General features: G+C 34.3%; 5 protein-coding genes across 5 annotated transcripts; 2 read left to right on the top strand and 3 right to left on the bottom strand.

Moving 5' to 3' along the window:
* The first annotated feature begins 23,930 nt into the window (after window positions 1-23,930).
* LOC111904570 (probable transmembrane ascorbate ferrireductase 4) lies at window positions 23,931-27,878 on the top strand. The gene is made up of 4 exons (XM_023900323.2): window positions 23,931-24,163; window positions 24,322-24,373; window positions 24,551-24,747; window positions 27,474-27,878. The coding sequence occupies exons 1-4, from the start codon at window positions 24,005-24,007 to the stop codon at window positions 27,801-27,803; spliced, it is 738 nt and encodes a 245-aa protein (XP_023756091.1). The 5' UTR covers window positions 23,931-24,004; the 3' UTR covers window positions 27,804-27,878.
* A 442-nt stretch (window positions 27,879-28,320) lies between these two features.
* On the bottom strand, window positions 28,321-30,939 carry LOC111904568 (uncharacterized protein At1g26090, chloroplastic). The gene is made up of 7 exons (XM_023900321.3): window positions 30,616-30,939; window positions 30,240-30,383; window positions 30,084-30,158; window positions 29,791-29,972; window positions 29,525-29,696; window positions 28,901-29,326; window positions 28,321-28,625 (listed from the first exon to the last, which is right to left on the bottom strand). The coding sequence occupies exons 1-7, from the start codon at window positions 30,934-30,936 to the stop codon at window positions 28,491-28,493; spliced, it is 1,455 nt and encodes a 484-aa protein (XP_023756089.2). The 5' UTR covers window positions 30,937-30,939; the 3' UTR covers window positions 28,321-28,490.
* A 1,186-nt stretch (window positions 30,940-32,125) lies between these two features.
* Window positions 32,126-34,033, bottom strand: LOC111904613 (uncharacterized). Its single transcript, XM_052770038.1, has 2 exons — window positions 32,346-34,033; window positions 32,126-32,261 (listed from the first exon to the last, which is right to left on the bottom strand). The coding sequence occupies exon 1, from the start codon at window positions 34,024-34,026 to the stop codon at window positions 32,581-32,583; it is 1,446 nt and encodes a 481-aa protein (XP_052625998.1). The 5' UTR covers window positions 34,027-34,033; the 3' UTR covers window positions 32,126-32,261; window positions 32,346-32,580.
* A 6,870-nt stretch (window positions 34,034-40,903) lies between these two features.
* Window positions 40,904-42,472, bottom strand: LOC128133030 (regulator of nonsense transcripts 1 homolog). Its single transcript, XM_052770037.1, has 5 exons — window positions 42,264-42,472; window positions 42,016-42,171; window positions 41,816-41,926; window positions 41,514-41,739; window positions 40,904-41,333 (listed from the first exon to the last, which is right to left on the bottom strand). Exons 1-4 carry the CDS (start codon window positions 42,312-42,314, stop codon window positions 41,650-41,652), a joined length of 408 nt encoding a protein of 135 aa, XP_052625997.1. The 5' UTR covers window positions 42,315-42,472; the 3' UTR covers window positions 40,904-41,333; window positions 41,514-41,649.
* Window positions 42,473-61,738: 19,266 nt separating this feature from the next.
* LOC111904588 (CLAVATA3/ESR (CLE)-related protein 12) lies at window positions 61,739-62,254 on the top strand. The gene has a single exon (XM_023900338.3). It carries the CDS (start codon window positions 61,839-61,841, stop codon window positions 62,142-62,144), a length of 306 nt encoding a protein of 101 aa, XP_023756106.1. The 5' UTR covers window positions 61,739-61,838; the 3' UTR covers window positions 62,145-62,254.
* The last annotated feature ends 9,835 nt before the right edge of the window (window positions 62,255-72,089 follow it).

The following is a 72,089-nucleotide window of genomic DNA, read 5'->3' as shown; positions in this document are numbered from 1 at the left end:
ATGGGGGTGGAAAGGATGGAGATTTCGGGGGTGGGGTGGGGGCGGGGGTGGGGAATGCGATTCTCGTCCCGTTTGCCCCCGTTGACATCCCTATTTAAATTCTAACTACAACTAGTGATTGTTTTACAAACATCCTTAATTTAGCCTTTTGCATGCAGTCTTGGGTTTATTCCCAAAGCCTTAATCCATTAAAAAAACTACTGATTAATAAAATTGTTAGACTAGTGGATGTGGGCAACTATTTACAGGGTGTTATTACACCTAAAAATTGTCACCTCAGATGTCATGTCATTATGGTGTTATAACATCAAATGGAGGAAATGGACAATTAGTTATAACATTTTTAACTTTCCATGTCATTATTTCTTTTTTTCTTTTTCTTTTTTCGATTTAATTTTTATTTTTAAACAAATTTAATTAATTAATTAAAACATGTTATTTAAATAAAACCTATTTTTTAAATTGAACATTTAAAAACATTACAAAAACATCACATTTAAAAAAATTACATTTCACCTTCGTTTTCATTTCCATCATACATAAAATCAGCTAAATCATCTCGAAGTTGTCTGTGTTTTCGTGCGTCTTGAATATCTACGACCCTATGTAAATATTCCGTTGTCCCGGGTTGAAATTTCATGTGTTTGGGCTTCGAAGCCGAATACTCCGCAATGTTTCGTTATTTATCTTCAACCACCACGTTATGCATTATGATACATGCATAGATAATATCTTGTAGAACGTCTAACTGATATGGCCGTGCTGCATGCTCAACTATGTGCCATTTCGACTTCAGAACTCCAAAAGCATGTTCCACATCCTTACGTGCTCCTTCTTGTTTTCTCTTGAAAAAAAATTCTCTTGGTGTTATTGGGTGTCGAAACGTCTTCACGAATGTGGAATATGCTAGATATTGTAACATCCCAAAAATACAAGCCAAAAATTTCATTTTTAAATACGTAATTATAAAACCAACAGTGTGATAAAACATCTGTAATACCATGTCATGTCAAAACCGAGCAGGAATAATCACACGTTTTATCATAAAACAATATCAGAGTGTAATCCCAAAGATCTCATGTGAGGAAAACCATAGTGTGATGCGCTGCGATCAAGCCGGCTCCTTTCTTTTAAACACGAAGTACCTGAAACCAAAACTGAAAACCGTAAGCACGAAGCTTAGTGAGTTCCCCCATCATACCACATACCATACAATCATATAATGAACAGCTAGGAGATACGGGCCTCGCCCACGCTCATGGAGGTACGGGCCTCACCCACACTCCGCTAGCTGGGAGATACGGGCCTCGCCCACACTCCACTATCTCTGAGATATGGGCCTCGCCCACACTCAGCAACTAAGCCATAGCATACAAGTATATACAATTATATACTAAACAACTAGGAGATACGGGCCTCGCCCACACTCATGGAGGTACGGGCCTCGCCCACACTCATGGAGGTACGGGCCTCGCCCACACTCCACTATCTATGAGATACGGGCCTTGCCCACACTCAGTTACTATCACAAATATCATAACACAAACATACTATCAGACATATCTGGGGTGTCCGAACTACCCTTCAGTCCTAACAACCGAACTTGGGGACTATTCCCCTCCTACTACCACTATCACATATAACATATCATGCCAACATGTAAACATATCATCACATGCTGTCAGACATATCTGGGGTGTCTGACCTACCCTTCGGTCCTAACAACCGAACTTTACTACTATCACATATAACATATCATGCCAGCGTATAACATATCGGGTAGTAGCAAACCTAGATGATATCACAAAGACAATCATCTAACATACAACTCCTACTGGTGGGCCGACATTGTGGCCGTAGACCCACCGCTACTGGAAGGTAACTCACCTCACACTGCTGAAGTCCTGAAGACACAATCCCACACTTGCTGAAGTCCCGCAGACTCAACCCCAGCTGCTGGATGACGGATTCCCGATCTGTCAATATCAAAACATCACCCAATTAATAATTGGGTCCCACTACATAACCATAAACACTTACTTTGGATAATTACATTACCCTAAGCTTGGCTTATTCAAGCCCAAGGCCCAACCCGTAGGCCCAAAGTCAACTAGGAAATCAAAGCCCAACACATGGCCGAATTTTCCAAATTGGGCCTAGGCCTAAACATGGTCTCATTCTAAGGCCCAACACCATATAATCATTAAGGCCCAAACTATGGCCCATCTAAGGCCCAATTTTCCAAATTGGGCCCAAGCCCCTTACATGGGCCTTGCTCCAGGCCCATTAAATTATTCTAGTTCATTGGCTTGTGTAACGACCCAATTTTCACGTCCGAAAATTTCGTTATAAAACATTACATGAAAGCATTAATAGTTAAAACATTGTTTGATTAAACCATTCCACATCGAAAACCAAATTGAAAACCACAACATTCGATCAATCAAATATCAGAGTATCAATCCCAGAATAAACTCGTAACTGCGGAAACAAGAAAGGCGTGTGTGTGTGTGTGTGACATGCTGCTACCGCGCCGACTCCTTTCCCCTAGCTGAGGAGGTACCTGAAACCAAAACTGAAAACCGTAAGCACGAAGCTTAGTGAGTTTCCCCCACTGTACCACATACCATATAATCTCATATCATACATATATTGTCAGGCATATCTAGGTGCCCGACCTACCCCTTCGGCCCTCTCGACCGGGTATTGCCTAGAATATCTGGGTGCTAGCCTCTCCTTCGGTCCTCTCGACCGGATATTGCCTAGCATATCTGGGTGCTGGCCTCCCCTTCGGTCCTCTCGACCGGATGCTAGGGAACTATTCATCCCCTCCACTACTACCACATAACAAGTATCACAATATCAGAATCTATCTAACATGGTTGGGTATGACTACCCCTTCGGCCCTACCGACCGGATACCTCAGGGACTATCTCCCCCTACTGTCACTAGCACATAACATCATATCATACTAGCACATAAACATAACACAGGTAGTAGTAATCCCTAGATGAATATCACAGAGACAATCATCTACATACAACTCCTACTGGTGGGCCGGCATTGTGGCCGTAGACCCACCGCTACTGGAAGGTAACTCACCTCGAAGTAGCTGTTGATCTGATCGGGAACTGACTGTCTACTGCTGCTGCTGCTCCGGAAATCCTCCGGCTGCAATTCCCACAACATACTCCATCAAACACGGCTAACTGTCCTTTGGGTAAAATGACCATTTTACCCCTGATCATGCCCTAAGTCAAAGTCAGAGTCAACTTTCAGTTGACCCGACTCGCCGAGTTGGCTTTCCAACTCGCCGAGTCCCTACCCAAACGATTGTCCTGAATCCCGTTTTTACTCGTCGAGTTAGGCGACGACTTGACGAGTTCTCCTTCTAAACTGATATTCAAGTCCTTCATCCTACTCGCCGAGTTGTATGAACAACTCGTCGAGTTCATCTTCATCCGATGAACACTTATGCTAAGACTCGCCGAGTTGTATGAACAGCTCGCCGAGTCCATCTTCATCCGAAGAACACTTATGCTGCGACTCGCCGAGTTGTATGAACAACTTGCCGAGTCTGTTCTTGATCTAAGGAGATTGCCTTGAACTCGCCGAGTCAGGGCATTGACTCGCCGAGTTCCTCCATAGATGAGTTCAGCTTCCGACTCACTGAGTCACACCCCGTGACTCATTGCTCACTCGACACTACGAAAAGGGGACAAACTCGGAGACTCGCGAACCGACTCGCCAAGTCAGATGAACGACTCACCGAGTCGTTACCATGCAATTGCTATATGGTCGATTATGCTTGAATCCAGCTCATGCCATACATAGATCTGGGCTCCTAGGGCCTGGTTATCACGTAAAGTTTCCAACTTTACGTGTAAATAGACCACCATGAGGGTTTTAAGGTCCAAAATGCACCAAAAGGGGTAGATCTAGGGCTTTCATGCAATATGGTTCCAAAAAGACAGTAGATCTGAGCTCCTGGAGCTCAACCATGCCTAGATCTAAAGGTCAATCAGCTTATTACAAACCCTCAAACATACACAATCTTGGAAATGGCTTAAAGAGGACTTTAATGGAGCTATAAGGGACAATAAGCTTAAAAACAGAGGGGAAACGAGCTATACCTCTGGGGAAACGTTGGAATGACACAGAGATGCTTGGCCTCCTTCTCCTCTTCTTGAATCACTCTTCTTTCTCCTCAAAAACTTCAAGAACACCACAAAAACACTTCAAACTCACAAGGAAGCAAGGCTAGAGAGAGATACAGGGCTCTGAGGGTGAATGGGGGCGAGATTGGGGCGGAAAGAGAGTTTAAATAGGGTGCAAACCCCTGAAACTTAGGGTTTCATCCAACAGCGGTGACTCGTCGAGTCCGGAATATGGACTCGCCGAGTCACCAACTTAAACGTGTCCCGGGTCCCGTATCTACTCGGCGAGTCGGACCTATGACTCGCTGAGTCCAAGGCTAAAAGAAGAAAAATACTCAAATAAGATTTACGTACCAGGAACCAGGTGCTACAGCTTGACTTTGGATGGCCCACTAATTACCCAATCTTCAAGGCCCAAAAGAAAGGCCCAACAACAAACCCAAGTGAAATTAGGGTTCACATAAAATGATGATTAGGGTTAAGTTTCCTTCTTAACCTATTAAGGACTTAATCCATTAAGTCCAATATCACTTAGATTAATCTTTACCAATGATTATTATTTAATATCTCAAGTTATTACATAATTCTCGTGTGTCCCGATTAATATCCCAAATTAAGATTTACTGGCATTAGGGTTTTCCAACTCAAATACTAGCCCATTAATAATTTGTTGGACTTTTAGGTCACTATGGGCCTTATTGGGCCCATTAGGGTCTCTTTGGGTTAACTAGGGTCCATTAGACCCATTAGGGTTTCCTTAAGCCCATTAATCAAATGTTTGGGCTTTTATGTCCATTAAGCTTCTTTGGGCCCATTAGGGTTTATGTCCCTTGTCCAAACACCACAAACAAGTCACCATACAACGAGGCACACCGCCACCCGACACGGCGGCTAGTGGCGGCAGAAGGCGGCAACCACCACCTCACGGTGGTGGTTAGGGTTTCTTTCTCATTATTCTATTTTTTTTGTTACAATTTACAATGGAAAACCCAAAAGAAACACACACACGCACTAACTAACTAACACCCACTCTCACACACATACACATACTATACTCGAACAGTAGCACAGCCACCCACCTGGTGGCGTTTGGCGGCGGCAGAAGCGGTGGCAGCCACCACCTTGAGGTGGTGACGGTGGGTTTTCCGACCAAGATCGCTCCAATAATACTCACAATACAACAACTACTTGAACACTCGACTACATACCCACGAAATAACGCACACTACTCGACTTGAAACATCAGCACACTCGAACGCATGAGAAACACGATCATGGCAGTCCTTTGGGGCGATAAATGGTGACCGGGGCACATGAGAGTTGCACAGGCGGCAGCGGCGAGTCATGACTGTGTGAAGCACCGAAAATCCGAGAAGAGAGAATGAAATGAGCAACACTAACATCAGTGACGGAGGAGGGCATTCGCTCGATCTTCGTCTTCTTCACGGAGGCGAGCAGCGACAACTGTGGGCTGGAACTCGTCGGATCGGAACAACGAACAAAGGATGTCGGCTGGAGGTTGACGAACGGCGGTAGGAAGGATCCGGAATGATGGCGACATCGGTGAGGGGGCATAAGGGTGGAGAGAAGTGGCGGCTGCTTCATACGTGAATAGGGTTAGGGATGAGTTAGGGTTTTTGCAATGAAACAGTGAGATAAAGAGGTTACCGGGTATATCCCGTGTTTCTCTAAACTTTAATCCAAATGTCCATCTTCAGCCCCTCTTCACATAAATCCTTTCATTAAGAGTCTATAAATTTCCATTTAAACCCTGCCCCTTCAATTCCTTTACAATTGAAGTCCAAATTTTACTAAACAACCCCTCTCTCAACAAATCCTTTTCAAAATCAATCCATAATTTATCTTTTTAACCCCTTTTTCTTAGTTATGAAATAATTAGCCCTCCCACCTCATTTCCTTTTAAATTAAATTCAAATAATTACCACAGAGCCCCTATCTTCATAAATAAATATAAACTGAGTCCGAAAATTACACTTTTAACCCTCGACTTCTAAAATGGTGGCAATTAGCTCTTCGAGACCATCCTTTTATACATAATTATTTATTTTAGGGCTACGAGTCCTTTAGTTCTTTATTTATTTATTTTATAAATAAACGAGTGTTACAGATATATTTAATCCATAAGGTAATACCTAAACTTGTACTCATATCCATTTACTATGAAAGGAGCATCTGGTGCCTTCCCTGACAAAATATCGTCGAAAATCGATGATTGATCAAGAACGTTCACGTCGGTATTCGAACCCGCAACCCCGAAAAAAGCATGCTAAATCCATAAATCTTGGGACGCAACAGCCTCCAATACCAACAAAGCGTTCCATGATGATCACTTGCGTACTGTCCTTTCCACGCCATGAGACAATTTCTCCAGGCCTAGTGTGTGCAATCAATGTTTCCTAGCATACCCGAAACCATGTCTTTCTTCGTGCGCTGCATATAGCTGTTGTATATCATTCAACGAAGGTTTCGACAACACTCCTCGCCAATCTATACAAACTTTCTTTTGTAGTTCTCACAGACATTCTCATATAGTCGTCAATCGAATCAGGCGACTCTCCCATTGCCATAAGCTTAATTGCAGCAACACATTTTTGCAACCCTATGAATCTTCGTTTACCTCTAATGTCATATCTCATTTGGAAAAATTCATACCTAAACATATATTTAATATATAATAACTATATTTTGAAAGAAGCTATGTATTAAAAAAAAATATAAAAGCTATATTAGAAAAAAAAAAAAAAACAATACCTGCTTTCCAACACGTTGGCTATTCGAACAAATACATTTTTCCACAAACGAAACCTTCTTCTGAAATCGCGTGGTTGGTAGACACAATCATCCGCAAAATAATCGTGAACTAAACGTTTGTGCCCTTCTTCGCGATCTTTGTTTAATGTTGCATGCCCGGTTAATAAAGGAGCTAAAGCTAGTTGCATTAGCACGTTCGTACAATACTCGTACATCATATTGACAAACATGTCATCGTCGTCACTATCATCGAATGGATTCATTTTTTTTTGTGGAATGTCTTCAAAATATATGAAAAGGAGAGAGAGATAGAGAGAGAGAAAGAAAGAGAGAAAGAGAGAAGTGGTGAATAGAGAGAAAATTTGTGATTTTTATATGGAAATGTAAATGTAAATTATGATTATATAGGTAAAGTTTTTTTTTAAATGTTATTCAATGGTATAGAATGAAAAATAATAATAATAATAATAATAATAATAATAATAATAATAATAACTAGAAAGGTTACCCCCGCTACGGGTAGAAGATTTCAATGTTGTTTCCGAATCGATAAAATGACAGACATAGAAAGTGCAAGAATGAAAAGCCCAGGCTTTTCCCCAGACCGTTTTTTTCATTTTCATGAAAAAATGTAAAAGTTTTGACTGCAAGGACCAGAAGTGTCAAAATGGCTAAAGAATTAAAGGGGTTGGAATTAACAAATTTTTAGAAAAGGGATCAAAGTTGTCAAACCGTTAAAGTTTTGTGGCCAAACTTTAAATATTAAAAGGTTCTTAAAAAGTGTACAAATATTGATTGCAAGGAACAAAAGTGAAAAATGTAAAAGTTTGGACTACAAGGACCAGAAGTATCAAAATGGCTAAAGAATTAAAGGGGTAGGAATTAGCAACTTTTTAGAAAAGGGATCAAAGTTGTCAAAGCGTTAAAGTTTTGTTGCCAAACTTTAAATATTAAAAGGTTTCTAAAAAGTGTAAAAATATTGATTGCAAGGAACAAAAGTGAAAAATATAAAAGTTTGGACTGCAAGGACCACAAGTGTCAAAATGGCTAAAGAATTAAAGGGGTAGGAATTAACAACTTTTTAGAAAATGGATCAAAGTTGTCAAATCGTTAAAGTTTTGTGGCCAAACTTTAAATATTAAAAGGTTCCTAAAAAGTGTAAAAATATTGATTGCAAGGACCAAAAGCGTCAAAATGGGTAAAATAATACAATGACAAATTCTGCCAAAAAAATTGCAAGTTTACTATTCATTTTCTCCATAACTTTAATATATATATATATATATATATATATATATATATATATAATAATTATAATAATAATAATAATAATAATAATAATAATAATAAAATCATGTTATCGTCCGTTGCCATAAAAACGAAGGACAACGTAACGACTAAAAACGAAAGGGCGGGGCGGTATTCCACGTCACAAAAACGGTTGTGGGCGTTGCTTATACTGTTCAGTCTTAAGGTTAGAGAAAGTGGTAACATAATATATGTTAAAACATTGTCACATCATATTTTTATAGACACGTAAGCATAATATGATGATATGGAATGGTGATGTGGTTAAAAAGTAATTTTTTTTCTTAAATCAAATAAATTTTTATTTAACTATTTAAATAAAATAAATTCTAAAACAGGTACAAGCTGTTAAAGCTGGAGTTACAAACAGATAAAGCTGAATTAATCAAATGAGGACCACCTGCCTCACTTTCTTCTTCCATTTCCTCTCGCCAAGCAAATGACGAGCCAATACTAACGCATGGCTTAAGGTTTTCCTGTCGGCGGAGGAGGGTTTCCATTGATCTGTGTGAGATCATATAGAAAGCCATACGATCGGGTCGTTGTAAATCTAAATTAGAGGCGAAAGACATAGAGGAAATGGAGACGTATACGTTAGCCCGATGTGTGAATGTAAAACTGTCGAACATTAGCTTCGATCGTTCATCTAGTCAAATATTTGCCATTCTAATCCCTGCCTTCGACTGTAAGAAGAAGAGGAGGAGGAGGAGAATAATAACTTTTGATAAGACCCCATTTTGGTTTCGCCGATGGTGAAGGCGGTAGTCCATTACGGTAGAGGATCGGAAATTTGTATGGAGGGTCGGAGCGTTTTGAAAGACGATCACCAAAACAAAATAATAATAATAATAATAATAATAATAATAATAATAATAATAATAATAATAATAATAATAATAATAATAATAATAAGAGAAAATGACAAAAATAGCCATTTACACTAATTGCATTAAAAAAATAGCCAAAAAAAATCGAAATTACAAAAATGGCCACCCATTTCGCAGATGAGAAGGCCCCATCTGCGAAATTACTTCTCATCTGCGAAATGCCCTCGATTTTGACTATAAAAACGTTTTTTTTCTTCATTTTCACCTTTCTCTACACAAAAACTCTCTCTAACTTTGGGCTTCTCTCGAAATTTTGGCTAGTTTTTGAAGAAAATTGAGGATTATGTCAACAATCCCGCAAATATGGTTAGATTTTAAGTCTTTTAATGTGAACAATCTCTTTATTTTATCATTTGTTGTATTATTTAGTGTTAAAAAAGAGTAATTTTGTTGTGTTTGATAGTTTTAATATTTTTTTAGTATACTTGAAGTTTAAATGCAAGTAGAGACAACTAGAGACTGCGTAGATAATGTTTACAATTTGTTATTTTTGTTGTTTTTTTAGTTGTAGTATAACCTGAAATCTTGTATATTCTTATCGTATAATTGTTTATATAAAGTGCAAAATAGTCGTTTGTATATATATATTTGTCGTATAAGTATAACATTTGTATAACTTCAAAATTGTCGTATATATATTGTTAGAAATTGTTTGTGTTTGTCGTATAAGTATAACATTTGTATAAGTTGAAAATTTGTTGTATATATATATTGTTAGAAATTGTTTGTATTTGTCGTGTAAGTTGAAAATTTGTATAAAGTTGTCGTATAACTTGCAAAATTGTTAGTTTGTTTGTCGTTTTATTTTTAAATTTTTTTGTTTATATGGTTATAAAATGTTAGTTTTAATTAGAAAGATAAAAATTGTTTATATATTTGTCGTTTAAGTTGAAAATTTGTCGTTGATATATTTGTCGTTTAAGTTGAAAATATGTTTAATAAAATGTTTATATAATTATGTATGATATTGTTTTCTATCGTAAATATATTTGTTGTATAACTTGGAAAATTGTTTATATATGTGTATGTTATTGTTTTTTATCGGAAATATATATATTAGTAATTAAGAAATTGTATTTGCAGTTCGTAATCATATATTTTAAAAAAAATATATATTTTTTAGTTATCTAATTTGTTTTTGTGTTTTTTTTGTAGCATGATTTAAGTTTAATGAATACGAAAGCCTTTGCGAACTTAAAAGGCTCTGGCGGTAACATATGGGAAGTATTTGAAGTTTTAGATGATGCCCGACGTGCTATTTTCAGAGATACCGTCTTTGGTTATTTTATTGATGTCCCTCGTTTACAAGGGGACGCATTATTGTTTCATAAAATATTCCTTCATCAGATCCGGCCGGACCCTGTTTTATCCCCAGATGGAATAAAACGTTTATATTTTCGAGTAGGCAATATGAAAATGGTTTATGGGTCGGAAGAGTTTTGTTTGATTATCGGCTTCAATTTTGGGGAGTATCCAAAAAACATTGGGAGAAAAGGGTCAGAAAAATTAATAAGCAGTAAAAAAAGATGTTTACTGCGTGAACGGCTATTTCCGGACCATACTAATAGTTCGGTGAAAATCGGCGACCTGAAAAGTTTAATTTTAAATCAAACATTCCTAGCACTTGACGACGTTGATGCAGTTAGAGTATGTTTGATATACATTTTGTGTGAAGGTTTTTGGGCAAAGAAGTTAACGATCGGGTGCCACAAGATTGGTTTTATTTGGCTGAGAATTTGGATCTCTGGAATAGGTATATTTTGTTTACGTTAAAAGTTCTATTTTATTAAAGTTATAATTTATATAATAATCAATTTTGTTTTTTTGTTTTGTTAGCTTCGCTTGGGGTAGCTATCTCTGGGATTTTACTTATGTTGACCTTGAGGATACATGGAATAAGATACATAATTATTTATCACTTCCTGAGCGTGGTCAAACTTTAAAGTACTCCGTCTCAGGATTTACGGCTCCAATAAGGGTATAAAAATTTTCTTATATTTAAATTGTTTTATTGTTATGTTTTTTATTTTAATTTTAACTTTTATTACTGTAATTGTAAAAAATTGTAGATATGGATATATGAGATGATTCCGGCTGTTCGTGCATGTGGATTTGCATCGAGAAAAAATAAAGACTTGCCTCGGATGAAACTATGGAGTGGAACAAAAAAATTGAAATGGGTTGACGTGAACAAGATTTGGTCAAAGATGCAGGTTTAAAAATATTTCGTTTATTATTAATAAAGTTGATTATTATACTTTTATATGCATTTTTAATATGTTTAATTTTTTAGGAGGGGTTACCACCAAGACAAAACATGTTACCGGGTGATGGTGAGATGACATCTTTTTATTATATGTCATTTCAAGAGTATGTATATGGTGAAGGGAAAGCAGTTCCATCCCCAGTACGGGACCATTTTAGGAGACAAGACGAATCTTCATCTAGTATGTCGTCCAGTGGTCGCTCTCATGGTAGAGGTCGGGGCAGTGGGAAACACAAGCTAGACAAGGTGTTGAAACGGCTACATGCACTGGAGCAGCATGTGTTTATGAACCGACAACCTACAGAGGTTTTTGTTGAAGAAGTGAATAATGACCAATTTTGGAACGACATTTTTTTTGATGATACGACAGTGTCACAAAGAAATTATGATGAACAGGTTAGTTACACGCTATATTATTTATTAAATTTTATTAACATATATGAATACATGGAGTGATGAATAAAAACAATACAACTGAAAATGTTTTTGGTGATACTCAAGACGACAAGGTTGTTATAGATGTTACCTTTACGATTTTAATAATTACTTTTTAATAAATTGTCTTTCGTTATTAAGTAAAAAGTTATATTTTTAATGTAGGTGTTGGAGGAGAGGAATGAGTATGCGGGGAACAAATTTGATGATGATGTGTTTGATGTAAATGATTATAGTGAAGTTAAAGAGGTTATTATAGTTACATTAATATAAATATTTTGTTTATTTAGATATTATTGCTTATTAAATTATGTGTATTTCGTTATTAAGTATAAAGTATTATTTTTAATGTAGGAGCGGGAGGAGAGGAATGACAATGCGGGGAACAAATTTGATGATGATGTGCCGGACGAAGACGAACTAATAATAACGAGAAATGTAGATTATTTTCATGATGATGATGATGACAAAGAAGTTACACCCGATAAACCGAGGAGTCGAAAACCATCACAATATTTGTGCCCTCCTTACACCGAGGTATTCGTTTTATTTATAAACTGATGATTTTATGTTTATGTGAATTATCTGAAAGATATAGATTTAAACATTTGAATATTGTTTTTAGTTGCACACGACACCGAAGCAAAAAAGAAGAACAAAAAAGAAGGTTGATATGAAATCAACAAGCCCCGTTCCTCCTCCAGTTTTTGGTGTTGCTCATGACTTCTCCATGTTGCGCCTGCAACCTTACGTAGCAGGCGGTGAGGATGTCATCCAAAATTATGTATTGCATTCATATGATGTCCAACATCGTTTGTTTAATTTCGTGTTAGATAGAGATTTTTGGAGCTCATTGTTTGGGCATACACACGACGGATGGTTGGAGTCAGCGGTAAATTAATTGTTAATTAATTCTTTTAAAAGTTAATTGTTTTTTAGTCAATAACAAAAGTATCATGTGTGCAGCATATAACCATTTGGTACCGACTTTTGATGGAGAGACGGTTTGAGAGCGACCGGCATACAATAATGCCTCCAAATTTTTTTGTTTCTCATGCTTTGGAAGAAGGACAGGACTGGAGGGCGTTTATGGCTGGTATTGCTACGTACCCCAACTTCATGGTTGCTTGGTGGGATGTTGATATGGTAAACTTAATAGTTTATATTGAAAATAATATCGTTTTTTTGTTATGTTTTTGTATTGTGATGTTTTTGTATTGTGATGTAAATAAACATAATTTTATTTTCTGATCCTTATACAGGTCTTATTGCCGATTCATTCATCCCCTAATCATTGGCTATTTGGGGAACTACGATTAGCGTCAATGGAAGTGCATATTTATGACAGTCTTGGTAGAGGTGCTTATGAAAAATTCCAATCTGAAGGAATCTTTTCCAAATTTGAACGTCGGGTGGCAAATTATTTGGACAAGATTAAGTATTGGGCCCCGGAGGAACATCCCAAGGATTCCATTGAATATGCAACTCATTTATGAAGAAAACGTTCCCCAACAAAGTAGTCATTTGGGAGATTGCGGTGTTTTTCTTTGTATGTTTATGGAGCAATTGGTTTCAGGTCAACCAATACGTGTTCTTATTGACCCAAAGAACGCAGCTTTAGAGTTCCGTCTCCGGATGGCAAAAATTATTTGGGGGTCTAGTCTTGGTCCTATGTAGTTGGATTATATAAATGTATATACAAATTAATGTTGGATTTCATTATTAGTTTATTTTTACAGTTTACTCAACGGATGGCAAAAAATATAACGTTACGACAATTACAACAAATTAATGACCTACTAATTACTTATCAATACATACAACATAAGAACGACTACAACATTAGTTTTAACGTTACAAATACAACAATTTATTGACCTAACAACTTCAAAACCATAAAAACAATATTGAAAAGCTTACAACTTGTAAACAAGAACTGCCAAGAACAACACCCAACTACAAACCAACGTTATCTTTAACTTCTTATTTTCTGATTGAAAGAGCTTATTAGAGTTAGCTACTTTAGCTATTACCATAGAAGATTGGTCCTTCTCTTCATCAACCCAACTGATAAACCCGCATTTTGGTCCCTGTTAAATTTAATATTCACAGTAAGAAAATAAATTTTTGTGATGTAAACACGAGGGTTTAAATTTGAATGACGTTAACAACATGATACCAAATACGGGCAAGCGTAAAACAATCTTCCTGGGTTTTTAGTTGTACCCGAAATCCTAACGATATGTTCTCCTCCGCAATTGCAGTATGCCATTAGCCTTCTTATTCTTTTAAATCGGAGTTACTTTCTCAGTTAAAATTTTCATAATGAGTGACACCCATTTATAGAATAAATCGTATTACGGACAATTCTTTTTGACTATGAAATGAACTGGTTTGACTATGAATTCAAAAAGTTCAACTATGAAATGCAGACAAGTACATTCTATAGTATTGTCATGTCGGTCAGTGAAATTTGACTATGAAATGAACTGGTTTGACTATAAATTCAAAAAGTTCAACTATGAAATGCAGACAACTACATTCTGTAGTGTTGTCATGTCGGTCAGTGAAATTTGACTATGAAATGAACTGGTTTGACTATGAATTCAAAAAGTTCAACTATGAAATGCAGACAAGTACATTCTGTAGTATTGTCATGTCGGTCAGTGAGATTTGACTATGAAATGAATTGGTTTGACTATGAATTCAAAAAGTTCAACTATGAATTTAAAAGGTTAAACTATGAATTTTGATCAGTAGAGATACAATATTTTCTATTTAGAATTGCATTTGTTTCATATTGCATTTGTGTGATCATTGTAGAGCACTATCATCGGTATTGAAAATGAGTAGTTACAGCGAAAGAACCTTTTCTCAACTACCAATTTTCTTGCATAACCTTCAAAGAACAAATCCTAATACCTTCATAGCCATTAAGAAAACCGATACCAACCGCTTTCAATTCTATTTTGTGGCTTTAGGTTGCGTGGTATAACATACTTTTTTTTATTGAGTTATACAATATTTCATGGTAATGTATCTCGATTAGTTTTTACTTATCACTAATATGTGTTCGTTTTTATGTAGATTCGTACCTTCCTTAGGTGCATGATACCGCTGATATATGTGGGTTATTTACCCCTTCTTGGGAGCTTTCTGACAACAATGTACTTCGCAGTGGCTTTAGATGAAAATCATGAACCACTACTCTTAGCACTTGGTTTGGGAACCTTACAGTGTGAAGAATCATGGAGATGGTTCATGATGAGGTTAAGAGATTGTTTAGGTGAGGACATAGAGGTTGGTTTCATAAGCAACCTGTGTGATAACATAGACTTTGGTGTTGAGAGTGCCTACCCGGATTCCTATCATGGATATTGTCCTAAAGATATAGCTCGAAAGATACGTGAGTCTGTCGGACATAACAATATGGAAGTCGAATCGTTGTTTTGGAAGTCATGCAATGCATATAGCGTTGATGATTTTTACTTGTGTTTGGAAAGGTTGCAAAGTACATGTAGGAAACCACCTTTTTGCACCTTGCTTATGAGTCCAATTTACTGGCTTGACGATATACCGATTTCAAAATGGACAAGAGCATTTTTCCCAAAAATACGTTACAATGTTAAATCGATTGACGTCCCTGAAATTTTGCAAATTATATCCTCACGTGAGTTTCCTATAACAACGATAATTGAGTTAACCACCACGTCGATACAATCAAAGTATGTTGAACGGGCCGAACTGGCTGGTAAGGGAGATTGTTATATTTAGTTTTTTTTTATTGTGCTACTATTTTTATTAAAATATCAAATTTTACAGGGAGGTTGTCTGGTGGGTTGACCCCTTACGTTGAAAGTAAGGTTCAAAAAAGTCTCAACAAGTCTTATGATTGTAATGCAAGACGTTTGTATGGGGATACATTTGAAGTCGATGACACTTTTGCCACCAGCAACGTACAACTTGAACGAAGGGTATGTAGTTGTGGTAAATGGCAAAAAAGCGGTATACCATGTGGCCACGCTATAGCATGTCTAAGAACCCGTACATCTGAGTCCATTCAGAGAATGGTTGATTACAAGTTCACTAATTATGTGTATCGACTTGCATATGGATCTGAGTTGGTGAATGCTATACCATCACATGTGCATTGGGAAATACCAAATGAAACGGTGGTCCTGTTACCTCCCTCAATGCAGTAGTTATTCATGTAGCACCTTTATGTTTTATGTAGTATTATGTATTAGTTTTTTATGTACCCCGTTTTTATTTTAGTGCTGTGTTACGTATTAGTTATCCATGTACCCAGTTTATATTTTATTTCGTATTATGTGTTAGTTATTTATGTACCCCATTTATATTTTATTGCGTTCTAAATATTGGCTATTGAGGAAACAACATACATTAAAAGAAATGGACGTTTATTAAATAGTAACGACTAGACACATACAACAACAAGCAACTTAAATAACGAAAAACAATTAACTTAACCAACATGCATATTAAAAATAAGGGACATTCTTTAAAAGATTCCATGCATCTAAGTGGGTAAACTCGCTACCATCATATTCAAAACGGTATAGTTCCAAAGCCACCTGTCGTAGAATGTCTTCATCCGTATTTGCATGTTCGTTATCCAACTCGTTATAAATACGTTGAAATTGTTTCACCTTCATTTTCATATCCAGAAACTTCGCTTTGACATCTCTTCTTCTTCGATATTGAGTGCGGTTCATTAAATGGTGAACAAATGACAGACACGAGACAAAAATGATCCAGCACGAACTTGTGGGGGACCCGGTGGAAAATCCACCTCTACAGTTGTAATCCAAGCTTGAACCAAAGCGACCTCCTCTGCGTTCCTCCATATATGTGGTGAGTCCATAATTGCAAGGAGGGAAGTAATAGAATACAATTACAACGGATATTGAAATCTATTTATAACGACTCCTTACTTTCCTGGTGCAATGACTTGTCAACTCAAGCAGCAATGTATTGTGTTGTCATTCAACCGGGGATGAATTGTCAACTCGAACAGTGATCTGTTGTGTTATAAGTATAGTACACTGCATTCGTCAGTTAATTTTGACTATGAATTGCAGACATATTAGAAGATTGGACTGCGATTTTGTGTAGAAACTACTATAAATTGACCTTAAGTTACATGCAATACTTTATTAAATTAACCAATAAAGTTGTTCAAATATTGTTTTTTAGATTCTAATCTCTTTGTTTCAATCAAAATGAGTTCTATATCATGGAGCAATGAAGAGTTCTTGGTTCTTACACATGCTTATATTCATGTTTACAAGACAAGCAAGTTGAACGATCCAATGTTTTGGAGCCGTTTAACAAATATTTTCAATGCTGAAAACCGAATGGCTACAAGAAACGATCGTGACAAACTAGACATCTTAGCAAGATGGTATGAAATAAAAACCGAAGTTCTATTATTCAACGATCTTTATACCAAAATTGACGACACCCGTTTAAATGCTACTGAGGATGTCATCTTGGAAGCTGCTAAGGAGGAATACAAGTCATTAAGTAACGGGTTGGAATTCCAGTTTGAAGCCCCTTGGAATATTTTGAAATATATCCCGTTTGTTTAAAATCTATTTTAGTTTATTATTTGAGTACTAGGTTATTTTCATGTACTAGGTTATTTTCATGTATTTCGTATGTATTTCGTTTGTTTAAAATCTATTTTAGTTTATTATGTGAGTACTAGGTTATTTTCATGTATTTCGTATGTATTTCATTTGTTTAAAATATATTTTAGTTTATTATGTGAGCAACTCGTATGATTAACTTGAGTTAATAAATGACCATTGCATTAGTTATCACAATATATTAGAATACATTAGTAACAAGGATTCCATGAACCATTAAAAACATCACAACAATTACATGAAAAACAACGACATAATACGAACAAAGCATTAACGTAAAACACAAGTCCATGGGTTATTCTTAACACAAATTAGAGCGGTCTACTTGAAATACTGTTTATCTCTAACAACCTTCCAAACTTCCTCATATTCGAAGTCTCTGCCGTCATGCTCACAGATGTAAAACTCTGTAACAACTTCCAAGAACTCTTCTTCGTCACGATAACGAACATTGTTACGTTTCGCATAACTACATGCTCGATTGAACCATGTCACTTCTTCCTTTACATCCGTCCACTTAGTAACAACATCTGATTTTTCTCGTTTTTGTCCTTCTCCCATCTCATGGTTAAACAAAGATGTGAGGCGACTCCATTCATCACCAATTAGGCAATGCGGGGGAGCAAGTAACGGTTCACCATCCTTAACACTTAGCCAGCATCGTGTTAGAAGTAACACCTCGTTTGTCGTCCATGGCCTTTCAGAATTGAAACCAGGTACTTCATTCAAAGAACTTGCTGCATTTGACGACATTTCTAATAATGGGAATTCGTTTCGTTTAGGTGATTTGGGTGTTTGGTTTATAGATCTTAAACATCTATTTATATAAATAAATAGACTATGAATTAATACTTTGACTACGAAATGGTAATATTTGGACTACCATTTTCAGCTTTATGCAGTGTTTTGTCATGTCAAACTGTCATTTATCTCTTGTCACTTAAGGGTCCCACTGGGATGTGCAGGTTACTACAGTGACTTGTCATTACTGTCTAGTCATTTCAAAGTTGGACTTCTCATTACTGTCTAGTATGTATAAATACCACTTATTGCTTCAGTTTAATACAATATCGACTTTATTATGAGTTCCTCATACAAATTCGAAATTTGCTCATGCAACGAAGTAGATTGTTACTACTGTGATTCGGTAGACCCTTTTTTTACACCCTCTTCAGCCGGGCCATATATGTCACATGAAAATTTTGAAGAATTAAAGAAGGCTGAAGCACAACAAGAAGAGGACAAAGAGTCATCCCGACTTCTCACTCAACTTGCTAATGATATAGATTCGGAATGCAAACAAGCTCAAGAATGGATTGACCTCAATAAAAACAAAATCAAAGAGCATAAAGATTGGATAAAAAAGAGTAAGAAGGCAATCAAAACAACTGAAAAACGGCTTGCTGAGAAGGATGAGCAGTTGATACACATTATGGTAAAAAAGGATCGTTTCGAAGACAAAATGAGAACTAGGGATGACTATATAACAATGGAGAAAGAGAAGTACCCGTTGCAGTTCCCTGAGTTTAAAAATTAGTTATAAAGTTGTTGTAATATTATCATGAAACATATTAGGTTGCCAAAGGATCGTTTGTTGTTTTTTTTTTTAAATAACATGTTGTAACTGTTAAAATAAATCTGCAAACTATATTTTATAATATAAAGGCTTCATTCATTGTTATAATCAACAAACTTAACTAAAATATGAAAGCATAGCAATGTCTTGTAAGAGTTAATAAAAATATTACAATACATAATAAGCTAACAACTCGTCATTACTCTTAATTTCAAGGTTGTTTTATATCAAAATCAGCATTATGGGTTTGTGAGCAACCCGCTGAACCACCAATATTATATGCCATTTCTGCAGTAGAAATTATGTGACCTGCTCTGCTACTAGACGACCTTCCAGTACAATTTTTTCTTGTGTGTCCTAGTTGACCACATGTAGAACACTCTTTTATAATTGGACCCTCGCCTTGGGATGGAATGCGGTCTGTGTTTCTTGGCCTGCCTGGCTGACGTTTATCCATTATAGGTGGCTTAACAAACATCAAATCATCGGGGATCTCCCATTCGGATGGCTTCGGCAGAGGGTTTATTGATTCCTCATATGTTTTCCTCAGTGTTTCGGTAAGGTAAGCATTTAATGCAAACCTCAAGCAGTCTTGGTAATTGTTCACTGTTAAACATCTTATGACATGACCACAAGGTATCCCATCAAGTTGCCAATGCCTACATGTACATGTCATATGTTGAAAATCAACAATCACATTTTGTGCCCCCTTTTTGACCTCGCATTTCGTATTTGAGATCATGCGAACATCCCATTTCGTACAAGTTTTCTTGTTTTCTTTTACAACTTCATCCGCCCAAGGGGTAAGTGTTGTTGTTGCTTCCGCTAAAAAAAACAGCCAAAATGAAGAAGTTAAGATCAATAACATCAAAACTAATAAAACATTAATATTACAAATTTACATAATACCTGCAAAGTTACGTCTTTGAAACCACCATTGTTGCATTGTAGCACGAAAAAAATCAATCAACATAAGTATTGGCACCTTACGTTCGTGTCTAGATAATGCATTTATAGACTCCGCACTGTTGGACGACATAAGATTGTATCGGTTCCCTTTAAAATGTGCCCTTGACCAGGTTTCTGGATTTATACTTTTTAAGTACTCCCATACTGGTTCTTTTGTCTTTTTCATAACATCCATGGCAGCATCAAAAGCATCAACTGTGTACGCTCTACACGCCTCCCAAAAAATTCCTTTAACCGTCTTACTCTTGCCGAATCTAGATACTATGTTGAAATACAAATGGACACCACATATTCCATGATGAGCGTGAGGAAAAATGTTGGCAACGGATGTTGCTATAGATGCAGACCTATCAGATATAATTGTAAGCTCCTGCATATTTCCTATGCAATCACGTAGTTTTTGAAAAAACCATGTCCAAGAATCAGTACACTCATTTTTGCATATACCATATGCAACCGGTAATATTTGATTTTGTCCGTCCTTAGTAACTGCAAGTAGCATGGTACCTTTGAACTCGCCCTTTAGGTGAGCTCCATCTACTACTAGGGTCGGCTTACAAAAATTGACAAAAGCTCGTACCTACAATACATTGTATATCTATTCAAATACACCAAAATAAATATTAAAAAAAAATTAGGACATGATAATACTAACCGAGCAACCGAGTGCGACGTACAAAAACTCAAAGCGATCATCAGCATCTGTTTTAATATGTGTGACAGTACCCGGATTATGTTTGGCCAAGTTGTGACAATACGCCGGAAGTTTGGTAAAAGAATCCTCTTTCGTACCCCTTAACGACAACAATGCATATTGCTTCGCACACCATGCCTGATGGTATGAGATATTGATATTCAATTGAGCATTCATATCATTAACAATTTCTTTTCCCCGATAAACTCTACTATAGTCTTTAGCCAAAACATCAGCAACATATTCACCCAAAACATATTTGTTTGCTTGTCGATGATTAGGTTGCAACAATGTTGAAGAACATGTGTGTACATCAACAAATTTATTCACTTGGAAAAGTCCATCAGAATTTTTAATTGCTTTTGCTCTTAGTAACCAAGAACAATTTTTCGAAACACACACAGCTTCATACCTTGATTTGGTGGATCTACTTGTCCTCGTCTGGAACCCTTCTCGAAGACATTTTTTTTACCAATACACCGCTTTAAAAGTTCTTTGTTTTTAAATATACTCTCACATTGAATCTTTTGAAGATTAATGTCTACCATCTGTGTTGGGATATCTTCATTAATATCAACTGACCATGCTGGTACAGGGGGCATACCGTGAAAAAGGTTATCGGGATACTTAGCTTTAACTTCATCACCCAACTCATCTCTATCGGAATTACTTTGTAGCTCGGTTATATCTAAACATACATCACCAACATCAACATAATGCCCGTAAACATGATTTTTTCATTTTTTTGAGTTGATTTTTTTTTCTTTTTAGTTTTATCTACCACACGCCTATTCATAAGTTTAACTTCTTGTTCGGCAACATCATCACAACGACCACCCACATGATTAAGATATGTACCAACATCATCATCACCAACAGACTTGTAATTCTCGGGATCCACATAGTGAATAGGTGAATAACTAACATTAACATTTTCAGCAACACTGTGAAACTAAGGTACACTAGGAGTATTGAAAGTACCTATCGGATAGTTGCTCCCTTTATAACTGCATAAATTACCAACAAGTTGGTTTCCAATTTCACCACCCCCATTAACCTCCTCAACTTCATCAACCACCACAAACACTTTCACAGCCCTTCCTCCACTACATTTGATTACGTTTATCAACATTCTAACATCCACGTCTTCAACTATAGCTATATAATAATTTAATTCAGGATGGTGGAAACGAAGACTAATTCTATATTTGTCTAGCAAACCAATTTTGCTTCTTACCAAAGATACAAAATCACTATAACTAATATACTCAGAAAATATCAAAGCGAGTTCAAAAATACCTCCCTGTGGACATATGTATTCCAGATTAGTTCCATTAACTTGCCATCTCCCACCGGTTACAAGACAAACCAAATATTCAATCATTTTTTGAGCAAATTGTAGAGAGAGTTCCTAAATAAATAACAACCAAAATGATATTTTTTCTACAAAAGTTTTTATATAGCAACGTGATTTCGTAGTCAAACCAATTCATTTCATAGTCAAACTTTAAAAAAAAATACAAAAAAATACACCATTTCGCAGATAGACTGAGAGGATTTCGCAGATGGACCTATTCCATCTGCGAAATTAACCCTATTTATACAGAAAAAATATTAAAAAAAAAAAAAATCTCATCTGCGAAAGTACAAGTACCTAAAGCACAGTTGTGCTTTAGGTACTTGTACTTTCGCAGATGAGAAACCCATTTCGCAGATGAGACCTTCTCATCTGCGAAATGGGAGGCCATTTTTGTAATTTCGATTTTTTTTGGCTATTTTTGTAATGCAATTAGTGTAAATGACTATTTTTGTCATTTTCTCTAATAATAATCAGCTCGACCTCCTGTGTAAACAAAATTTGTAAAAGATTACATTAACAGTTTAGGTCCATATGGTTGACACTTATGAAAGCTAGCAATGAAAGAAATTTTAAAGAACATAATATTGAATCGGAAAAAATTGTCTCAAATGTAAAGGCTCATACTTAGTATGGGTAACAAACAATTGTCTCAGATGTAAAGGCTCGTACTTATGTATGGGTAACAAACATAGAAGAGGGTGTGACAAATTAGATTGGAATCAATGGGTTATTTCACCCTTTCTTTGTAATTGAAACAATGTAAAAATCACCTCTAATAGCCTTTTGTTTTGGTTATTAAAATTATTAGTCTCATTTCGTTAAATACCTGTGAAATAACAAAAATACATTTTATTTTTTGTTATTATATTTTTATTAAAATTAAATAAATCTCCCACATCACCACCTATCATCGCCTACTTGGGTTTGAACCCATTTTTGTTTTGCTTACTCCATCATTTTGCAGTATTGAACCAAAGTACCCATATGTTGAACCATGAAGAAAATAGAAAGGGGTGTGTGGTTAGAGTGAATAGGGTTGAGAACCACTGCTCAAAGGGGGAGAGGGTGAGGTTGACAGATGGAGATGACATTGTTGAATTTAAGAAAGAAAACAATATTATTAAACAAGGCGTGTTATTGTTATTCATCCATAGTAGTAATAGTGGTGATGTATCATTCGGGTCAATTATAGGATTCAAACCGAACTCAAGTGAAAGAAATAGTATCGTGGTGCAGCGGAAGAGAGAAGAGTGATAGGGAATTGACAGTTATGGAAAACACCTTGTCGGTGGCGACTAGATGGTGGGTAGTCGACAGTGTCAGCCAGAGGGTAGACTGCCGACAATATCGACTAAACAATGGGAGAAAGGCAATAAGGAGGATGTCAATGGTTGTTAAAACAAGATCCCAAGAAACCTAAACATAATGTGTTTTTTTTTTACATATTTAGTCATGTATTATATATGTTTTTATTAGTTCTGTTTAATGGTAAAGTTATCATTTTACTAAGACCTAACGTCTAATTTTTAACAGAGTGCAATTTTTTGAATTAACAAGGACGTTAGCTATCAACTTTTTAAAGGTTAGGCCAAAAAGAATGATTATGAAGGACCATTCTATAACTTAATCTCAACTTAATGCAAGATAAAAACACATTAAAAAACAAATACAATTATGAAGTTTGGTAAGACCTTGGAAACTGGACTTATTCAGTAAAATACGTTGTTTTAGGGAATATATAACTATTTTATATAAAAAATAAAAGAAAAACAAATATTTAGTGATATAATTATTTCTGTGATTACCCTCCGTTTCAACATGCATTTTAATTTTATAGTTTATACCCCTTTGCTTTCCATTCAAGCAACATCTATTGTCATCCCTTTCAACATCAACAGTAGCTTCAAAATGATAACCATGGCTGCTACTGCTAAACCCATCTTCTCTCTCCTCTTACTCGCCAGGCTCTCTGCTACACTCGTCGCCATTCTTCTTCTTAGCTGGGCTCTCTACTTCACCACCAGCTTCCTTCCTCACACACTCTCTCAACGAGACCTCATTTACTCTGTAAGCAAATTCCTTCAAATCCCACATTCTTTTGTTTCTTTAATAATTGAGTCTTAATTCACTCAAGATCTCCACCTTTTGTTCTTTATCTATGTAATTAGAACATGCATTTTGTATCTGAGCTCATGAATCTGTTTCTTTCATCATAATATCAACAGGTTCTGCATCCTTTATTGATGGTGATTGGTTTCATTCTCATAAGCGGAGAGGGTAATTCCAAACATATCTTCAAGAATTAGATTCAAGTTCATGATATTCTTTTAAAAGTTTTCAAGATTTTAATTTCATGACAACCCTTTTTTCTTGAACTTGAGGTGAGAAAAACCCATGTTTTTTCTTGAAAAAAGGTACTGAATTTATTTGTTAATTCTGGGGATGAAATTGCAGCTATATTGGTGCATAGATGGTTGCCTGGTTCAAGAAAGAGGAAGAAAAGGGTGCATTTGTGGCTACAAGGGGTGGCATTTACAAGTGCGATATTTGGGATTTGGACAAAATTTCAAGGGAGAGAAGGGGTAGTAGCTAATTTCTATAGCTTGCATTCTTGGATGGGTCTTCTTTGTGTTTCTCTTTTTGGAGTTCAGGTATTTATAAATTCTTTATTTTATAAAAAATTATAGATTAGATTCTAATTCAGATTATTCGTTATCCTCAATCTTAAGAAGTTTTGATCAACATTCAACAAGTATCTTAATTTGGTATTTGTTAAAAATCATTAGCAATCAAAAAAGATTCATTAGATTGTTCAAGTCATCGTTTGGATTTATTTAAAAAAGAAAGCAATTTGACAAAGTTGTTGAGCTTTTTGAAAAAAGTAGAACGCTTATAATAGAATGCCTATAATTGGCATAAAATAAAATAAGACTGTAGAATACTTATTATAGACATAAAATACAAATTTGTATTTAATTAAAAAATGTGTTAACTATTAACAAAATGAAATTTGAGATAAACATTTCTAATAATTTAATGGTCCCTTTCCGCAACCACATGTGAAACAACACTCCATTATTGCTTCTATAATCTACCATAATAAATAAGAATGATTTTGCCATATGTCATTCTCTCTTTTAATTGGTCACATGTCATTTTGTCATTATTTTGAGATATATTTATTTTCCACTTGTCATTTATTTCATTTTTCATTTTTAATATATCATTAATTTAGTTTCCATAAATTAAACCTAGCATAACTATTAATTTAAAATTTTAAATTTAAAATTTCAATTTCAAATAAATTTACAGTTTAAACCTTTGTGCTTAACATTTTGTTATAATTAATCATTTTAATACACGAGTTTGATAACTAAATACAAAATTTTAATTTATTTATTTTTTGCATATTTCTTCTCATAATTTTCAAATTCAAATAAACTTCCAATTTAATTGTTCATATTTAACATTTTCTTTTATTCAACCCGTATAATATACGGGTCTTACAACTAGTTCTATCTTATACAGTTATACTATACTATAAATATATTAGTTGTATCTTGAATTTTAAGAGATAGTAGATACATAGTCTTTTTATACAAATTAATTATGTATAAACCAATCATTAATACTTTGCCAAAAGTTTGAAAACTTGAATTAAAGAAGGTTGTTAAAAAATTAAATCCGAAGCAAAATGATAATTTAAAAATATTAAATTTATCTATATAAATTAATTTATATTTCTTAAATTAGACACCAAAAATAATTAATTTACATAAAATGTATAAATAGACAATATAAGTATAAGTTTTAAACATAAATATTTTATTTAAAAGTGGTAATTTTTTTATTACATAATAACTAACAATAAAATCTATTAATTGTTTCCTCGTAACAAAATTATTCACCAAAAGAGTTATTTATCGTCGTTACATTGCACGGGAATACATTTAGTTATATGTAACGTGTCTATGTGCGGCAATACATCTAATTATATGTATAGTGTCTATGTGCGTATTAGGATCAAACTGTATAAAGAAATGAAACATTATAATATAACTAATCTTTACATAATTCTTTTTTTTAATGTTTCACGATTCTAATTGAATTAATTTTAGTTTTTTATAATGAAATGATAAATATGGAGATATTTTTTATCACATTCATACTTCACTTTTAATGAGATTTAGTTAAGTTCGATTAACTTTTTATTATAAAAAAAACAAACAATTCCCTAATTTTTAATTAAGTAATATATGTAGAGCGTTGAACTATACATGATATCTACATATAATATATAATTATTACATATATAATATATAATATATAATTATTATATATATATTAAAATAAAAGTTATTTTTGCCACAAGAGTTTTCTATCTTAGATTTTGGCTAGGAATACGTAATACTCCCTCCGTCCCAATTTTATTGTTCACCTTACTATTTTAGTTTGTCCCAAAATTATTGTCCACTACCAAAAGTAGATATACGTTTTTACCGTATTACCCCTAACATTTAATAAAGTAAACATCAATAATTACAAATACACATTTCCCATTGTTTTTAAAAAAGGGCAAGATGGTCATTTTATTCAAAAAGACAAAGCTAATGATTGTTTTTTTTAATCTGTGTGTTTTTTGTCTGTGGACAATAATTTTAGGACGGAGGGAGTATAGTTTTTGTGTTTCACACTTTTACACTTTTGACACAAGGGTATTCTATTTTATTTTTTTTACCACAAGAATTTCCACGCTATTTCCGATTTTGGCCACAAGACATTCTATATTGACATGTTTTGTCCCTAGACTTTCGTATGTTGTCACTTCCCACCAAGATACTTTGTAAAATAGCATTTTCCATATATCTAGTTTGTAACATATCACTTTCACCCCGTCAGATTTGGACAACAACACTTCAACCCTTTACCTTTCATACATCGCTTTGTAAAAATTAACAGTACCCCTCCACCATATATTTTGTTTTTAAAACATGCTTGCATCCATGAAAAAGGACCGTAGAAATAAATTAACACAACATCAAATACCATACCCCCCCCTTTACAAGGCGCAAAAGCAAAACCTCACATGCTTTCCGAGTTGGGAGGTGATAATTTCTAGTTATAATAAAAACAATAATTTCATTACTACAAACAAATCAAAGCATTTTTATCATTTTCTTTATTTCATTATCTTATCTATTTTATTCCTAGATTGTTCGATTTTATTTCATCCAAGCAAACAAACTCTAGAAAACTAGTAATATTATTGTTACATATTTAGTTTTATTAATGTTCATAGTACAAGTTTAATATTCAAATTTATGATCTTTACCTTATTTTGAGAAAAACCGTGTTTTTATTTTTGTTGTCGATGCAGTGGTTGATGGGTTTTCTAACCTTTTGGCATAGAGGCGAAGCACGAATGATCAGAATACAAGTTTTGCCTTGGCATGTTTTTATTGGTCTTTATACATACGGACTAGCTGTGGTGACAGCTGAAACCGGACTTCTTGAGAAGCTAACTTTCTTGCAAACCAATGGAGTTGTATTGAAACACTGCAATGAGTCATTGATCGTTAATGGTTTGGGGCTTGGGTTAGCCATGTTATGTGGGGTTGTGATATTAACCACAGTCTCATCCAAACAATATCAAAGTATTCCCAAAACAAAGGTCATGTACTCAGATAATAAGTACTTGACTCCGTAGTTTAATTCATGTACATATGCATGCTAATGTGTGAAAGTGACTTTACTTGGTTCTTAAATAACATTTTTATCCAAATGTTTTTGACCAAATAAATTCATTTGACCTATAAGTCTTCTTTATTATACACGATATGACATAACATAACAAAACGACATTGTATTGAGTTTAATGTACATTAGAGAGTAGAATTGGGATTGATGTCTACGGAATTTTTGTCTCACCCAAAAATGTGGAATATGAGTTCTTTTTACATCTCGTATCTCACATCTGAGCAAAAGACGTGAATGCCCCCAACCCATCATAGTCGTCGGAAATAACCCTAAAAAGTTTGTCAATCTTTGTCCAATTTTGTCTCATGTAACAACAAAGAGATATGGTCCGTACTTTCTAAACAATGACAAAAGATAACATTTGATGTGATTCAACCCATAAAACAAGACCAAACAAAACAAAAAATGAAAAGGGCACAAACACATTATCCACCATTTATATGTTCCAAACCAAATACTCGAAAAGAGAAGACCGTAACAAATGTTTTTCATGAATATAAAGCAGCCGATCCCATGTGGTTTATATATATAACTCATTGTACACTAGTGTACTTATTAATGATTTTCCAGGATTCACTATCAATGTATATATTACAAAAACAAAGTTTTCATCAAAGACTTGAAGCAAGAATAGTTGTTAGCTTCGCATGGTGATGATAAGCTTTCTATCTATAAATTTGGCACCTCCAACCTTCCCTTGAATCTTAGATGGTAAACAAATAACACGTCTTTGATCCCCAACTTCAACCAATAACTCGGATCCTCCCCTATACTGCACAATTTAAAAGTCAAAGTCAACAAGATCATGTAGGATTCTAAATTCTTTCTTTTTTAGTTAATTGACTTGATAGACACATGACTTAATCCAGTAAGCTATATATAGTTGTTTCTTCTTTTAGACTTAATGCAAAAAGAACGACTTGATAAAAAAATTATGGGAAATGAGCTTCCTAACTTTTTACAAAAATGCCCTCTATTTTTCCCTTTCATTTCCCAAGTTTACAAATAAATGAAAGTATGTGGATATAAAAAGAAACTTGTCCTTACTTGATATAACTTTATTTCAGACTTGTCAAACCCAGGCATGAGAAGGGTAACAGATTTGTTTGCAGGATTAAATGTCACAGGCTGCAATTGCAAATATCCACTTGACCTACTTTCCAATCCACTTAGAAGATTTCGTGCATCATTACTTTTTCCATTTCCCAAAATACCCTCCCAGTTTAACGAATCTTTAAACAAAACAGGAGGATACGACGCAAAAGGCAAGGGCAAAAACGTCTTTTTGGCGTTCTCTAGACATTCATCACCACAACTTGAATTTGTCACACCAAATGCACCAGAAACAAGTGCTCCAGATTGAACAGCACATCCCCAGTAACGTAATGCAGCATTTAATGACATTGGATTGTTCAAATCCATCACTAAATAGCACCCGAATAACTCTGGATTTGTGATGAAAGATGACCCTTTCTGCACACATAGAATCAAACCTGGCTTAATGTATTAAGAGTTAAGACACCACATTTTACTTATTTGCCCTTGTTATTTTTTCCACCCAACTCCTCACGTGTTAAAACTGATTCAGTTATTGGTCAATTTATTTCTGTAATAGGTTAAGCATAAACCTAATTTTGGAAAGATGAAAATTAAAAGAAGAGAATTTGATACCTCTAACATGTGCTCTAATTTATCCCATATTTCTCCACTAATTTGCCCATTGAATCCAGAACTACTAGTGCCTCCATTAAAGGCTTCATTTACAAGTCTCATAATCGAGGGACCAGCCAACCTCCCTAAATCGGTTTTTTCTGCCAACTTTCTCAAAAATCTCAAATACAATCTGGCATAAACACAAGATTATAATACACCATCATCATCATACATACATACATACATGAAAATTGAGAGAGAAACCGAGAAAGAGAGATTAAAACCTTGATTTACCAGTTGCACCTATCAATCTTATTGTTTCTTCAGTGCTTATACCATCATATATGACTACATCAAAGCTAGTCTTTTGAGTTTTGTTTCTTAAAAATCCTACAAGCTTTTCAAGTTGCAATGCTGAAAAGATTGTATCCATTCCAGGAAGAACACCAAACTCTTCTCCCACAACCTACTCCACAATGTTGTATACGATTTCATCAAGATAAATATTATAATCATGGAAAAAGGACGAAAAGATTGAATTTTTAAAGGAAGAAAATGATAATGGTCACATACCCACCCCTTCGAGGACTCCTTGTGTCATATTGAGACGAGCATCAGCTTGTTTTAGTTGATTAAGTGGTTCAAGAATCATCTATTATTGTGAAAAGCGAATACACAGAATAAGTATATCATCTATTAAAAGTTAAAATAACAACAAAGGGGGGAATAGTACTTTTGTAGTCTCCAATCTGACAGCTGAAAGATTGTCATTGCAAGTAACAGGAGTTGCTCCAATCTTACAGTTAAGAATATAATCTGCAGTGGGATCTTGCGAGTGTATGACCAAGCATGTTTTAAGTCCAGCCATTGCATAATGCTGTGAAGAGATGAAGTTAATCAACATACCATATTGAAATTATGTAATCGAAGATACTTTTGGGTTTTCACTAGATTCAATTCGAATCCAACAATTACTGTTTTACATAATTGCCAAGTTGACCTAAATCCCAATTAAGATCAATGGATATCCATCAATCGATTGAGCAAGAATTTGAACGCTCGCCTCAACTTTTGGAAAAAATGCAGAGGGAGTAAGTAAGAAATGGAACCTGAGCAGCAAATATGGCGGAAAAGGTTTTACCAGAACCGCCTTTACCCAAAAACGTGACGAATTTTGTGGGTTTTGGGTCATTATCAGCATTCGGTGTTGTTGAATTTTTCGCCATTGATATGGTGAGAAATCTCCGCGGCATTCGTCGGAGGAGAATATGATTGGAGTTGGAATGGAATTGAGGCCGGGAAGACGATGAATGTAAAAGGGTTGGTGGATTACAGAAAGCCATTTTTGGTAACAAGATGATCTGATGAGCAGTTTGGTAGCATGTAGGAAGTAGGAACTGATGAGATTGTGGGTACATATAGCATAGCATGACCTACAATATCAGGGAACAACGGGAAGTCGAGAAGTACTGACCTATCCTGTATCCACCACTGTCGGTAAAACAATTTTCGATTTACAGCATAATAGATTTTTTTAAGGATTTTTATCATAAATTGGGAAAATGGTCTCATAGTAATTATTTTTTGATATTGTTGAGGTTTAAGTAATTCTTTTTACATATTTATTATTTAACTAGGTTAAAACCCGTTTGATACAGACCGACAAATAAAAATAGCAAAACTAATACATAATGAATGGTTAATAAACATAATGGAATTATCAATGTTATATTTTAAATTAAATTTAAAAGATATACACCGTAAAAATCAAATAAGCCTTATACTATACGTATTGACAAAAACAAAATTTAATTGAAAAAATATCAATAAAAAAGTAAATATACAACACATACATACATAAAAAATATACAAACCACACACAGACAACAACACATCATAGTTGTTAACTCGTGACTAGACTCGTGACTCAACTCGTAAGAGTCATGACACTAAAAATTATACATAACATCATGTGTCAACAAAATATAAGCCGAATATTTAAGCACATTTACTAATACGTTACAAATTCACTAGTTAGGGTCATACATGTCATAAAGTATCAAAAAACAGCTAGTGATTTCGTAACAAAGCAAATGACAAAAAGACTTGGTGTGTTTAAATCATAAAACTAAACTTCAGGGATAAAGTGGTCATCATCATCTTCATCTTCAACCACCGTTGTCTCATGGAAACCAATATCATCTCCCTCTTCCTCGTCCTCATCATCTAAGTCAACAAGTTGGCTTTTAGCTTTGTCTTTAACATTAGGCACTTTGTTTAGGTTCCTTGGTCTTACAAATTAGTAAAGCTTGAATTTATTAAACTTGATACTTATTTATATTATAATATGTAATCATCCATTTGTATAATTTACCTCTCTTTTATTAGTACTCGTTCCTTCATCCTATTTAAAACATTCATGAACATCCATCCATGAGATATCTTCGGGGAGACATACATCCTCCTTTTCAGTAATCCATTCATCATCCGACTCCATGTCCGACAAACATATTGGATCATGTCTCCCCTCTTTCTTTTCTCTTTTGAAGTCGTGTATCAAGGTTGATGTTATATTTCACAAACACCAATGCATTCAACCTTTGTTGCTCCAAACGGTTCCTCTTCTTGGAGTGTATATGGTCAAAAGTGCTCCAGTTTCTCTCATATCCGGTGGCACTACATGTGAGGCTCAAGACACGAATAGCAAGATGTTGAAGTTCCAGGCACTCATCTCCATAACTTGACCACCATTTAGCTACCATTTAATAGAACAAATGAGTAATAAATAATGATGTAATTATTATATATTTTACTAGGTTATATTTTTCCTAAAAGTTACCAGGTTGCATTTTCTTCCTCATTAACACGGCTGCGGATATCCCAAACATCCCGATGCTCTCATTGAACTTTACAAGTTGTTCATGAATTGTCACCATTGTTGGCCTATCATACATCCTTTCAATGACATCATACAATCCACATTTGACTTCTTTATCAGCATTAAAGTTCTCCTTGAAATGAAGACAAGTTTATAAAATAAAAGAAAGTATGTGTTTAGTCATATATAATAAATGTTAGTGAAATAATAAAAATATATACCTAGGATTAAGAAAATATCCCGCAACATGAAGTGGCCTATGAAGTTGCATATTCCACCTAAGATCAATCTTGTCCCAAATAGGTTTATATCTTGACTCGACACCATGGAAGTTCACTTTTATTTGTTCTTTTGCCCGATCCATAGCTTCGTATATATATCCCATTGTCGGTTTCACATTGCCATCCATAAGTCTCAATACCTTAAAAATAGGAACTACACAACTCAAACAATATTTTATAGCCTTCCAAAAGTTGACATCAACCAAAATAATTCTTTCAACTAACTTCCCTTCATCTTTAGAAGCAAAGGTGGATTCGGCCCATTCATTAGAAGCAAACAACTGTCGAATTGGATGTTTTAACTCTTGAAATCTTTTCAATGTAAGAAAAGAAGTAGCAAATTGTGTTAACCCAGCTCGTGTTAATTCTTGACCACCGGTGAACCTTCTAAACATGGATAACAAAACACAATGTCTATAAATATAAACGGTTACTTTTCGTGCTTTATCTAAGGTGTATTTGAATGTTTTTCCACCTCCAATGTCTTGCAACATCAAGTCAATCAAATGGGCAGAACACGGTGACCAATATAAACGAGGTCTCTCTTGCTCCAACTTTAAACCGGCTAACACATAAGTCGAAGCACTATCGGTGACGACTTGGACCACATTCTCCTCCCCAATTTCTTCAACAATTGAATTAAGCATTTCAAATAACTTATTTGCATCTTTAGCAAATGAAGATGTGTCAATTGATTTCACAAATACCGTGCCACTTGGACTATTCACAAGAAAATTTGTGATAGACCTTTGTTTTCCATCCGTCCAACCGTCAGACATAAGAGTGCACCCCATTTTCTTCCACTCTTCCTTGTACTCATTCAACCCTTTTTCAACACATTCTACCTCTTTCTTTAGGTATGTTACTCTCGCCTCATGATATGAAGGAAGTTTCAATCCTTTCCCATACTCCCCTATAAGTCTCAAAGCTTCTTTCCACAATGGAGACTTCACCAAGTTAAATGGCAACGCTTCACCGTATATAAGTCGACATAAAGCTCGAGTTACGGGCTCTCTATCCTTCAATGCTTGATTCATTGTTTTTTGTTTTCCTTTATTGAAAACAGATTTCACATCCCCGTTCCCGTCACTCTCAACTTCAAAACATTCATCATCCATTGCCTTAGACTTGTTTTCCTCAAAATCCCTCAATAATTTTTTGAAAAGTTCTTTTGTAGCTTCATCAACCACCGTGCAAACAGAAGCATCAATTTTTGTTCCAGCAAGATGATTCTTCATTCTAAATACTCCTCCATAAAAAAATTTATTGCAATAATTGCATTGCAATCTAACTCTATTTTTTGGGTCTACTTTAGTACAATGTCCCCAAATGATATCTGGTTTTGCCTTTCCTTTTGGCATAATTAAACTCTACAAACCAAAGAACCTAATCAAAGATAATCACATTACTAAAAACAACCTGATCAAAAATAAAAAATTGCACACAGGGAAGAAAGAAAACGAGAACACATAATATTTGAACAGATAAAGAAGATAGACAACAACAGGGAAGACAGAAAACGAGAACAGGTTAAGAAAAAGTTTCTGGGAAAGAGTTAGCTTCCTGAACTAACTCACATTAGTTTTAAAAAACAATATATTCCGAAAATACCCCTGGGGACTCTTTTTGTCCCAAAAAATTCGAATCTTTGAGATAAAAAAAAAATTGATTCAACAAATTTATTCACATTCAATATCATAATCTTATACAAAAAAAGTGAAAAGGAGGAAAAAACCTTACTTGTTAACTGAAGAAGGATTGTGAAGTGTTGAAGGAGTGAAGGAGAATTGCTGGAAAAGTTAAGAAGAAGAATCCTAAGAAAAGTTAAGAAGAAGTATCGCATGTAAAGAAAAAGAACAAAAGAAGACTTAGGAAATAAAGAAGTCTAGGAAAAAAGAAAGGAAAGACAAGAAGTTCAGTTTATGAAAAGATTTCCACTTTGACTTTTCTCTCCATAAAACCCATCATACAACTGGATAATAGTTTTAACCACAGGATAATAACTTTAACCATTGGATAAACGAAAGTAAGCAAATGTATCATGACTCGTCCGATTTACGAGCCAACTCGACTCGGTCCGAGTCGGTACTTGAACCGGAATTTTTTTACAAGTCAGAAAAAAACGCGTCACCTTACGAGTTGAACCGTTTTGGGTATCAAATGGCTCGACTCGTACGAGTCAACTCGTGACTCGTACGAGTTTAACAACTATGCAACACATACACACAAAATCATTACATTTGTGTTGCATTTCTATTTTAGCTTTTAAAAAAATTGAAAGTAGGTTGCTGTAATAGAAAAGTAATTGAAGGTATAATCGTATTTGTTGGTTGATATAAAACGGTTGTTTACTGGAAACATACAAAGCAAGTTAATATCAAATAAATAAGTTTCTAAAAAGTAAAATACAGTTTAAGAAAAGCTGCAATGCACAAATCAATGAAAATATAGCATTCTGCACAAATTAGTTTACATTATTGACAATTATAGCAATATACTTAGAAAGTACATTGCCATTTTAGGGTAAAAAGGATAAAATGTCATAATAAATATATTTTATAAACTGGTAAAAGAAAACTGCATTGCTATATTATGGTTTTATTGCGATATTAAGTCATTGTTAGTTATAAAAAAGGGTATTATGGGAAGTTTTAAAAAAAAATTAGTAATTTGCAAGAATCGTTCTTGTTTGAAAGGTCCATGTGTTAGTAACTTTACAAAAAGGTCTCTTTGTTAGTAACTTTACAAAAAATCTCCATATTTTTCAAAGTTAACAGAAATTATCATTATTTTAATTCATTGAGAATAAAAATAACTGTAAGATGCTATATTTGACAAAGGTAATAAAGTGAAAAAAAATAAACATAAATGGTCCCTGTTTAATATGAAATAATTGCAAATACATGAATGGTCCCTGTGATACTAACTTTCCAAAAAAAAAAAACTCATGTTTTTAAAGTTTTATTGAAATGGTGCTTGTTTTGTAAGTGTTGGGTCAAAATATGGTTTATATTTTGTTTTTCTGGGCAATTGTATTTTTCTGTAATATTTTTGGAGTTTACGGTCATGTTTACGGTTGATTTTACGGCCGTAAAACCATTTACGGCCCATGTCCACCAAGTCCATGTTCCCCTTGTATAAATATAGGTGTTAGGGTGTGAGGAAAAGATTGATGAACATTAGAAAGTTTACGGCCTAGAGAGAGAGAAACGTGTGTGTGTGTGTGTGAATCTTTTGTATCTAGAACTTTAATTCATATCAATACATACAAGATTCATATTATTCTTCTTCTTCGTCTCTTCTATTTTATCTAACATCATCCGTTTGATTGGGATTCCGCACCATCAAACGGATCTAATTGATACACAGGCAAAATTAGGGACTTACAATTGGTATCAGAGCTTAGTTGTATCAGTCAGTTTTCTCAGATTTGGAGCATTATTTGATCTTATTTTTGAAATATTCTTTCGTTTTTGGATAGATCTCTGAAAAATAAGGGGGGTTTGTTCTTCGTGTTTTTCATAAAAAATGGTTTTTGATCGAGTTTTGGAGCAAAAATCACTATTTTTGGTCGTAACCTGCGAGGGGGTGGCGGCCAGCAGCTAGGGTTTCCGAGGAGTTCACGGCCCGAGGTTTGCGGCTCGGAGTTTGCGGCCTCGGCTCGGAGTATACGGATCAGCAGTTTGCGGCTCGGTCTCACACGTTTCCGGCTTCTGAGTTCTCGGTCTCACACCTCGGCCTCGCAAGAACCACCCTCGCTTTGCATTTAAAAAAATTAGACGGGACTTTGGAGTTGCTGGGGATCGAACCCACGACCTCCAGATCAAAGAACATAAGCGCCTTACCAACTCGGCTAACAAGTCTTTTGTTTTGTCTCTTCGAAATTTAAAACATAACCTGTTCCTTTCGTTCCTAATTTCATATTTTTTACACTTTTAGCCTAAAATTCAAATTTTTTTTAATTTTAAATCCCTTTTTCATCTAAAATTATATATATATATATATATATATATATATATATATATATATATATATATATATATATATATATATATATATATATATAAAATTAAATTAAAATTAAAATTAATAAATAAAATTATATTTTAATTTTTGACTTTTTAATTTTTGACCTTAAATTTTGACTTTGACTTTAAACTTTGGCTTTTTCGTTTAACTTTAAAATTTTCAAATTTAGCTTTTAAGTTTGACTTTTGAGTTTAACTTTTTAAATTTGACTTTTAAGTTTGACTTTTGAGTTTAACTTTTTAAATTTGACTTTTGAGTTTAACTTTTTAAATTTGACTTTTAAGGTTGACTTTTGAGGTTTATAATCAAAGGGTTTGACTTTTAAGTTTGATTTTGGTTTCTAGTTGTGCTTTTTAATTGATTTTAAGGTCTACGAGGGAGTTGAAACATGAAAGAGAGTCGTTATGATATGTTAAGACAAAATTTCAACATTTTCGATTATATCCCTGGAGAAACCCTCGAAACTCAGTTGCAGCGATTTACTACACTTATTACCGAGATGAATATAGCTGGGATCTTCTTGTCTAAATCTGAGATAAACAAAAAGCTATTGAATTCACTTCCAAAATCGTGGGATATTGACGTGGCTATCATCAAGAAGACAAAAGATGTCAATCGTCTTAGTCGAGCTGATGTACTTGAAGAACTTGATGCTTTGAAGTGTGGAAATACAATGAGTTCTGCAAACATCTCGATCAATGAAGTTTCAGGTTCTCAATCATGTGAATTTCATGTACACTATCTAGTGAAGATACGATTAAATTTCTTCGGGAACAAATTGATTTGTTAAAAAGAGAAGTTGAGGGTCTGAGATATGAAGGATATCAACTCAGGAAACGACAGAAACCCCTGAAGGCTGAATTAGAAGCAAAAACCAAGGACTTTAGGAAGCTTCAGGAAGAGTATAGCAACAAGTGTGAAAATTATGACTATATTAAGAGACAACTTGCTACTGTAACTGAATAACTTGACAATTTGAAAATTAAGTGTGGAAAAACAGATGTTAGTTTTAAAAATTATACTGCGTTAAGTCAGACAGTCGAGTCCTTATTTGAAACCCAATTAAAATTCAAAGATAATCAAAACAAGGGTTTAGGGTATGATAGTGTTCCTCCACCTTTCAATCATAACTACACATCCATCTCTATGACACAGGAAGAAATTGCCAGGGAGGCACATCTTAAATATGGAAAACCAGCTGGATTTGTGTCAGGAGGTATTCAGGTTGAAAATACTAATGTGTCTACTTCATGTGCAGGTAAAGTAGCTGAAGATGAGAACAAGGAGAGCATTACTGAACAAACCAACATCTCTTTGAACTCTGAGTCTTTTGCTTTGAACTCAGCTGCTTCTGATCAACCTGTCGTTAAGAAATATAGGCCTCCAATTCCAGCGCAAAAGAGTGCCTATTGCAAGTGTGCATCTGGGATCAATAAGAGACAAGGCAAGGATACGCCACCAGGGGCAGGAATAAATAACTTCACAGTGAAGAAAAAGACTTGTTTTCACTGTGGAACACCTGGACACATTGCCATAAATTGTCCTAATCGTGCATGTGTTCCCTACTATGCACAAGGATGGCAGAACGCGCCAAGAGGGAGATACTCCAAAAGAAACATCTCAAGGTCACGTTCAGACCATGATGACTGGAACGCGCAGAAGGCTAAGAATCAAATCCACAAGGCCAAGAATCAAAATCCCAAGGGCAAGAAGGGAATGTCGGCCAAGAAGCCAAATCAAAGAGATGGTCCCGTAAAGCCAAAATCAAAGTCATCTCAACGACCGACATCAAGATCAAAAGCAAGTATCGAGCCACCCATCAGATCGAAAAAGAAATGGGTTAAACCCAACTACAAATGGGTTCCAAAGGCTCACTCTCCCAAATCTCCTAATGCTTCTAACGTTTCTACATCTTTTGTTTGTGATAAGCAAGATATGTCATGGGAGAGAGTATCGTGCGTTGATGACAAAGGTCGACCCAATTTCAAAATGGACTGGGTTCCAAAGACTAATTAATCCTGCTCTGTGTCGGAGCAGCTATGGAGGCATATCATCAGAATTTGGTTTGTTGGTAGTGGCTGTTCCAGGCACATGATAGGAGACATCTCTCAACTGTACAATACTCAGAACATTATTTGAGAGTATGTGTCCTTTGCGGGAAAGAAAGAAAGGAAGAGATCACAAATAGGGTTAGTGCTTAATGATATGAAGAATTTTCGGATCTGTTCTGAGATTATGCTTGATGTTCTTAGACCTTCTGAATATAGATTCAATCGGTGAATTACAGTTTGCGTGTTCTTCTCTATACTCCTGAGTTTTTCTTAAGTTGATTCGCTTTAAAGACGGATTTTTGTTTTAGGATAGCTTAAATTTGCGCATTTATTTTCGTTTCTCTCCTATGCATAAATTTAGGGGGAGAAATAAAAACAAAACAAAAATTTTAAAATTTTAAAAAATCCAAAAACATTAGAAAATCAGAAAATCCAAAAAAATGTGGTGTTAATGAAATGTGCTTGCGGGAGATGTTTTGGGAAATGAAATTAGGAAGTGATAACGGGCAATATGAATCGGCGTAACGTACCTAAGTTGAATCGTCTACGCTCTGTGTTCGATGCGCTGGTAGGCACGAAAGATTTTAAATGGACTTGACTAGGGAGAGTTGAACCTAATGAATTTAAGGACTTGACAAACTTTGACCTAGTTAGATCCGTTTAACCTGATGTCACGACGCTCGGATAGGTTGAGCAGGGAGATATACATGGGAATCTACCGGTCACATTAAATAACATGTATCTAGAACTGTGGATCGATCATTGGTAAATTGTCCAAAATTGTCACAAATTTTTCGTGTTTAAGTGGACCATAATATTGGCGATCGATCAGACGAAGATGTAAAGATAAGGGTACCGACAAGTGGAATAAGGTTGTCCAAAAACTTTGATCCCAAATCACTCTTAAAGTTAGCTATTACTTTGGTTTTTGTTACGTTTGTTCATAGTGTTCTTCTAATTTAAATATTAGGGGAGAAATAAAAAAAATCAGAAAATTAAAAATTTTAAAAAAAATTAGTGTTATTTATGTTTTATTTCTTTTTCAGAAAATATGAAAAATCCAAAAATATTTTTGTTTTTGTTTAATTTGTGTGCTAAGTTTTCTTTTAGTTTTGTTTTGTCTTGAAAAGTGATTTCAGGTGAAGATGAAACTCATGGAGTTTGTGTTGAAGATTTCTGAGCCAAGGCTTTGTCCGTGAGCATCGAAGAATTCTCATTCGAATGAGCAAGAAATGAAGATTATTCTTTCAACATTCAATCTTTCAACCCCAGAAGCAAGGTGAAGCAGAAATTGAAGATTATGTGACAGATTGCATTGAAGCCTCCTCAATGAGTCTGCTGCTATCTATGAACCTGCTGAAGTGATCCAGAAGATTTGTTCTCTCTGATGTTCTCTCTGAAGATTCTCAAGCTGAAAGCACCATCTTTCAAGAATCAATACGTCAAGCCAGCTCACCCAATGTGCGTTCAATGCCAAATTCTGAAGAAAACCTCAAGTGCTCAAGATGAAGTCATTCATTGAAGATTCATATGTTCATCCTGATGCTGTGAAGAAATAGAAGGTTAAAGCTGAAGCCAAGCTCCCATTGAAGATTGACAATAAGAGCTAGCTACTTTTTAGGGGGAGCTTGTTGGGTCGATTAAGAAAAGAAAGCTATAAACCAAGGGGGAGATTGTTGGGTCAAAATATGGTTTATACTTTGCTTTTCTAGGCAATTGTATTTTTCTGTAATATTTTTGGAGTTTACGGTCATGTTTACGGTTGAGTTTACGGCCGTAAACACCTTACGGCCGTAAAACCATTTACGGCCCATGTCCACCAAGCCCATGTTCCCTTTGTATAAATATAGGTGTTAGGGTGTGAGGAACAGATTGATGAACATTAGAGAGTTTACGGCCTAAAGAGAGAGAAACGTGTGTGTGTGTGTGAATCTTTTGTATCTGGAACTTTAAGTCATATCAATACATACAAGATTCATATTATTATTCTTCTTCTTCTCTTCTATTTTATCTGACATCATCCGTTTGATTGGGATTCCGCACCATCAAACGGATCTGATTGATACACAGGCAAAATTAGGGACTTACAGTAAGAATTAACAGAAAGTGTCCATATTCATAATTTTAAAGTAAACAACAATGTACTTTGTAGTGTATGTCTAGTTGTCTAATATAACATCATTGCATTTTGAATAAAAGTAATTGTAAGATGATATATTTCACAAAGGAAATAAATAATGAACTTGAAAGATTAAAAAGGACGATGGATTATGAATTTATTATTGATAAATTATCATTACTTTTTTTGGCTTTTGAAATATAACCATACTTTGCTTCAAGTTGTTGAGAGGTCCTTCCACCAAGCACTCATGCTCCTGGTCTCAACATAAACAAAATGATATTTATTGGGGGAATGGTATTATTGTCTTTTCATAGATGTTATAGGGTATGACCTTATAGTACGTGAGTAAGCCATTACATAATGGTTGTTTACTAAGAACTTTTGGATTTCCAAGAATCACAATACCATATCGAGCACGAGTAAGTGCAACATTAAGCCTACGTAGATCATTCAGAAATCCAATACCCTAAAACACACAAGCCAACCATAATTAAAATCTCATCACCCCATTATAAACCCTAAACTAAATACAGATCATAGCAATGGGTAAAAACTATATGTGTTGTCATTTTGTATAAAGAAAATGTAAGTATGTTGCTATTGAGAGTTAAATATTTGTTATTATTCGGAAAAAATATTAACCAACCTGATGTTTGTTACTTCTGACGCATGACGAAATAATGTAATCGTTTTCCCTCCCTTGGAATGAATCCACACTTGCAACCTGAGTATACATGATGTAACTCATAAATTATATGAATTTATGAAAAAATGTGATTACCTCAATGTCCTTGTAAAGTAAGTGCACCGTTTCTTGACATGTAATTAACAATATATACACGTTGGCCTTCGTATGGTGTTATAACCCCTATCTGCATAATATTTATGTATAATAATAAATTAATTATATCCTATCAGTGCCAGTTATTTTTATAAAAATATATATACCTGACTTGGAACTACACTTATTAAAAAAGTAGTATCTATTTTTTCAACATTTGCAGCAACTGTTCTGTTAAGATAGAATGTCCCAATAGCACTTATTTCTTCTTGTCCCATCTTACAATATAAAATAAATTAGTGAAATCAATACATAAAAGAACATTAAGATTTAACTTTTAAGACCATTTTGCCCTTGTCACGCATACCTGGACATAAAAAAACATGCAGTGATTTGGGACAGGCCATGGAAAATCAATGCCTGTTGATTGCCTTTCGTTTATGGTAACTCCATTTTGGAGGGTATCTTCGTAAAAATTATTCGAAGGGAATTCTGAAAGACATGGATGCATAGGATATTGCACCTGAAATTTTTCAGATGGAATAAGTTAACATTTTTTTTATTTTGTAAAAAGACGTATTTGCCTTTGTCACACATATTACTATTTTTTTAAACCTGTAATCTGATTGGTTTTAGACCAAGAAGCACAAGTCTAACATTGTTCATCGTTTAATTGTTGAAGCTTGTGAAGTTCACTCTTTTCAGATGTATCATGATGGCGAACCTTAAATGAAAACATATAGAATTCAAACTATTAAAAATCAAGCGTGTAAGAGTCATAAATGTATACAATTTGGAACATTAAGAAAAAAGAAACCTGAAAGAACCATAAAGCAAAAAAAAGGCATATCATCGACCACCTTCTAGACATGACAATAAATCATAACATACAAAGATTTCAACGCCAAAGAAATATAAAACATGTAATATATAAATCAATCAAAATTATTATACATGAGAATGGGAAAATCAAAATATCATAATCATACCTAATTCCCATGTTTATGGTTATTTTTGTCCAAAGGCTCAAGTAAATGATTGAATCTTGAAAATACAGTTCACATCTTTAACCCCTTAATCATACAAAAAATTGCCATTAATATTCAATAAGTTATACCCTGGTTTACAATATCATCATAAAAAAGACCTAGTTATTACTCTCTCTGATGTACAAACATGACATGATACAAAAGGATTAAAAACAACTCTATGGTTACTCAAAAAAATCTTACACATTCTTAGACAGCAAAGATAATTGATATGAAAACTAACCGCATGATGCCAAACGAAGTAGTAGGAAAAGTGATGTCAAAGATTTGAGGGTTTGTTTGAAGGTTTGCTTGAATCAAACGGAAATTTCAGGGGTGGACTCGTTGAAAAAACTAGTTTGAAATCGCATCTTTTACTTCATGGTATTTCAAATTTGATTTGGGTTGGAATTCAAAGATTTAACATGTTGATATAGGATTTCCATTCCAAATGTTGGAGATAATTATAAAAAAGAGTAAGAAGGATTAGCTTTGGCTAACACGTGTTGAGATTGTTGTGTGCCTTCTGTACCTTCCATGGCGCTTCAGTTGCGTAAAAGAAGTGTTCCATTTTGACAACCTAACTTTGTAATTAAATAAAAGATGCGATTGAAGATTAGTTTTAGAAATGATTTTGTTCCTCATTTATTCTTATTAGTTGACAGAAAATCGTTGAGTTAGTTCCTGATTTATAGCCTTCAATTTTGAAACTTGATAAAAATGTGTTGATTGTATGCGATGGCTTAAGAGGAAGGGAAAGTGAAAGTGGAAAGGGCATCGACGGAAATTCACTTTGGTATTTTGAGCGGGAAAAATCAATCGGGGAGGGCTTAGAAAATGTCATGTGACAAAAACCTACTTATTTATTAGATTAGGGGATTTATTAAATGTATTAAATATTATCATTTATTGTCACATGCTATCTCAAGTGGTAACATATAAATGGTCAAAGAAAAATTTGTCATTGAACATTATTTTTATAAATTTCTTAACACTTTTAAAACTTCTTATATAACATTTTTATGATTATTTTTTCTTATTGGTTTTTCTAATATAATGTTTTATATTTAGTTTATATTTTAAAAAAAAATTGTTATATGTTCATATAATTTTCAAATATTTTCTAAATGTTTTAAAATTTTCTTACAAGTTTTTTATTTTCTTATTTTTTTACATTTATATACAATTTTTTTTTATAAATTTCACACAATTATTTCTAAACTTTCTTTTACAACATATTTAAATTGTTTTATAGATTTTGTATGAAAATTTAATACTTTTTGTAACATTTTAAAATATTTTCATTAAATACTAGTTTAGAACATTGTATTAAAAAATTAAAAATTTTATAAACTTCTAATTAAAAAGTGTAAAAAAGTTGTAATAATTTTTAGAACGTCCCAAAAATTCATAGTAAATTTTCATTTTTAAAACAATAAACCATACAGACGAGTTGTTCCAAAACCGATCAAAGTAAATATATTATTTAAACATCACAGTAACTATTAAAAATTGTTACTGCGGAAAACTTTGGTGGATACGGTGCAGTAACGTCGGACTCTTCTCTTTCGTACTGGAAGTACCTGAAATCATAAACATAAAATTGTAAGCACAAAGCTTAGTAAGTTTCCCAAAATATCACATACCATACATACAATAGAGATTGATATGTGCCAACCATAGTCTTGTTATTATACCATGAGTCTTATCATGGCCTTCATTTGCCATGTCGGAGGCCAAAACCTTGGGTCTTACAGACAAGTGTCAAGAGCCACCTATTGGTCTTCCATGCAGGTATCATAAAGACAACTAGCATTCTACATATAACTGCCAAGGTCCATACCCTTGTCTTACATACAATTTTTCGGGAGACATGTCCAGTTCTTTCATGCAGATACCAGGGGTTACCCACTAGTCTTCCTATATAACACAAACCAGCAGAACAAAATTGGTACCTTCGACCCCTGAGTATAGTGAGGAAACTCACCTGAATCACAAAGCCGACTAACACTCAGCTCAAAACCGTGTCAACCACAAATAACTACTCTCTAGCCAAATGATGAGTGCCAAACACTTCCTAACAATCCACACAAGTCAAACCCTAAGTTTACCTTCTAAAATAGAGATTGACCAAAAGTTAACCCAAGCCAAATATCAATGGTCAAAGTCAAATTCCATAGCCCAACAAATATTCAGCCTCACGTCATGATTAGCCCTTGGTCACGTCGTGAGAGCTCACTCAGTCCGATTCCAACTTATCCCAATTCAACCTAGCCAACTCAGTTAAGGAAAATCACCTGATCTTACCTCACGACGTGAGCAGCCTCCTCTCACGTTGTGAGCCTCAAAATCTCGACAGAAACCAGATCATTCAACCCTCACGTCATGAGACCCTATGTCTCACGTCGTAAGCATAGTTTGAAGCCAAAATGTCACAACTAGCATTTTTGCTAGGAAATTACACTCTCATGTAACAACTCACCTAGTGTAATAACTTGTACCCTAAGACAATATCATACTATATGCTCATTCAAATATATCTCATGTTTTCAACTAAGGGCTGAAAACCCTAAGAATCTCGGTTTGAGTCCATATTGGATTGGGATTTCCTTATTAGGCATAATGGACCAATAAGCATCCAATTCAATTATTTTGGACATGGAAACCCTATTTGGATTCTAAATGGACCCAATTCACAAATCTATAACACTTTGGACCATTTGGGCCTAGAATGATTCATTCTAACCCTAATGGGCCTTATTGGGCCATAACTAATCCAATTAACCCTAGTAAGCCATAAATCGATTCTTTTACGCCATTTTGGGCCATGGACCATCTAATGAGCCCATTGGGCCGAAAATTTTCTCTTTGGACTTCATAATTTCGAACCAATGAAAGAATTGGGCCAAACTAATTCATCCTCCTTTCCCCTAGCCCAAATCTCGGCCCATGTATAAAAAGAGAGAGAGAGAAGGTAAGAGGATTAAACTTACATGTGCCACCTCAATATTGCATGGTGGTTATGCATGCACAATAACCGCCATATAACAATACAAGTTCCATGTATCTAGACAAGAATTACTCTCTCTCTCTCTCTCTCTCTCTCTCTCCTCTTCAAACTATCGGCCATAAGGGCATTTTACCCTCACTCATCACTTTCAAACCCAACATTTTCTCTCATCTTTCCTCTCAAAACTCAAAGAAGTTCTCCAAAAAATTCCCCTCCAAATTTCGTGAGTTGTAGGTGTCATCAAGAACATTTCATCAAGGTTCAATACTCTTGGTAAGTCCTTAATTAAATCTATGGCTTAACTTCAAGATTTCATCAAAAATCTCTCCTTAGCTCATCTCATTTCGTGATCCATACTCTTGAAAACTTCATAGATTTCGAAAAGCCCTTCAAGGTGTTGCTAGGACCAAAAATCTCTTCACTTCTTCTTCAAAACCGAAACATCAAAGCAAAGGTGAGTTCCTACCCCCTTGTTTTCGGTTTTCATATGATTTTTAGGGGAGAATACAAGTAAAATGTGTAGATCTATGTGTTATATGCATGTCTTGTGTGATTTCTTAATTTATTTTGTAAAAATGTGTTAGATCTTAACAAATCTCGACATTTTAAGTAATATTGAGTATAAATCCATGAACTAAGACACCTTATACATCAAACTATCAAGTTAAAAGTGTTATATGTTTAAGATAATAAAATTTAAGGCAAAAACTTTGTTAAGGGTCAAAATTGTCAAGAAAACAAAAGATAAGGGCAAAAAGTGACATTTATGTTTTTATGGGAACCAAATAGGTCCTACAAGTATAAAAAGGGATTTTTATGTTAAACATACTTTAAAAAGGGCCAAAAATGCAAATTTAAGTTTAATGGGCCAAACTTTTAGGCCTTACGGTTTGGGCCTAAATTTGCGAAAAATGAAGTTTTTGGGATTAAAAATGTTATTTGAGCAAAATTTGATTCATAAATGTAAATAAACCAAATTTAGGGGTGAAAATAACATTTATTTCCAATTTTGACCAAAAATGTAACTTTTACCAAAGTTGGGCCGAAAGCGTAAATTTTTACAGACAAAGGGTTGAAAATGCACTTTTCTGTAAAACTAGGTCTTAAATGTCAAAATATATATTTTTGGACTAAAACCGTGAATTTCTAGATATTTGGGACAAAATTGCAAATTTTTATAAATTATGGACTAAAGTGTTATTTTTACAAAACTTTGGGCTTTAATTGAAAATTTGAGGCTTATTGGCCAAGAACGTCGTTTTTACAAAAATGAGACTTTTTATATTCAATTCGGTAAAACTCGAACTAAAACGAACAACAAAATAATAACAAATGGACGAAATACACCGATAACAATCTTATTGGGCCTAATATTCACATTACATGGTCAATGGGCTTTAAGGGCCCATTCAAGTGTATATTGAGCCCAATATTTTTCCATGACATGTTTATTGGGCCTTGCGACCCATTTACATGTTAATTTGGGCCTGAGCTATGGGTCACATGTTTGTTGGGCCTTGGTGGTCCACTTACATGCCTATTGGGCCTAAATTACCCTCTTACATGTATTGGACCTTTGTGGTCCATTTACATGCTAATTGGGCTTGGACTGAAATTCACATGTTTAGTAGATCGTAGCTATACCTTTACATAATTATTGAACTTCGTATACTTATATATATGTACCTTTTGGATATGAAAGCATACAACATACACGTAAACATTAAACATGGTATGAAAGGTTGAGAATCTAGTGAGACTTGTCGGCTGACACCTTTGAGTGTACAACCGTAGCATGTAGTTATAACTAGAGTTTCCTGGAGGGAGAGCGGGAGTTTGTGTATAGATCTATACGGGGTGATCCCCCACGCCTTAGTTGTTCGCTACAGCTAGACTAGGCCTGTCTAGGGCGACAAACCTTACCTACATCAAAACCGGCGCCTGAAAACGCCAAGACAGACGAATTAGTCATTATCAAGCATGGTCGTAATGGCTTACTTAGAGACTAACTTCATCAAAGCTTTCGGTATATTTATACAAATCTAGACGATACTAAAAACATCCATACATCGATACTCGGTCTTGGGATTTATGATTACGATACTTTTATATGCAGAAAATGTCGGATTTTCTAGGGAAATACTATTATTCAATTATCACTTACTTACACTACAAAGAAATCTAAACTACAATCAAACATGTTGCTGTTATGAAATTCACACATGCATTTATACTTGATTTTCACATCATTTTCAGACATTTTACGGAAAATATCGGATTTTCGGGGTTTTTACGAAAGATACAAAGACTTTTATTCAAACATACTTATGAACTCACCAACATTATATATGTTGACGTTTTCAAAATAACTTGTATTCTTAGGGACTCGTTAAGCAGAAGAATCAACAAGAAAATAGGATTTATTTTGTGTACTGTTAAGCATCATACATTGAATTTTTTGGGCGTGTAATTTAAAAGATTGTACTTGATGTAAACAATGGCAGTTGTATTATATAATGCATGGTGATGATGATGTTATGTTTCATTTATATTCATTATAATGATATTTCAAGATGAAGTCACACACAAGCCCCCGGACGTTTCCGTTGTCTGGTTCGGGGGTGTGACACAAAAATCTAGTAATTTAAGTCCTTAATCCATTAAGCCTTTTACCCTAACTTTCTAGAAGGCCTTATAACTCCATAATACACTTAAAAGTCGATGCTTTATGGGTATGTAAGTCCAATGCATGTCTAGATCTCATTTGGGGCCAATATTGAAGAAAAGATCATCCAATTTTCATGCAAGGTTCCAAAACCCAACCATTCACTAGATCTTAACTTCATGGCACTCTAAGGACCTTTAACACCCATAAAGTTGCCAACTTTATGCCTTCCATTCATTCCAACTTGCTCAACCAAGGAGAAAAGTGGGACAAAACATAGATCTAGCCACAAACAACAATAAAGGTGGAAGCTTTAACATTTAACAACGTAAATTTTCAAAACAAAATTTTCATTTTCAAAACAATCATTTTTCACAAAATAACATCAACATGGTGTTTCAAATGTATTTATCACAAAGACATCTCCCCAGAAGCCAAAACATAAACTCCTCAAGTGTGTACGGATCATGTCGGCGCCTTCCCGCGCTCATCATTGGTACCTGAAACACATCACACAACAACTGTAAGCATAAATGCTTAGTGAGTTCCCCAAAAATACCGCATAAAACACATACGCCACTCAAGGCTATAATACGACCCTCCGGTCGATATGTCTCAGTGGGACCCTCCAGTCCCGTAGCTCATTGGACCATCTAGTCCAGTCATAGCTCGTTGGGCCCTCCGGCCCGGTCTGTATCGTTGGACCCTTCGGTCCGGTCTATAACAACATATAACATACACATAACACATATCACATAATCTCATACATAACACATAAGACCCTCTGGTCTACACAATATACCACTCTAGGTAAGTATAGTGAGAAGACTCACCTCGATGTCTCGGTAAATATCTGACTCGGAATAAATGTGATCTAGCCTCCGCCTAATCACACAAAGTAATACACTCATAAATACAACTGCACTCAACCCTAAAAGTCAGCAAGGTCAACGGTCAACTTTGACCGGACTCGGCGAGTGCACTAGGGCGACTTGGCGAGTCTATACGTGTCCACTGACTCTCTTGGATCCTCTCTTGACACGCCGAGTACCTCCCTGACTCGACGAGTTCCACCTGGCATGAATCGCGGGGCCACCACGACTCAACTCGTTGAGTCTCAAGAACAACTCGGTGAGTTCCGGCTTGACTCAGTCCCCCCGACTCACCCTGACTCACTGAGTCGTTCCCTCAACTCGACAAGACCACTCACTAAGTGATTACGGGCAAACTTCATACTACTCGCCGAGTCTGTTCTTCAGACTCGGCGAGTTCATGCCATGCATAAACTCAAAACCACTTCTAAGGTCAGATCTGTTCCATACAATCATAGATCTGGCCTCCCCAAGCATGATAATCACGTAAAGTCCAAACCTTGATGATCAAACAACATCTATTTGCTCCTATATGATGTTTTAGCCCCATATTTCATAACCCTTGGTCAAAACTCCCATGAATCCTCATAAAGCTTAAGGAATAAAGCTTCTCTGGACCTCTATGGATCCCATTTCAAGCCTCATCACAAATAGGGACGAAATGGACATCAAATCTAACCAACAAAGGGGTCAAGAAACCCTAAACCCCCATGTTCATCATAACAACAGAAAGGGAGCCAAAATATTACCTCCAAAGTGATGCTCTGAGCTCCAAATTCGAAGGATGTCCACCTCCCTTGCCTCCTCTTAGCTAGAACCTCCTTTGCCTTGCCAAACAATGCTTCAAAGGTTAACAATGGCCTCCTCTCTCTCTCTCCCAAAACGCTCAAGATCTCTTTAGGGTTTCTCTCTGGGGTTGGTGGCCGCAAATGACGGCCATAAGCCCCTTTAAATAGTTCTCAAACCCTGGAAATTAGGGTTTTATTAAACAGCATGGACTCGCCGAGTCCACTCTTGGACTCGCCATGTCCAGACGCGAACCCGCGTGCAAAACCGCGATCCTACTCGACGAGTTCAGACTCCAACTCGCCGAGTCTCCTCACATCACCCAAAAATAAAAGAATAAAAAGTAATACCTGGGAATCCGGATGTTACATAACACTTACAAGGGTCTAGAAGCAATGTGAAGTGATGATGATGATGATTCCTTGCAAGCCACTTCCAAATATCACCTTCTTCTTCTTCCTCTATTCTTCTCCAAACTAGGAAATACTCCAAAATGGCCAAGAACCAAGCAAGGGATGAAGGCTAGGGTTTTCTGAGGTGAAAGAGGGTTTGGAGGCTGATGATGAACCCTAAAATAGGTTTATATGTGCTTAAATATAAAGGAAACCCTAAAAGATCATGGGCTTGGGCTGCATCAGTTCTCACGTTGTGAGCCCCTATGTCTCACGTTGTGAGACAAGTCTTAAACAAAATTTTCATATAAACCCATCTCATGTCGTGAGCCTCTATGTATCACGTCGCGAGGCTTATTTTCTTCCAAAATCCAACATTTTGACACCTTGAAACCCTAATTCGATTCGTCCAAGAAACAAGTGTTACTGTAACGTCTCAAAATTATGAGTTACACATTTCATTTTTAATTCAACCAAAACATTAATTATCTTTAAGTCAACATTTAATATCCTTTTCTCTAAATATTCAAAAGTACTTTATAAGAAAACAATTATCAGAGTATAATCCCAAAATCATCATAATGCGGAAACATGGGTGGATGCGTTGCTATCAAGTCAGGCTCTTCCCTTTCGAATCGAAAGTACTTGAAACCATAACCATAAAAACCGTAAGCACAAAGCTTACTGAGTTCCCCAAAATACCACATACCATACATAGTAATCATATATTGGGCCCTCGCCCTTCACCGGGCCTCGCCCGGCATTGGACCATGCCCGCCATTGAGCCTTGCTCGGTCTACAGATCTATCAGTCATCAGGCCGGAAAAATAAAGTGAGACTTTAAAAGAGTTTATAGAGGCCAGAAAAATAAAGTGCATACTTATTTTTAGAATGTCAGGGGGGTTTCAGATATCCCAAGGGCATTAGCAAACCCCCTTGAGGGTATGTCACGTGAAAAATTTGGCATAAGCAGTCAAACGTTTTCAAATGCCCGCTTTTTAAAGCGTTCAACGTCAAACAAAGGAGTCCATGCACAACAACAAGTTGTAAACATAGGGGGATCGTGCTCGTATAGCAATGTATGTTTCAAAGAAGTAAGTTATGATATATTTAACTGTTTATTTAAATTATAATTAATCTAATTAGTAATGTTAAATAGGACATCATTCGAACCGAAGCATTTCGTAAGGCTAATACTGATCGCCAAGGGGTATTTAGTAGTCCTGCATTCGAGCAACAATACGTAAGTGGTTAATTTGTATTTTCATATAAGTGTTTATATTGTCAAGGGGTATTTAGTATTCTAATTTTTATGAAGTTTATCATTTTTTGAAAATACAGAATGCTTTACTCCATGAGATTAGTCAACAAGCTCAGCTTCTTCTGAAGTCAGCGGTCTAACACCAAAGGATATACAAAATTGTTTTGAATGAATATTTGGTGTTCAATGAGGCCATATCAGAGGCATTAGGCGTAAACCTTCTACGGTTGTGTGAATGTACGATCAGGAACAACCACTGACACAACCACCGCCACAATCATAGGTAACAAGATTATTTAATTTTGGTAGTTGTTTCAAATGTTGGTAATTGTTAGTTTAGTAATAGTTTCAAGTGTTGGTAATTGTTAGTTTGGTAACATTATATATGTTGGCAATTGTTAGTTTGGTTATAGTTTGATATATTGGCATTTTGTAGTTTGGTAATTGTTAGTTTATGAAAGTACAATGCTATAATGGAAAAAATGAGAAAAAAGTACAATGCTATAATGTGTTATATGCAATATGTGTAGTTTGTTAATTGTTACTTGTAGTACAATGCTATAATGTGTTATATGCAATATGTGTAGTTTGGTAATTATTAGTTTATGACAGTATAATGCTATAATAGTATTATAATGTGTTATATGCAATATGTGTAGTTTGGTAATTGTTAGCTTATGAAAGTACAATGTTATAATGTGTTATATGCAATATGTGTAGTTTGGTAATTGTTAGTTATATTACAATGCTATATTTATACTTTGCTTATATGTAGAATGTATATTTTGTATATATAATGTTATAATGTCGGTTTAACTTATAAGACTATGTTGTTTTCCTTGTAGCTGGACATGCTTCAAACAATTTTAAAAAACCCGACATGTAGTGCTGCACTTGAAGATTGGTTTCGTTCGTTGCCACAACGAAATGAAACCGGAGGAAACGAGGAAAGCGATGATGACGAGTAGATACTTGTAGGATTTTTGTAATGTTTTGTTTGTGTAAGTATTTTAGACTAGTATTTTGAATATTTTGCATTATGTTAAATTGGATGAGTATATTGAGCGGATGTTGGATTAATATTTTGGGATGAAATGATGTAGGATTAGATTAATTAATATCATAGCAGTTTTTATACTTTTTATATAGTTTTTTTCAATTTTAAGGTGAAATACAAAAAAAAAGGAAAATAACAATATCGGCGACGCCTTTAGTGGTGACAAGTGGTTATTAGCGGCAACGCCCGCTTATTAGCGGTGACATCTTGCTTTAGCGGAGACATTTGGAGTATTAGAGACAAAGCATCAGTGACGACGTGTCGCTGCTAAAAGTATTAGCAGCGACAAACACCACTTTTAGCGGCGACGTCTGTCACCGGTAATACACTCACTTCTTGTAGTGAAGGGTTTCTTTATTTGTTAATTTTTTATTTTAAGATTCAAACATTATTGATGCATATATATATAAACTAAAAGTGTGGTCTTTATTGTACCATTAGAAATCTACTGAATACATTCTACTAATATTTTATAATTTTTTGATTACATCCTTTTAGCTTGTTTAAATAGTTTTGTGAAGTGGCATTTGGAAGGATCCTATTTTGTGCAACATCTGTTTATCTTTTCTTCAAGCAAGATGTTGAAGATCATGTGCAAGAAAAGAAGGTTAATAATCCGATTTATCAATTGCAGGAGATAGCGATGGACTTTACTCTTTTTCCGATATACACATTGTACTTTTCTTTTTACTAGTAATAGCAATATAGATATCTTTTGTGGATTCTGCGTTTTATTATTATCTTTTTTGCTGAACAAATTCAAAAATTTCTTTTATTATGGTTTTGTTTTATTGATTTAATTTGTTACTTCATCACTGTTTTTGGTTTGGGCTTGCATATGAGTTAACATATAAGCTTAAACAGTGATGCATTTTATTTTTGTTATTTTTGTTGTCAGGTGTAATTTGGTAATTTGATAATTTATATTGTTTTTTTTTTCTAGTTGTACCAAACAAAATACAGTATATAAAGTCGTACCAAACAAAACACTACCTAAGGCTTAAGGGATTTAATTGAAGCCAAAACTTGAGTGATAAACTGTAGATTGTTTAAGATGGAAAAAATGGATACCTACCAAAGTATATGTTTCGTTTAGAGATCTAGTTTTGGTAGCGTCTGTGCCCACCATGAAAACTCTCACCAATAGGGATTTTCAGTGGCGTAGCCTCATATACTTTAGGTGGGTCTTAGGACCTACCTAAGGTTTAATATTTTATAGACATTATATAGAAACTTATACTAAGACCTACCTTCTGGTATTGAAAAATATAAATGATCTCTCTAATTATGTATAAAGAACCATATAATTTTTTGTTCTAAATTCACCATTGGGGATTTTGCAATTAACTATGATATGTGCCGGTGGAGATGCTAATTATTTGTATAAGATGTTGGCCGCTCGAATCTAACTTCAATTCCTTTATGTTTCCTGAATTCTCGATTTTGACTCTTCTCAAAATAAGTCAGTTAACGGTGAATCTTCTCAAAATAAGTGAGTTAATTGTTAAAAGATCATTGATGCTATCCTTTAAAAAAAATCGTGGCTGCTTTGGAAGGCTAGAATCTAGCATATTTAATCACTAACTAGCGTGTTACTCTTTTAAATGTAGTGGAAGAGCTGCATGAATTATGTTTTATTAAATGAATTACTCCCACGATAGAAAGTTATAGCATTTATCTTAACTATACCATCAATGGAGAGCGGCTGGAAAGTAGTACGCCGGAAACAGAGGCCGGTGAACAACCAGGAAACCACGTACTTCGCTACAAACGTGCCAAAGGAAGCAAAGAAAGGAGAGTTGTGGAGAGTATTCGAGAAATATGGAAAACTCTCAGATGTATACATGGGGAAAAAGCTAGGGAAGAACAAGCAGTACTACGCGTTCATTAGATATAGAGGGGTCGACAACGTTAAAGAGTTGGAAAGAAGATTGGACGGTGTGAAAGTTGGAGGGAAGACACTCGCTATCAATGTCGCCCTACACGAGAGAAAGGTAACAATAAGGAACCAAACCCAAAATGAGCAATATAAGAGGTTGAATGTTGAACAGACAGCCATGGCCAAAAACAATGGAATGAGAATAGGGACTAGTCTACGGGATCACCGATCGTATGCCGACATGCTGAGACCGGTAAATACAGCGCAAACCTGCCCCGTGGTCCACCGCTTCCGATACCCGTCACCCTTCATCACGATCCGGCCACACACAGTTGGTTGAGAAAAATATCACTGGTTGGCGAAGCAGCATCGCTAAAACACCTTGGCCATCTTCCCAAGTTCCTCCTGGCAAAGGGAGAGACTTGCATTGGGGTGAAATACATTGGAGGTTTAAGGGTCTTAATGTTGTTCGATCACTCCGTAGCTGCCAAGGAATTCATGATAGGCGAGCATAAGTAGAAGGATTATCTAAAGTGGGTGAGATGGGGAGACCAAGTCGAGACGCATGAAGAACGTGTTGCATGGGTTAGAATCATGGGACTCCCACTACACCTGTGGGGTCAGTGTAATTTTCGGATTATCACAGATGGGTTTGGGAAGACGATCGCTCCATTTGAAGACATTCCTCACAGAGTGGATCTATCTCATGCTAAGATTGGACTACTCACCTCCAGGAGGACTCGAATTAACAATGAAATTCACACTGCTTTTGAAGGAAAAGTCTATAAACTGGGCATCATCGAATTCGACGAAGATTGGTTCCCATTCAGATTCGACCCACCTGAAGACGGTAAAGAAAAGTTGGTTGTAGATGATCAGATCTCAGCGAAGAATGATGAAAGGGAAGAAGGGGAGATATGGCCGGAAACCAATGAATTGGGTGGTCAAGAGCCGGAAAAAACTAGGGTTCCGGCGAGTGAACCTAACAGGATGGAGATGGAAGACGAAGAGCCTCATTGTGAAACGACGATTCTAACGAAAACATCGAGGGAGGCAGCTGAAGCGACGCCTCGGAATATGGAGCAACTAAAACCTAACGGTATGATGAATCAACCTAGTCACGTGAATGAAGCATGCCAGATGGACCCTAGTACCCCAAAATCATTACATGGTGGGCCTAGTAATGGACTTCCACCACTTAGCTGTTTTGGGCCTTTCCATCTCCAACTACATGCAATGAAGCCTACATATTCAAAGTAGGCAGGTCCAACGAGAAAAGGAGAAGAGTGATAAATATAATTCCCAATATAAGCCCAGTGATTGAATTGGCAAGCGCTGATCCGATGCCACACACAGTCCCGTTGCCGGAGTCCCCATCTACTCCACTCGAAGAAAATCAAATTGAACTTAATACCCCTCCTATATAGCAGATGGAGAATACAGATAGAAGTCCCCAAAACCCCCAACCATCTGAACTTGTTAAAATAGCCGAAGTAGGAAAGGAATTGGGATTTGACATCAATCCCGATGATCCTATCCTTCGAGAAGCCATGGGAGAAGAAGGTGAGTATTGCGATCTGCAATGAATTGCCTAAGTTTGAATGTAAAGGGGATCGGCGAGGCACACAGAGTCAGATGGGTTAAAAGACTTAAGGTCCAAAATAGGATTTCATTCCTGGGACTACAAGAAACTCAACTGACAAACACTGAAGCAATCGATGTTCGTGGGTGCTGGGACTCAGAGGAGTTTGGTTTTTCGGCAATCCAATCGTCAGGAAGATCGGGTGGACTGTTGAGCATTTGAAATGTTAACATTTTTGAGGTAAAGGAAATTATAAAATCAACTCGCTTATTGATAACAATTGGTGCTTGGGAAGGGATTCCATGAGACACGATATTGGCAAATATATATGGTCCTCATGACCTGGGCGAAAAAGAAAAGATTATGGGAAGAGCTGCTACAGCTTAGAAAGGAGAGACAAGGAACATGTATTTTATTTGGAGATTTCAACACAATTAGAAGAAGAGAGGAGCGATTTAACTCCCAATTTTGTGCATCCTCTGCGTTTTATTTCAACAGCTTCATCTCAGAAGCAGGTCTTCAAGATATTAGAATGGGGGGAGTAGTTACACCTTCTACTGTAACATACACAACAAGCTCGGCAAACTTGATAGATTTCTGGTATGCAATAACTTTATCAGTGTTTTTCCATTTGCTTCAATCACTGCCCTTCCTAGGGAGATGTCAGATCATTGCCCGATAACCCTTCAAACATCCTTCACGGACTTTGGAAAACCCCCGTTTCGATTGTTCAATTCCTGGCTCGACCGAGAAGGATTTGAAGAGGTTGTTAAAAATGCTTGGAGGGAATTGAAGGGATACGATGCTTCAGATATATACATGATGGCCAAATTGAAATTTCTAAAAGATAGGATAAAGGAATGGCGGGCCACAGATCATCCTAAGGAGGTGAAAGAAATGCAGGAATTAAAAAGAAGAATACACGAGATCGACCTACTAGCAGGAGAATGATTGCTCTTAGAAGGCGAGATAAGTGAAAGGAGGGCAGGATTCCAAAAACTAGCGGAAATGGAGAGGTTCATGACTTGTGACATCAAACAACGGGCAAAAATTAAGTGGGTAATCGACGGGGATGAGAACTCTTCCTTCTTCCATGGCTTTGTCAATAATAAAAAAAGAAAGAATAGAATTGCAGGACTGCTTATCGATAACCAATGGATTACAAACCCTGAAACAATAAAATCTGAGATCTTTAGCTTCTATAAAAAAAAATTCCGAGAAAGGTGGCCAACCAGACCAAAGTTCCTTAATTCCAGGTTTTCTGTCTTAGATCCATTGGCAAGCTCAAGTCTTGAAGCCCCATTCACAATTGAGGAGATAAAAGAGGCAATTTGGACATGTGGGAGTGAAAAAAGTTCGGGACCTGATGGCTTATCATTCAAGTTCATTAAAAGAAACTGGGAGATAATGAAGCACGATATAGTGAACGGAGTTAAATATTTTGAAAGTTATGGAGTCATCAGCAGGGGCTGTAATGCTTCATTTATCACCCTTGTCCCAAAGAAAAAGGACCCGCTCACAATTGAGGATTACAGGCCAATAAGTGTCATTGGTAGCATGTATAAGATAATTTCAAAAATATTATCTATTAGGCTGAAAAGGGTCATTGGTGAGTGTATTGGTAATGTTCAATCGACATTCATTGAGGGACGAAACATTCTTGAAGGGCTCTTAATAATCAATGAAATGTACTCATGGGCAAAAAAATCGAAAGAAAAGATGCTACTTTTTAAGGTAGACTTTAATAAAGCCTTCAAATCGGTCAATTGGGAGTATCTTGACCATGTTCAAAGGCAATTAGGGTTTGGCGAAAGATGGGGGGTGGATACAGAGTTGTTTGAAAACTGCCACATTGTCGGTTTTAGTGAATGGATCACCGACTAAGGAATTTGGAATGGGGCGTGGAATAAGGCAAGGTGACCCGTTGTCCCCTTTCCTTTTTCTAATTGCGATGGAGGGGTTGAATATTGTAATGAAGGAGGCTTGTGCAAAAGGTATTTTCAAAGGAACGAGAATTCCTAATAGTAACCTTATCATCTCTCACCTGTTCTATGCAGATGACGCCCTCTTTATCGGTGAGTGGAGCAAGGAAAACATAAACAACCTCGCTAGAATTCTCCGTTGCTTCCATGTATCCTCGGGGCTAAAAGTGAATTTCAATAAGTCAAGGATATTTGGAATTGGGGTGGATAAACAGGAGGTAACAAGTTTAGTGGAACCGCTAGGGTGTAAGCCGTCCGACTTACCGCTCACCTATCTTAGTGTTCCCGTAGGGGCGAACATGAAATACAAAAAACATTCGGCGCCAGTGATAGAAAGATTCCAATCCCGATTGAACCTTTGGAAGTCTAAGACCTTATCTCTTGGGGGTCGACTAACACTTGTGAAGGCAGTTCTTGGCAGCCTTCCTACCTTTTCTTTCTCTCTGTTTGTTGCTCCTACAGGTGTTATCAAGAAACTGGAAAGCATAAGAAGAAGATTCCTTTGGGGAGGTGCGGAGGAGCAAAAGAAGATCAATTGGGTGTCATGGAAGTCTGTGACTGCTCCTAAAGAGATTGGCGGCCTAGGGTTGGGCTCTCTCAAGGCACTCAACCTCTCACTAATCACAAAGTGGATTTGGCGGCTGAAAGTGGATAGCTCGGGTTTATGGAGTAAGGTTATTAAGGGTATCCATAATCTCTATAATAAGCCCGCACAATATATATCAAAAAAGACATTACCTGGAATTTGGAACCGGATAGCTGGAGTACAAGTTGAGCTGAAACTGTTTGATATCGACATGGAAGAAATAATGATGAAAAAAATTGGATCTGGAGAAGAGACCATGTTTTGGCTTGATAGATGGATTGGAGACTCGACCCTAAAGACATCCTTCCCAGAGGCATACAATTTGGAACGTAACAAACACTGTAAAATCAGTGACCGTCTCCAAAATGGAATCATTAACTGGGAATGGAAATCAGCACCAAGAACTCCGGAGCTGGTTAGTGAGATTAACATGCTTGCTTCCAGAATTAGAGACTTCCAAACTGTACAGGGCAATGATAAGTGGGTGTGTACATTATCTAGTGATGGGATATTCCATGTTGATAGGCTTAGAATACAAATTGACCGGTGGAACTTGCCAACGCTGGAGACCCCATTAAAGTGGATACATGAAATTCCACTGAAGGTGACTTGCTTTATGTGGAGGGCAAACCTGGAAAGAATCCCAACTGCATGCGCCCTTCTCAAAGGGGGTATCCAACTCACCTCCCCCATATGCTCATACTGCGAGAATGCAGAGGAGGATGCATCCCATGTGCTCTTTCGATGCCCGATGGCTGCAAAGGTGTGGGAATGGGTGCTTAGCTGGTGTGACCTCCTTAATGTACATTTCGAATCTGTTGAGGAGTTATTGAAGTTCACAGCGCATTGGGGAACATGTGAAAAGAAAAGGAGAAGTTTAATTAGTATTGGTTACGGGACGACATGGCTTATTTGGAAGGCAAGGTGTGATTGGGTGTTCAAAAAAACAAAAACTTCCCCCGCCAAAGTGGCTGACTTGGTAAAATCCACGGTGTTTCTATGGATTAAATATAGGAGAGAATATTGTAATTTACAATGTATTGAATGGTGTATCAATCCTTTTATTTGCATGTAATTTCTTCTCCTCTTTCTTGTACTCTCTGCCCCCCTAGCGTCTTGCTAGGTTGGTGGTTTTCAATGATATTTGCCGGTTCCAAAAAAAAATTATGTTTTATTGTTCAAGTTTAGAACGGGCTATTTATTTACGTTCCTTGATTTTGTATTTCTGTTGTAACTATTTCGATTGACACTGTATTCTTTTATTTTACAATTAATGCACTAAGTTTTCAAAAAGAGAGTAATTTTGACCCTATATTTTTCATTTTGTTTCTATGTCGACCATTTAACCGGTCAACTCGATTGCCAACTGACGTGACATGGTGACGTGGCTTTGACATCATATGGTGTCATGACATTTTTTGGCGACACCATTTTTTGGTGTCAAAATTGAAAATTAAATAAAATGTAGTGACTTAATTGAAAAAGAAACACTATCAAAATCAAACTTTTCTAAAAACTTATTGTCTTTTGTATAATTTGTCATTATTATAACATAATAATCAAAACTTGGTGGAAGGTTAGAGACCATTTGTGGGCAAACTTTTGGAGCAAAACAACATGAGAAAAAAATGAATGTCTACATACGTAGTGTCAAAATTAGTTTGTATTCCAATCTCACATCCTTGGTTCTAATGTGTGATGCCCTAAAGTTGGTGGACGGATTGAATTTAATGCATCATATTTCATGTGTCTATTATTAAACTCTAAAGAACTATATGTATTGTGGATGTCCTAAATTTAGTGGACGAATTGAAAGATTATACGTCACTACATGTGTATACGTCAATTTTGTTATCTGTCTTACTCCATAAGTTTGGCCACAAAAGTTTTCCAACCCTCCAACAAGTCCTGATTATTATATTTAATAAAGACAAATTGCATAAAAGACACTAAATTTCGAAAAGGTTCGATTTTGACATTGTGTTTCTTTTTTAATTAAGTCATTATATTTGAGTTTATTTTTTAATTTTGACACTCAGAAAATGATGTCATCAAAAATGTCACATCATCATCTCATGTCAATGTCACATCATCAAAGATCGACACGTCACTATGCCACGTCAGTTGGCAACTTGGTTGACCGGTCAAATTGTCAATATTGAAACAAAATTAGAAAATATAGTGTCAAAGCTATTATTATTATTATTATTATTGAAAACTTAGTTGTCTTAACTTGTAAAAAAAATAACACAATACTAAAATCAAAATTTTATGTAAAGTTAGTGTCTTTTATGTATTTCATCTTTTTTTTTTCTTTTTAACATTTTGCTAGTGCTATAAAATTATTTTCAGTATGGATGAGCATATGAACCGGTACTGGAACTGGAACCGGTATCGGAACCGGAACCCAATGGAACCGGTCGGGCCGGGACCGAGATCATATTGTTGTAGATTTTTGGAACCGGGAACCGGTAGAACCGGACCCGGTAGAATCGGCAAAAACCGGAACCATTTGTTGCTATTTATCAAGGATCGGTTCCAACATTGAAGACACGACAAAAACTGGTAGGAACCGGGAACCGGTGGAACCTAACCGGTGGTCCGGTTCGGTTCTTAATTTCGGCCGACTTCGGTTCCCGGTTCGGGTCGGTTCCTTTGTCCATCCCTAATTTTCAGTTAAAAAATCATGATTATATAGTACTAATACCATTTTTTTCAACAAAATTTCTTTTAATATTACCATTACCAAAAGATTCTATAAAATAATAAGATATGTTTATTAAAAAATACTATATTGAAATCAAACATTACGTTTATTTTCAGGAAAGATATACTAAATTACATAAAAGTACATAATAATTTAGAAAAAGTGCTCCACATTCCTTGTATTCGAAGGGACATTTATGGGAAAATGGGTCCATCCCCACAAACACTCTCACAGAGACTAACAAATTCGCTCACTAAATTCAATCAGTCAACACTAAATCAAGCAAACGTACGCCCCTAAATTCCAACCTTCTTAATTATATATCTCCTCCCACATTTTCCAATCTCTCAACCTTCAAACCATGTTTCCTCTACACCTTCACAATGTCTTTCAAAACCTCACACCTTCTCTACCTCATTCTTTGTCTTTCTCTCCTGATCTTCATATACTATGAATTCTTCACCACCACCACCACAATCTCTGAGGCCATGCAGCGCCACCCTTCCACCAACCGCAAGATGCTATCAGCATCCAAATTCGACTTCACCCCGTTTCTCAATCACCACCTGCATCACCATTACTACCACAGTGGGCTAGAGTTCGGTGGAATTATAAGTGATGTTACTGATCCACGTTATGGTGTTGAAAAACGGCTCGTACCAAGTGGGCCGAACCCGTTGCATCACTAGAAGATGTGGTTAATTAATTGACTCCATGCATGCGTAAACTAATGTTCTGAACCTATAGTTATGATCTAGTGTGGTTGAGTATGTATAAATTGATTGATTTTTGTATTATATATTGTATTTTTGTTTGGTGGGTGATGAAGAGAATATGAGCATAATCTTTATGTGAATGATTCACAACTATTATTAATTAAATATAAATGAGTAACCACCACGGCACGCCACAATCATAATACTCATTATTTTCTTATACTCAAGAAAATCATACTATTGTTGATTTTAATTGATCATTAGGTTCTAAATTAAGCACATTTTATGTATGCGCTCTAGAATATCTTATTTAATGAACAACTCTTTCGTATATCTATTGATGCACCGGTAATAACATTAATAGAAGAGTAATTTTTTTTTATTATTTAGAAAAAGCCAACAAAAACAAATACAAGATACATAGTACTAGGAATTAAACTAGACATCCCCAAAGGTATAAGACGTAACTAAAAGCTACCGTACAAAAAATGTGAGCATTAGCGGCACCAAACCAGCCAGAAACTCAACAATCTAAGGTTCATTGATTTTGAGACACAATTTTGTCAAGTCTAACTAATATATTATATATTATGTTAGGACATTTAGAATACATTGAAGTCATTAGAGTTTAATATATTGACACATCACCATTTTACTATATACAATTCGATTAAAATTTTTCTATAATGTATTGAACTTTTTAAAGTTTAATGGATCATATTTTTAATAATTAAAAGGTTTTATTTTTTCCATTAAAAAGTTCAATAACCATTGAACTTTATATTCACTGACTGCCAACATAACATCCTACAGTTTTAATCCATTGAATGTCAATTAGATATGTAATCTCATTCTAGCTCTTATTGAAATATATATTGTGGATGCTCTAAATATAAACCCCAACTTTGATTTAATGCAAATGTCTGTGATTATGGATAAAGACACAACGTTCATCAAAATATACTACGGAGTTTATCATCCAATGATGTGACATAATAATTTAACATGTAGCTAATGAGGTCCGATTCAAGTGGGTGAGGCACACTTCAGTTTTTTCATCACAAGTTTTCTGGGGAAATGCTGTTGAGTTTTATTCGTGTCCAAAACAGTAAAATCCTTAATGGAAAATTAGGCTGCTAAAGATGTTGTTATCTCTTCGGGGAATGGTGCACCAAACCACCGTTAAAAAAAATAATGTAACATCATGAAAAACTAGACCTAGGAAACATGTCGTGTCAAGACATTAAACGGGTTGAGAGTGCTTGACCCTAACCCGACCCGTTTAATTATCGTGTTGTGTCGTGTCAACCCGTTTATTTTCGTGTCGATTTCGTGTCGAGTTTCGGGTTATGGTTTAAATCTTATACATATGTTGTGTCATGCCGGGTTGAAACATTTTAAAGGTTGAAAAGTAAGAGTCATGGAGGAAAAAAAAATGAAAAAGTGAAATGCTAGACTTGGGAGGTGGGAGGTGGAACGGAAAAAAAAAAATTATACTCCTACCGTCCCATATTTATTGTTCATTTTTTAACTTTTGAAGTTTTTATTTTTCTACTTTGACCTTAAATATTTTTATTTATGTTATAAATTACTTGATAAAACTTATAACAATGAAAAGACATTTAAAACACAATCCGTTCATATATTTTGCATTAAGTGTTATATATCAAAAACAAAAATATTTAAGGTCAAATTTGAAGAATAAAGACTTCAAAAGTCAAAATTAGACAATAAATATGGGACAGAGGTAGTAGTAAGTTTAGAAAGCAAAATGGAAAGAGTTAGAGTTAGGAAGCAAATGAGATAGGTAATGAGGATTAGTAAATTAAGTCACTTTGAAATTTTGAATTTTACTTTTAGTTTTTCATTTTGGGCCACTACAAATGTAATATATATATATATATATATATATATATATATATATATATATATATATATATATATATATATATATATATATATATATATATATATATATATATATATATATATATATAAACGGGTCATCTTCGAATCATCTTTGAGTTGAAAGTCTTGACCCTAACCCTACCCGTTTAATTATCGTGTCGTGTCGTGTCAACTCGTGTACATAAACGGGTCGAAATCTCTAACCCTAACCCGCTAACTTTGTGTCGGGTTCGTGTCGTGCCAGATTTTGCCAGGTCTATGAAAAACCAACCAACCAAATAAAAAAATAAAAATTACTATAACATTACTATACCGAAATTTATTAGACAATAAATTTAATAAGTATTTATAGTATGCTTATAATCCCAACTTATCTTATTCTTTGTTAACTCAATTTATGTTATTAAGATCATTTTATTCTATGGACTACTAATAAAACGTTCTTTTTATTTTTATTAGAGATTATACATCAAACGAGATATATTATAATTTACTTAAAGAACATGTAATAGTGACACACGATTTTCAAAGAGTTGACTTCTTATATTAATAAAAAGTAGTACATACACTCAAATGATGGCAATGATATCGAGGCCCCCGACTAAAAGTAATTTATGATGATCTATTGCCTTGTAATCTGTCTAAATCTTCAATTCAGTGAATGAGATGCTTAACTGTATTTTAGTTAAATTAGTAGGCAATTTGTACAAAATATAATAATATATTCAAAATCTTTATTAATATATGTTTTTTAAATATATGAATTACGTTGTTGTTAATTTTTATATAATAAATCTTATAAGGCTAGCCGGTGTGGTGCGGTCTGAGACCGCGGTTCTCTGCCAACTAAGCATGGAACACCGCCTCCAGGGTGTGGTTTCTAAACCGCGGTGCGGCCCCTCAAGACCGTGAATTCTGATTTGGTGGTCACTTTTTGACCGTTGAAATGCAAGATTCGTTTATTTTTTTTTATTTTTTATTTTTTATTTTTGCTTTTTCTTTCCTATATATCCACATATCAACTTAACTTTTTTTTTTCACAACACAATCTCCTCTATCTCTCAAAAAAATATTTTTTTTTTAAATTACCACTCTCCCAAAAATGTCATCTTCTTCATCTTCTGAAGAATTTCAGACTACTTTTTGACCGGATGACCCCGAAGACGAGCTCTCGGAAAACGACTTTATGTAGTTTGCTTTAGTTATTTTATTTATGTTTTTTAAGTTTCTAGGGTTATTTAAATGTCATGTGTGTGGTTTTTTGTTTTTTTTTTTTTGGTAACGCAATGTACTGTTTTTTTTTTTTTAATTTTCAAGTAATGAAGAATTATGCTTTTTTTTTATTAAAATAGAAGTTATATTAAATTAAAATAGTTAAAAAAAAGTTTTATTAAATTAAAATACTTAAAAAAAACAAAAAAAATAAAAGAAATGAAAAGTGTGACAAGAAACAACACTTGAGTGGTAAAAAATAACATGGCGCTGATGTGGCGGGGGAGGGAGTGCGGTTTCGGTGGCACCACTCCCTCCAGCCTAATAAGTTTGTATACACATTGTTTGTTTTGAATTATATGATAATGTAGACATCGTTTAAATTTTTATAATCTCAATTGTCTTAATGATCTCTACATGTGGTTACTAATGAATAAAATTAAATATAATATATAGTTTAATGATATTTATAGTTGTTGTTATGATTAATTAATTTTAAAATGTTTAATTTCTTAATATTTTAATTTATATCATTGTAATTATATAAAATATCAAACATTGTTTTTGTTTTAAAAGGTAACAATATAATTTTGTATATAACGTTACTTTTAACAATTGTCATTATAAGTTATTTAAAATAACGTATTTGAAAACTCTCTTTTAGTAATTTAACCTTTTTAAAATTTATTTCATGAATATTGTTAGTTTTTTTATTGTAATTATTTAAAACAACAAACATTATTTTTGTTTTTAAAGATAACATTTTAATTTTTTTATATAATATTATTTTTAACTATTCTTATTGTAAGTTATTTTTAAGCTACTTATTTGAAAATTGTTAATGATTATAAAAATTAGTTTCATGGTTTTTTTGTTAGTTTAGGGTTACAATTTATGTTTAATACTATAATTTATATTTTTTAACTACTTATAAAAGACTCTCGATTTATTTTTCAAATTTAACTGAAATTTTAATTTAAGCTAACCGTTTAACATTATATTGAAATTAATAGTTTAACTACTTTGCATAAAATCATAAATTATACAAAAGTTGTTACTTAAAAATGACAACTGCTCATATACGACAACATATCTAAACTTATAAGTTAACTATAATATGTTAAAAAAATTAAAGTCATAATTTTATAAATAGAAGTAAAATATAATATTTGAATACTATAGTTTTGTTAATTTGTGATTAAAATTTAGTTTTTGCATTAATTTAACATTATTAACCAATTTATAATAATTAATAGAAAAAATTGAAAAGTCATGGTGGTTTCAAATAAATATGGGGCAAGTAAAAATGCTTTTTTATAAGTATACTAGGCGAATACTCGCGCGTTGCGCAGAAACACCTATATAATTGAAGTCTTTACAAATATATGATTTTTTAAATATAACAATAACGTTGTTGTTAAATTTGTATATACTAAATTGATATAATATATTGATTATTTTGAATTATATGATAATATATACATTTATTATATTCATAATCTCAATCGTTTGAATGACTTCTACCCGCGTGTTACAATGAATAAAATTAAATATAATATTTGATTTGATGTTATTTATAGTTATTTTTATTGTTAATTAATTTTTTAAAATTTATTTGCTTAATGTTTTAATTTGTATCATTATAATTATTTAAAACATCAAATATTGTTTTTTTTTATTTTTAAGCTAACAATATAATCATTTATATAAAGTTGTTTTTAATTATTGTTATTGTAAGTTATTTTAAGCTACTTATTTGGAAATTTTAAATCAGTAATTTAAGTATTTTATAAAAATTGTTCTAAAATTATATCTTTAAAATGGTAATGGTTTACATCCAACAATATATTAATACTAATAAAATAAGTATAATATGTTAAAAAGTTAAAGAAACATAACTTTATAAGTAGAAGTAAAGATATTATTTTAATATTAAATTTTAGTTTATATATGATTACACTTTAGGTTTGATATTATTTAACCTAATTAACATAATTATAATTATTATTAGAAAAAAATATATTTAAGAAATATTTTAGTTAAATTGAGATTACAATTTAGTTTTTCTTTTTATCACTACAATTTATCACTTTTAACTATTTACAAAATATTCTTTAGTTTTTTTAAATGGAACCGGAATTTATATTTGAGTGGACATTGTAATGCACATAAACACCTATATAGTTGAAGTCTTTACAAATATATATTTTTTAAAATATAATACTAACGTTGTTGTTAAATTTGATATAATAATTCGTATATTAATTTGATATAATATATCGATTACTTTGAATTATATAATAATATATAAATCTATTATAATGTCATAATCCCAATTGTTTGAATGACTTCTATTCGCGAGTTACACATCAATAACATTAAATATTGTATATGGTTTAATATTATTTATAGTTGTTATTTTTAACTATTTTTTTAAAATTTATTTGCTTAATGTTTTAATTTGTATCATTATAATTATTTAAAATATCAAACATTATTTTTTGATTTTAAAGGTAACAATATAATCATTTATATAGAGTTATTTTTAACTATTGTTATTATAAGTTATTTGAAGCTACTTATTTAAAAAATTTTAACGATTATATAAATATATTTAGGAAATATTTTAGTTAAACTGGTATTACAATTTAGTTTTTTCATTTATCACTATAATTTATTATTTTTAACTATTTACAAAATATTATTTGGTTTTTAGTGGAACTGAAATTTATATTTAAGTTGACACTATAATGTTGTATTTAAATTAACAATTTAAGTCTTTTGTCCAAATTGTTCAAAAATTATAGTTTTAAACTGATTATGGTTTACATGCAACAACATTTTAAATCTAATAAATTAAGTATAGTATGTTAAAATTTAAAGACATAACTTTATAAATAGAAGTAAAGATATTATTTTAAAATTAAAATTTAGTCTATTTATGATTACACTTTAGGTTTGATATTTATTTAACTTTATTAACCAACTTACAATCATTATTAGAAAGACACTACAGTTTATTACTTTTAACTATTTATAAAATAATATTTGGGTTGTTTAAGTTAAATAAAATTTATATTTAAGTTGAGTCTGTAATATTATATTTTAATTAATAATTTCAGTATTTTATACAAATTGTTCAAAAATTATACCTGTAAAATGATAATGGTTTACATCCAACAATATATTAAAACTAATAAATTAAGTATAATATGTTAAAAGTTAAAAAAACATAATTTTATAAATAGAATTAAAGATATTATTTTAATATTGAAATTTAGTTTATATATGAATACACTTTAGATTTGATATTTATTTAACCTAATTACCAAATTATAATTATTATTATAAAGAAATTAAAAAGTCATGGGAGTTTCAAATAATATGGTGAAAAGAAAAAAAATGGGGGTTTCAAATGCATGAGATTCAAGAAAAAATGCTAGCTTTATAAGTATGTATGACTAGGCGAATGCCCGCGCATTGTGCATAAACACTTATATAATTGAAGTCTCTACAAATACATGTTTTTACAAAATATAGCAATAACGTTGTTGTTAAATTTGATATAATAATTCGTATATTAAATTGATATAATATATTGATTATTTTGAATAATATGATAATATATACATATGTTATAACTGTATAATCTCAATCGTTTGAATGACTTTTATCCGTGAGTTGCACATGAATAAAATTATATATAATACATGGTTTAATGTTATTTATAGTTGTTGTTATTGTTAATTAATTATTTAAAATTTATTTGCTTAATGTTTTAATTTCTATCATTATAATTATTTAAAACATCAAACATTGTTTTTTCCATTTCAAAGGTAACAATATAATCATTTATATAGAGTTATTTTTAACTATTGTTATTGTAAGTTATTTTAACATACTTTTTGAAACTTTTAACGATTATAAAAATATATTTAGGAAATAGTTTAGTTAAATTGAGATTACAATTTACTTTTTGCATTTATCACTACAATGTATCACTTTAACTATTTACCAAATATTATTTGGCTTTTTTAAGCGGAACTAAAATTTATATTTAAGTTAACATTGTAATGTTATATTTAAATTACCAATTTAAGTATTTTGTCCAAATTGTTAAAAAAACTGTAGCTTTAAACTGATAATGATTTACATACAACAACATATTAAGTCTAATAAACTAAGGGGCTGTTTGGCAGGATCTGAATTTTTAAGATCTGAGTTTTCAAGAGGTCTGAATTTCTAAGAGGGTCTGAATTTTTAAGATCTGAATTTTTAACATGTTGTTTGGTTTGAGCCTCTGAATTTTAATGCTGAATGATAAAAATGACAATTTTACCCTTTTGTATCATTTCTTTCAATTACAACATCATATCTTTGAAAAAAAATCCATGGAACTAGGATGCTAAACATTACACCCAATATTACTAAAAAAATACAATGAAAACTAAACAACCTAATATTTCATTATAATTACTAGCCAATAGTTTGGAACGGAAATATATATATATATATATATATATATATATATATATATATATATATATATATATATATATATATATATATATATATCATATTATAATCATGTACAAATAGTCTTTACAAAAAAAAAAGCAATCTTTATTACCAAAAAGTTCTTTCATTCATTCTCACATCTCAAGCATTACAATCAATGAAAACTGAGTTGTTGAAGGAATTAAAAAGACCCTTCGTAAAGCACTCAAATGACAATTCCCAAGATCGGATATAACTGGTTTTCCGCGAAATCTATTTCTTTTAGATGATGACAAACGAACTGAAAAACTTGATCCCGGAAAAAGGTTAAAGGGATAGGCTTGATGCCAGATCCACAGGATGATGACCACTTAACCAACATACCCCTGCATCAAACATTCTTTCATTCATTCTCACATCTCTCTTTCATCTGGTGTTTATCTCAACATTGAAAACCTGAAATGTGGATGGGCTAAAATTGAAGAATTTAAAAGGCACATACTTGATTTTAGGAAAGTTCATTGTTGGTTATGAACCTGTATGGCATGAAAAGGAGTATTACATTGGTTGTGCCTGTGAAGAGTTATATACCCCTCCAAGCTATCCTGCTTATAGTTCATCGTAATAATGGAATCAAATCTCCTCTACTTATAATATAGGCAAAAAAGGAGAAAGAAATCCATGTTGATACAAAAATCACACAGACAAATATATAGATACATAAATCAACTCCAGTAAGGACCTAAAGTTGTGGTCATTAGAACGATGCTCTAATAATCGAATTTCAGGGGAAACAACTCCGATACTCGATGTTCAATCACTAAACTTGAATTATAGAGCAAGAGAAAACTAAAACTTTACCTGAAGAAGATGTCGAGGGCGAAGCAGCACGACCCGGAGGCGAAGGCGACATAAGCGATGCAGTCGGAGACAGCGGCGAATTTGGCGACAGCGGCGGTGTTGCAGATTTAACGGAGCCAAACGGATGATGTTGGAGGGTTGTAATTGTGCGATTGGAGATGGAGGAGAAGGAGGCGTCGGCGGTTGTGAAAGAAAGAGAATAGGGAAAGGGGTGACATACCAGGGCAAAAAGTGAACGCGCATCTTTTTTTTCTTTTCAGATGGGCTTCCAAGTCTGATTCAGTAAGTGATAAAATTCAGATTAAGACCACAAAATAAGAGGTAAACAAACAGTCTGAATCTTAGCGATTCAGACCTACCCCTTATTAAGTGGTATTAAGATGCAAACAAACGGGGCCTAAGTAGAATATATTAAAAGTTAAAGACATAAATTTATAGGTAGAAGTAAAGATATTATTTTAAAACTGAAATTCAGTATATTTATGATTACGCTTTAGACTTGATATTTATTTAACCTTATTAACCAACTTACAATCATTATTAGAAAGACACTACAATTAATCACTTTTAACTATCTACAAAATATTCTTTAGGTTATTTAAGTTGAACTAAAATTTATATTTAAGTTGACCCTGTAATGTTATCTTCAAATTAATAACACTACTAGAAAAACAACCTTTTACGACGCTCATTGCGCGTCGTAAAACGCTCAGACGACGCGCAAATGCGCATCAAGAAAGGCCTTGTCATAAAGAGAGACGACGCGCATTTACGACGCTCAGTTATGACACGCAATGCATATCAAGGAAGGTCATGTCATAAAGGAAGACGACACGCATTTGCGTGTCGTAACCTTACGACGCGCATGTTTATGACACGCAATGTGTATCAGGGAAGCCCTTGTCAAGAAAGGCCATGTCCTAAATGAAGATGACACACATTTTTGCGTATCATAATATTAAATGTTAAAAAAATATTATTTACAGATTTACTAATTTTTAAATTAAATTTGAATTTAATGTCTTATAACAGAAAATAAAATACCATATACGAAAAATACAATCCATTGCATAAAATTTATTGTCATACAAATAACAAAGTTTATTTCATATTCATACATATGATTACATTATTCATTAAAAAACATATACCTACATCTTCCCCTAAAATGTTATCACATGATGTTGGACACTTCATTGATGGATCACCAAGGGGAAAACCAACAACTGCCCTAAAAAGTTCCATGATGTGCCCATACTCATGTCCTATAATTTTAAACATTTAATAAAGTAAAATACCTCCTAAAAATAAAATTGCACAAGAAACAACATCATAATGAGAAATTACTAACATGAATGGAAGAAGTACACTATAAATTTGTTTTACCAAAGTGGCATGGATGATCAGGTGCTACAAAGTTTGTCCAAGCTTAAGCAATAA

This window comes from Lactuca sativa, chromosome 3, assembly GCF_002870075.4.
Source record: "Lactuca sativa cultivar Salinas chromosome 3, Lsat_Salinas_v11, whole genome shotgun sequence".
Taxonomy (NCBI): domain Eukaryota; kingdom Viridiplantae; phylum Streptophyta; class Magnoliopsida; order Asterales; family Asteraceae; genus Lactuca; species Lactuca sativa.
This window is presented reverse-complemented; position numbering and strand designations above follow the sequence as displayed.

Coding starts and splice junctions, on each gene's coding strand:
- LOC111904568 (XM_023900321.3), bottom strand. CDS start 30,936: ATGCTATGCTATATGTACCCACAATCTCATCAGTTCCTACTTCCTACA. Junction 30,159..30,239: donor TCAGATTGGAGACTACAAAA/GTACTATTCCCC, acceptor TCACAATAATAG/ATGATTCTTGAACCACTTAA. Junction 28,626..28,900: donor CTGAAATAAAGTTATATCAA/GTAAGGACAAGT, acceptor TAAATTGTGCAG/TATAGGGGAGGATCCGAGTT.
- LOC111904613 (XM_052770038.1), bottom strand. CDS start 34,026: ATGCCAAAAGGAAAGGCAAAACCAGATATCATTTGGGGACATTGTACT.
- LOC128133030 (XM_052770037.1), bottom strand. CDS start 42,314: ATGAACAATGTTAGACTTGTGCTTCTTGGTCTAAAACCAATCAGATTA. Junction 42,172..42,263: donor TAAAACCAATCAGATTACAG/GTTTAAAAAAAT, acceptor GAAAAATTTCAG/GTGCAATATCCTATGCATCC. Junction 41,740..41,815: donor TAAGTGTAGTTCCAAGTCAG/GTATATATATTT, acceptor AATATTATGCAG/ATAGGGGTTATAACACCATA.
- LOC111904570 (XM_023900323.2), top strand. CDS start 24,005: ATGATAACCATGGCTGCTACTGCTAAACCCATCTTCTCTCTCCTCTTA. Junction 24,164..24,321: donor AACGAGACCTCATTTACTCT/GTAAGCAAATTC, acceptor TAATATCAACAG/GTTCTGCATCCTTTATTGAT. Junction 24,374..24,550: donor CATTCTCATAAGCGGAGAGG/GTAATTCCAAAC, acceptor ATGAAATTGCAG/CTATATTGGTGCATAGATGG.
- LOC111904588 (XM_023900338.3), top strand. CDS start 61,839: ATGTCTTTCAAAACCTCACACCTTCTCTACCTCATTCTTTGTCTTTCT.